Source organism: Chaetodon trifascialis, chromosome 14 (genome assembly GCF_039877785.1).
Source record: "Chaetodon trifascialis isolate fChaTrf1 chromosome 14, fChaTrf1.hap1, whole genome shotgun sequence".
NCBI lineage: Eukaryota > Metazoa > Chordata > Actinopteri > Chaetodontiformes > Chaetodontidae > Chaetodon > Chaetodon trifascialis.
The window spans coordinates 24,645,317-24,706,264 of NC_092069.1; the positions used below are offsets into that span (position 1 = coordinate 24,645,317).

At 45.0% G+C, this 60,948-nt stretch overlaps 1 protein-coding gene across 4 annotated transcripts; it reads right to left on the minus strand.

Moving 5' to 3' along the window:
• Positions 1 to 36,250: 36,250 nt before the first annotated feature.
• On the minus strand, positions 36,251 to 60,224 carry letm1 (leucine zipper-EF-hand containing transmembrane protein 1). 4 transcript variants are annotated; one of them, XM_070979012.1, is made up of 15 exons: positions 59,849 to 60,178; positions 55,587 to 55,644; positions 54,552 to 55,044; positions 51,372 to 51,515; positions 51,024 to 51,161; positions 50,575 to 50,778; positions 50,318 to 50,437; positions 50,062 to 50,193; positions 49,792 to 49,950; positions 49,504 to 49,602; positions 49,297 to 49,329; positions 48,231 to 48,365; positions 47,953 to 48,146; positions 46,440 to 46,578; positions 36,251 to 45,561 (listed from the first exon to the last, which is right to left on the minus strand). In XM_070979012.1, exons 1-15 carry the CDS (start codon positions 59,925 to 59,927, stop codon positions 45,409 to 45,411), a joined length of 2,280 nt encoding a protein of 759 aa, XP_070835113.1. In that variant the 5' UTR covers positions 59,928 to 60,178; the 3' UTR covers positions 36,251 to 45,408. The 4 variants fall into 4 exon arrangements, with proteins under 4 accessions (XP_070835113.1, XP_070835112.1, XP_070835116.1 ...); XM_070979011.1 differs by having other exon boundaries at positions 46,440 to 46,596; positions 59,849 to 60,168; XM_070979015.1 differs by lacking the exon at positions 49,297 to 49,329 and having other exon boundaries at positions 59,849 to 60,224.
• Between the last annotated feature and the right edge of the window lie 724 nt (positions 60,225 to 60,948).

The following is a 60,948-nucleotide window of genomic DNA, read 5'->3' on the forward strand; positions in this document are numbered from 1 at the left end:
TCGTGCTTGTCAGATTAGTTAGAAAGTGATGGAAGCATCCCCCAAGGTGTGCGGGGAGGTAAAGTGATATCGGATCAGTTAACGTGAAGCAGTGTGAGCCAACTCCGCCCCTCTAGCAAATGCTGGTGCCTAAAACAAGCCCCATGAATGATTAGAGGAGCACTGCTTGACCTCGGTGTGTCTGCTGCTGCAGGGTGGCTGCTGCCTTCCTCTCCCTGGTCGTCATCCTTGGGGAGATTAGGAATACCATCAGCGGCCAGGACTCCCTCTGCCATTCCCATTTATGGAACATCTGTTCCATCTCTCTGGCCTCGTCTCTAATTGTTGGATTAGAGGGTGACGGGAAGGCCCTGGTTGTTGAGAGTCGTCTCGGGGCTGTTTTGACACGTTCGCCCATGATGTGCGATCATGAGGGAAAAATGTCGGCGTAGGTCATGGCGCTGCGTCGCCGTGTTCAATAGCATTCAGGGGGATGGTCGGAGGGAGAGGAGGGCAGGGTGTGTTTACGGTTCCCTCTGGACGTTTTCATAGTGATTTACAGAGAAAGGTCATGCAAACAAATCATAGCTCCCTGGTGTGCAGCGCGTCTCACGAGCGCATGACATTTCCATCTATAGTATGGCTTCAGCATTCACTGTTTTCAGACAAAATTCCATATGCATTGAATGACACGTTTGCTACGTAGATGACAGATTTCAAATAACAGTAGAACGAGGCTGCATGCTTTGGTTAAAACCAACAGCGCTGCAGCACATCACCCACCAACAGATAAAACGAATATTCATCTGACTGTAGGACAGACGTGAACGATGGAGTGGGTGTAACGGCTCTACTGACGAGATATTTAAAATAGTTGTTTAAGATATGCAAGATAAAACACAGAGGCTGGAGGCGGCAGAAAACATACCATCTGCTGCACGGTTATATACATACAGTAATATTAATTTAAAAAACACAGTATAGGCTGTTGTAGAACTACAGATAAAATCTTGTATTATTTTCTTTTTGTTGTTCCCAGTGGTAACATGAATGCACAAACACAAACCAGTGCTAATGGAGGCATAAAATGTTTAGCTAATGCTCATTTACAATAAGAAATAGGACTCCCAGAGGTTTCCAGCCCCTGTCATAACAAAATGCGCAGGTCAGTATTACATCAACGGAGATGTAAACATGTGGAGCTTCAGTTTACCCTCGCAGCAGTTGCTCGCAGACGCCGAGGCTGGAGCTGTGCACAAATCTACAGCGAGCACACAGGAAGGAATCCGAAAGCTGTGAGTGGGAAAAGCCAAATGTCGTCTTTTCATTAAAACTCGTTCACTGGCTGCACGTTGCCATCGTACAACACGCGGTTAAAGAAAGAAACACAAGCAAAATTCAGATTGTTTCTTGCGTAAAGTTTTTATGTTGGGGCATGCGTTCTGTAAAATCTGCAAATCTAGATTTATTTCCATCGAGGACGGGGGTTTCATCAACGTGAATCGCCACCGAGAGGCTGAACAAAGGTGACGACTTTGCAGCGGGACCAGCGAAGTATCAAAGGCCTGCATGTTGAGAATAAGACGGCTAGCGGTCAAACAGAACATCCTGTCAGTCGAGCAGACGGAGCAGCCAAACCAGCATCCCCTCAGAAAACGTGTAAAATGTTCATTTCCTATGTTTTTGTATTCAGATTTGAAATCGGACGAAGGCTAAATGCTGCTGTAATGCAGTGTGCTTCATTTGTTATATTCATTCTTTAAAAGTCACCAGACTGCAGGAAACAAAGTCTCTGAAACCCCAGAACCTCACTTTGGTTTAAAATCCTCCCCATTTTTGACGTCTCAAGGTCACCGAGTGTGGCGTCAGTTGGCTTGTGGTTATTTGATTAATTGCAAATTTGCTTGGAAATGTTTACCACTAAAGTGCAAAATTAACTGAAAGTACAGGTTATAATGCAGGAGCCCTTTTTAACACCCTCAACATCAGTCCTCCTGTGGCACTGTGTCAGGACTACAGTTGTAATTACTACAAATAGGTGATTATTGAGGGCTAATTTTAGCTCCTGGGCACCTTGGTGAATTAATCAGTCCTTCATCCTGAAACACAACATACCCACTGTGGCTATATGTGTATAAATTCTAAAAGATTTGTCATTTCTTTGCAGTTGATGGTAAAAAACAATGAGTTTCAGTACCTAAATGTAACTGCTCAGCCTGCAAACACCGCACTGACCAATGACAGCGTCCCAACGCGAGGCACCGGACCCCAAACAGACCTGAAAAACAAAGCCCCAACAACACACCAGAGTGCACTCGCAGGTCGATCGGCAGATAAGAAAGGAACATTTAAGCTGCACTTTGACTGGAAAAGAATGTGATGTTGTCTCGTAGCAATGCTTCGCAAATGGAGCGAGACTCAAAGGCATCATTGTTTAGCTTATTTGCCATGAAATTAGGCGTCATTAAGGCTGAGGGAAATGGTTCCACATGGAAAAACTGTCTCCCATCTCACGTTCAATGTAAACAACAAAGACCGGCAGCTCCCGCTCTCTCTCTCTCTCGCTCTCTCACTCAGTCTCTGGCTCTCTCGCTCGTCTTATTTTTATAACCTTAAGCCAGTTGCAGGTTGCCCCGCTGAGAGTACAAATCTCCCTTTCACCAGACGCCTGACCTCGAAAGTAGCATCAATGACAAACTTAACAACACACACCTCCAACAATACATCTCTTTCTCTCAGCCTCACTTTTCACATTTTAGCTCGACCTTGCAGAGTGTTGGGATCTCTCACACACATACACACACACACACACGCACACACACACACACACACACACACTTCCTCCTTTTTTTGTCAGCCAGAAATGAACATGACTGATGACGCTGAGGTAACATAATGCTATATGTGGAATTTAAAGTGGGCCTGTGAAACTTAGCTGCTACCGTCAAGACGGGGCTCATGCAGTCCGTGTACACAGCGCCGTGGACAGAAGGTGCGAACAGGAAGTTCACGGCTGCTGCCGACGGCGATGGACGGAGGCTGACGCACGATGACGTCATCGGGTTCAAATCGCAGGACTTTGGCGTTTCGTCGTCATGTGGGACTTTTGACAGGTGAAAACTGGAAAAATAGGCGTCACGGTTTTCAGCATTTGGACTGATGCGACTGGCATGACCAGGTTCAACGTGATCATATCTTTAAGCGCTGATCTGTAAGTAAAACAACTGATGGTGAGTCAAGGTCAAAGCTACTTACACATTAATGAGTCACATTTGGACTTTCTCATAATTTTGACTTATTAGTTCATTATTTTGACTCCGGAGCAACAAATCTGACTTAACAGTGTTGATTTATTAAGTCAAAATTATGACATAGTAACTATTTTCATTGAAATGGCAACAGTTCAGAAACGATTATCTCCAAACTTTGACTTCCTATCTTAAAAGTTTTGACTTCCCGTAAGTATTTCCATTCCCACTATGCTTAACTTTCATGTTTTTTAATTTCTGCTCCTGGTGAGAGGAGCTTCATAGCGAGCCGTGTGCATCCCGACCAAATTAAACCTGATTATTCGACCGAGGGCATCTGTTGAGCCAAATCAGATTCTGTAAACAGATCAAAACCAGAACGGGATGAAAACATCACCCCCTGTGGTTACCACAATGCCGCCATCAGCCAGTATCCTGTAAGCATGATGAAACACGCTTATTTACGCTGCAGAATAACAGCACAGCTCATGCATTTTTCAACAGCGCGGCCAACTTGTCCAGCTTTTGCAAGTTTGCAAGTCAGCCCTTTGCATCTTTAGAAATGTTTCATGCTGGTGTGTCAGACATGAAGCTGAAGCCTGGAGGGATCAGGTCACTGCTTCGCCTGACACCTACATTTGAAAACATATACTGCATATCACGTCTGGTGAACCACAACACCATACTCCAGGGTAGCTTCCGTAGCTAGCTGCGGTTGTTCGGACATTTAAAACAGTTTTATTTCATTCTTCTTAACTGACACACACCAGTCGTATCTTTATCATCTTCTGTAAGGACGTCATGCTCACAGCTAGCACTAGCTAGCATTAGCATCTCACCTCCTGTAGCCTAAAAAACAAAAGGATTTTCAGTTATTAGTGTTATTACAAATGCCGGTCGGATTGTGGATGAGGTTTTCATTGTTCTGGAACAAAACCCAGGTATTCTGGTTTCAATTTGTCTCTCTATATCAAAGCTGAGTGTTTCCTTCTAGCTTGTTGCTTGTCGATTTAGTTTTTTGGTTACCAAAGTTGTGTACTTGTTTTTCACTTTCGGGCTATGAGGTTGCTCCTGGAGCTGTTCAATGTAGGCTAATATCCTCCGACAGGATGGTTTTTGCAATAAATTCATGTTGAGTAATGAAGCCATTTGAAATAGCATAGCATAAACAGTGATGTCATCTTAAGGTAGTAGGCGTGTAACGCATATCTCTAAGAATGAAAGAGAAAAACAGCCTTATTTGCTTTTTGCCTTTTGAAAGTGGCCAGAACCAAAACACATGACAAAAACCTTATCGGCGCCTGAACTACACAAAACACAACACAAATCCATGTACTATTCCCAGCAGTGGTACAACACAGTGCAGTATAAGTGCAGGCCTGTGCAGCAGAAAAACACAGTGCCACAGCAGAGCCACAGTGCTACTGGTCATACTTAAAGTATTATTCAGGTTAAGCTTCCAGACCTTTACATGAACCTTTGATGCTGTGGGATTGAGTTTCCCTCTTGTCAAAAAAAGTTAATAGAATATTCCTGTCTGCTCCGCGGCTGCTCCACAGAATTCATGAAAGGCTCCCAGCTCCTCGGTGACCGAGGCTTCTCCTAATAGCCTACAGGGAAAATAAATGAGGATTCCCACGGCAGCAGTGATTGTCAGTGCCGCCCGCTCGCCATGCTGCGTTATTGACATCCAAATCTACCTACGACCCATAATTAAATTATGAGCTTAGCAAGGTTATTCAGAGTTATGACATTTACAAGCATTGATCAAAACCAGGCCGCCCCCGTGCATGTAAATGAAGCACACCTGAGAAAGTGTTTCTCAGCATTTAGATGTTTTGTCCATTTAAAGCAGCCATCTATCTGCTTTAGGCATAAATGGTTTTCAAGTACCATGCACAGAAAAGGTCCTCTGCTTGTCCCAGAGAATGAAAATTGAGCGTTGGAGTAACGAGGTTAAGAAGTGAACGCTGTGCACGTGAGCATAGCTGCTGTCTCCTGTGCTGTCAGGGCGTGATGGATGAGCTGCGAGGGAGATTAAACGCTCCTCAGTGTGCAGTGACAGGTGAGTCCATCGGCTCTGAGCTCCACACTGCATTTCTGTCTGTCTCCAAACGGCACGAGGCCCTTTGTCAGGAGCCGGACTACAAAGCCGCTTCAGGTCTCCATTGTTCTCTGAAATCAATACGGAGTTATAGCGCCGGAAACACCGCCAGCGCCGTTAAGGGAGTTCAATTAAAATGATGTTAAAATGTAGTGTACCATGGCAGAGTGCTTTTATAGCATAAGAATGATTTAACATATAATACAATGGGTTTTTTTATTTCAGCAGGTGGAGAGATGAAAACTGCAATAAAAATAAGCTTTGAAAATATAAAATACACTCGAAAAGAACGGCAATAAAATGGTTTGTACAGGTGACGTTTTCATTACTTTTCATAAAATCCAACTGGACAGATGATAAATTATGCAGTTTATGTTATAAGATGAATTTCTAGAAATGCACATTTCTTTTATAGTTTGTTTAAACTGTTGCTGCAGTTATGAGTCATAACTACCCAAATAAACGTGACAGCAGATAAAATATGGACACTCCTGCAGGACACAGGACATATACTCTGATGACAAACAGCATGTGAGCATTTAAGCTGATGACTGTTGTTGAACTGGCTGTTGAATATCAGTGGAACTCCTGCTTTTATGTACATGTACATGTATATGTGCAGATTTATGATCATATAATATCCAAATATGTCCTTTTAAGCTTTGTCCTGTCACAGTTACAGTACCTAATACGGTGTATGAGGCAGTCTATGCTGGGGTATATTTCATCCACTACGTGGCCAAAAGTATGTGGACACTGCATATGGAAACATGAAAACATCAGTGTGACTGTTCAAAATCACACCAAACCAACGATCTGCAGCTCTCACTCGTCTGGTTTTCCATCACATTTTGGGACCTTTAGTCCCATTCAGCCACAAGAGCATCAGTGCAGTCCAACACTGAAGCTGGGCCTGATGAGGTCTTTACCAAATAACCGTGTTCCTGCATCTGGAGAATATGATTTGTAGGCCGGCTCATCTCTGTAGCACCACAGTGCGTCATTTATGATTGATATCATGACACATTTATCAAAAAACTGCAGCTTCTGCGATTTGGATTTTACACTTTGTGATCATATTAATTGTTTCGCCTTAATTGGACCAATCAGGCCAAAAGTACACAGTCATGTAGGTTGGAGTGTCCACATACTTTTGGCCATATGGTGTACTTTCTGATTCTTGGTTTGCTCTTTTTTATATGAAAGATTACACATTTATAAAATCCCATAATCTGCACTTCTCTGAGTTGCAGAGGCTGCGTTTTAGCTCCATGCTGTGTTTTTTTATTTACGGACGGTTTCACGTACTTTGCATCATTTTTTACTGCCTTCACCTCACAGGCTGCAGGTGTCTCCAGTGTTTTAGCTTTATTCATTCAAAGACCTGCAGTGTTGTGGCGATTACAGAGTTTTCAGGGAAGTTTCAAGCACTTTTTTTCCTGCGTCGTTGTTCTTTACGCAGTGAAACATCAGTCAGAGGCTGCAGGTGTCACATCCCGGCGTTACATCCTCGTGTTCTGCAGTGATCGCAGTGCATTTATTCCAGAGCGCCCTCATTCATGCTCTCTCAAAGCAAACAAAACCACAGAATTGATTTCCTTTTGTTTAGGTCTCCATTCACTGTCCGAGGCTGCAGCTGGTGTAAACACAAGGCGTAAACATACTGCTGCATGATCTCATCTGTACATTTATAGTCTGCACGTCGGGACAGTTTGACACATTTCCTGTCATTCTTGTTTTACCAAAGCACAAAAAAAACCTTTTATTTAACTTACTAACTTTATTTAATTTATTTATTTAACACTCAACAACAGTAACTGTGGTTCATTGCCTGGCCTGCATACTATGTAAATACTGTGCACTGCACTTATATATTTGTACTGCATTTCCTACAACACGAGCACCAACAGAGTCAAATAAAAGTTGACTGTGGTGTGTGTAATTATACAGCGCATACAGTACACCCCTATACATACTCATTATAAGCTCTGCATACATTCACAGCGAGGTTTTCTGCATGTAACGTAATTCAAGCACAGCAAAATAAAAGCACAGAAATCTTTCTGTTTTCTTTGTGCTTTACCAACAAAGGCTGTGACTGAGGTTTACTGCCTGACCCACATATGTCCTGTATACAGTGCAGTAATGCATGCACGCATGGAGCTGGTAGACATGCATGAGCTCAGCGCTGAACAGAGGCAGATCAGTTCCAGCAGTGTTTTATTTTGAGACTGCAGCTGATCAGAGGCTAAAAACTGGTGCCGTGTCAGGTCTGTGTGTCCTTCAGCAAGTCACAGTGGCTCTGACCCTCTGACCCCTCTAAACAGATTCATACATTCAAGGTTTAATGTAACGAGGGAGCAATATTAAATCAGCTTTAACCAACTTCACAGTGGTATTAAAGTTCTCTCCTCCCGTCACAGCTGCACAGTAATGAAGAGGAAAGGAAAGGCGCAGAAGTCTCATACTTTGCCCATTTTTTCTCAGCAGCAGCCTCCCTTGTTGAAAGAAACCACAGGCTGCGGTTTACAGTATAATTACACACTGTAGTATGTATATTGCGTAATTATAGTATCACATGCACCCACACAGTTGAAGTGTGTTTTCCTACATCGTGCCAAAAAAGAGCCAAACAAAATCGCAGAAATCTCCCTCTCTCCTCTTTGAACAAGAGGCCACAATGTGGCTCCGAGCATAGTTTCTATATGGCGTAACTGCAGTACTGCGTGCACATATACAGATAGGCTGTGTTACTGTACGGCATTTTAAAGGAGAGAAAAATAAAATCACAGAAATCTCATATTTCTTACCTTTCTCTCTCTCAGAAACTGGCTGCAGCTGATTAGTATAATTACATAGTGGATCTATGCATCCATCCATCTGTTCGTCCTATTCAGGGTCGCCGAGGGCTGAAGCCAGAAAGTACATTCAGTGTGTAATTATACTACAGTGTAGTCAGAAAGTAGTAGGACAGAGATATGCTTTGTTTTCTCTTCACACAGGATTTGAACAAAGAGATTAAAGTGCAGACTTTCAGATTTATTTTCAGCGCGTCCGCCTCTTGGCTGAATGGCACGCAGCTCTTTCTTATGCGCCACATGGTGTTTGTGCTTTTCTATAGCGCGTATAGTTGATTGTTCTGTTTTTTCTTTATGCATTCAGTCAGTCGAGGAGGCATCTCGGCTTCACTCTGCGTGTATCAACAGAAAAATCTGAGCTTTTTTCCTCACGTCATGTCAAAAAGAAGCCAAACACAGAAATCCCAGAAATCTTGTTGCTTCCACTCGTCAGCCTGTGACTGTCGGACGGTCCGTCCCAGCCAGAGGGTTTATTGTGCTGTGACACTGAGCGCAGCCAGAAAGCTAAGCAGCCCACACACACACACACACACACACACACACACACAGGCAGCCTCGTCCAGCAGAACCACCGCTGGCTCTGGACCGGCTTGTTTGGGCTGGACGAGGGCAGCCCGGCAGCTTCGGGCTGGGCCGGGTCAAAGGAGCGCGGTGGGAGGACCGCCAGCTCTGGCTGCCGCTGTCCCTCTCCAAGACAACTGGTGACGGGCCAGAGAGGCCCAACTGGGCCGGGACCGGGCGCGCTCAATAGCTGCCATTGATGAAGCACTTCCTGGAGGCAGCAGTGCGCGGAGAAATAGCTAGAGAAGAAGAAGAGGATGCGAGAAAAGGAGAGGAAGAGCAGAGGGAGGACGGAAATAAAGTGGACGGGGGCAGAGGATGTCAAAACTGACAAAGGGAGGAAGGATGGAGGAGAGGAAGACAAGGAGAAGAGGAGTTCAGATTGAAGTCAAAAAGGATGAGGAGGACAAGGAGAAGAGAGGAGGCGACAATCAAAGAGGAGACAGAAGGAGTAAATGGCTGAAAAAGAGGTGAGGTACAGAGGTAAAAGGTGAGAAAGAAAAAGATCGCAAAGAGGAGAAAATGTGGAGTGGAAGAACGGAAGATGTGAGGAAGACACGAGAGTCTGCAGCAGTAGGCTAACATGCTAATGTTTAGCATGCTACATCACGGTTCATCCTGAATGAACATTTTAAGGACATACAAAAGTTGTTGAGATATTTCACTCTGGACCAAAGTGGTGGAACCTCTTCCCTCTCAGAGAATCGCTCCAATCGGCTACGAAAGAGAAAAAGAGGAAGAAAATGATGAAGGTGACATGAGTGGAGAGAAAAGAGAGGTGGACACGTAGGAGATGAAAGCAGACAGAAAGAAAAGAGATGAGAGGAAGAAAAGGAAGCAATGAGATGAAAAGAGGAATTCATCGCTTCAGTGCAGAACACACACCTGTCTGTCAGGTGGATTGTACTGTCCTGACCCCCACTGAGGACCCAAAGGCTTCTTCTTCTTCTCCTCTCCTCTCATCACCTCTCATCACCTCCTTCACTTCTTCTTCTTCTTGCTTTCCTGCTTCTTTTCCTTACCCCTCGTTCTTCTTCCAACTGGGAGCAATTATCAGATCTGGAACATTCCTCCTGACGTCCTTCGCTCCCGTATCAACAAACATCCACCACCTGCTCACCCTTTCATCTGACCAGAGACGACCGGGGCCCCATGATGTCGGCATCTGGAGCTTTAACTCGCTCGCTTATCTGATGGGGAAAATCTCTGGGTAATAATGTGCAAAATGCCCGAATAAACAAGAGTTTGTTTTCCTGTTTTCTTTTTGTAATCGACGGCTGTTTTAACAGAGCAGAGACACCAAATGTTGAGTCGCTGTTTTTCTGCGTTGCATCACTCTAATTTGTTTCTTCTTGAAAATATGTTTCCCTTGGCGGTTTGTTTTTTTGTTTGAATTTATGTCTGGGTAGAAAATAACATATTTCAAATTTCTGGATTGTTTTTCTGTCCCTGGCTATGAAAACACTAAAACTTGTTTCAGATCATGTGGCGAGGATTACAAAACCTGGCAGCTGACAGAACGTTACCAGACTATAGACTGCACCAGTCTGTAAGTCAGGCCAGACAAAAACATTTCTGAGGACACGACGTTTGGCGCAAAACCAGCGGAGGTCACGTCCAGCAACGGAAAACGGCCATTGAGATCTGCAGCCATTAACGGCAAACACCCAGAAGATACGAGGGGCACGACGCGTGTGATGATGGCCTGAAAGCATCTGTAACAATGGCTGGAAGCTTCAAGTCCACGTCCAACAGAGCTGATCGCTGCCGCTCTAGACAACGAGGGCGATTCCACCGGGCCCATTCCATTTCGGTTTCAGAAGCGTCTCTCCATTCTGCTCCGTGGAGAATACACACAAGTCTATTGTTGATGACAACGCGTCAGTTTGCACAGAGCAGATCGAGCCAGACAGGAAGTCAAACACAGGAATAGTGTAGAGAACACAGTAAATTTTCAAAATAAAACTCCCTGTGCAAACTTGAGCGCCAAAAATGCTTCATCAGCTCCATCTGTGCTGTTTCTGTCCACCGTGCCTCCTAAAAATATGTTTATGGATAAGCAAATTACAATAGCAAATGTTGCTATCTTGTTTCACTGGCCTGCTGGTAATGAAATGCATGAGCTAACTGTTAGCAGTAACATTAGCATGCTAATATATGACCCATTTAGACTAAAAGAGACCTATTCAATCTGACTCGGGATCAAAATGCTGTTTGATAATGATGTAAACGGAGGAGACTTTAAATTACATTTTGCAAAAAACACAGTTGAAATTGAAAAACATCCTGTTAATAACAAACAGATTTCTACACAAATGCGCATATAAACCAAACAAAGCAAGACCCACGTTTACAAAGATTTGTCAGTTAAGTTTAATATATCATTTGGCCCCTTTAAAACACTTTGTTTTGTCATGCTACAGTCACTTCCTGTTTACAGAATTTAAAGCTTTTCATTGGACGGTATGTTTCCTTGCAACTGATGTACACATTACTGAAGTCTTTAGTGTGGAGGATATTCTTTAAGCTTTACTGGTTTATGTTAGACTGTCTGTAATGGACAATGATGAACAAACATTTTTCAAGTTCATCTGCTGAACAAAGTGCACAGCAGCATTATGTTAGGAGATTTTTACTATTTCATACAATGTGCAAGGTGAATGTAGGAGCCTCTGGCAGGTTTCCTGCTCCTGCACACCTGCCTCTCATCAGCTGATCACCCCTTTGACCGACTGCCTGCTCAGCTGCTCCTCATTGGCTCATCAGGCTGCGTGCATAAAGGCAGCTCTTTCCACTAAAAACGTCAGATTGCATGAACCATCTTTAGTTACTTTGACTGTTATCTGACTGCCAGCCTGTTGTTAAACCACTTCATGTCTGAGCAGCTATGCTACATCTGGCTGCTGAGCTCTTCTTTATCACAAGACATAGAGGTTAACATGTTTGAAGAAACAAGATACACTGACAGAAAGTTCACGCACGAGATCTGAGAATAATGACATTTAAGGATCGCTTGTTGTTTTAATGGACGTGTAATGTCCAAGACACGCGGCACAGGAGACAAATACAGCAAAGCTGAAAAGTAATAATGAAACACGAAGAGGCTGATGAGCTCGAGTGTAATGATCCTACAGCGTTAGCTTAGTTTTTTCTTTTTTAATGGTGTCACTTCGAGCTAAAACGTGGCTCAAAGTTTAGATTAAACACCATGAAAATATGACTTAAGTTTGGTGGAGACCTGCTATATATTCTGTTTGCTCTCTGTATATAATTATGATAGCCTGTTAATGGAGTGAATTATGTGCTGGAAAGTCACAGCCTGAGTGTTCAAGCTTGTTGCTCCAACATTTAATTGCTCACAGGGTGAAATGAAGAGGGTGCTGCGGGTGTTTTTCACTCTTTGCCTGCTTCAGTGAAAGCCCGCTCCATATCTTCCCCACTGTTCGGCCTGAATTGCTTTTTGAATAATTCCATGCCTGATTTCTTATGGCTGTTAGCGCCTTGCTGTTCATCTCTGTGAAAGGAAGCAGAGGGGAGACAGAGACGCTCTGGTCTCAAACCTAGTTAGCCCCAGCCCTAAACCTGTCCACGCCGCAGCGGCTAACACCGCTCCCCGGCTCGCCGTGGTAAAACGACACCCGTCCCCGAGGCGATAAAAAACCTCTGCCAAGAAGAACACCAGGTTAGTTTTTCAGGGTGTGCGAGGAGAAAATAAAAAAAAAGGCTTTCAGAATAAAGCCGAGTGGAGGAGAGAGGCGAGGGGAGCTGTTGCCTAGCAACCAGCGGGCCTGACAGGTGCTTCGTAGGGATGCTGAGTTCATCCAGTTGTTTGCTTTTTCCCCCTTAAACTTCCTTTGGTGCTCACCAGCTGTGAAAGCGTCTTCTGCTGTCAGTGACGTCTTCGTGTCAGTGATTATGATGATAAATAACAACTTTTCCATCGTTAAGTCTGCGTTTTTCTGACCACAAGGGGGCAGCAGAGCAAACACTGATGTCGCTTCTTTTTGTTTTAGACAGTGAGCAGCATTAGCATTCATTTTGACTTAATAAGGTTGATATTCACCCTTTTTCTTGCTTCCTGAGCTGCTTACTTTGTCTGTTGTTTGGTCCGAGAAGTTTTTAGAGCCTTTTCCCTAAAAACAGCAGCATCTGCAAAAGGTAGCCAGAAAACCTGAGATGTCAACGATTCTCTGTTGGTTTGTCACCACTTTCGTGCTACACATTGCCGTTTAAGGTTTCAAAATTCAAACAAAACCATGCAAAGGCAGAGAAAGCAAGACTAAAACACAACACATTAAGACGAACTGCTGAGACAAAATCGTCCAGATGAAGTCACGTGATGTCCCGAGTGTGAACGCACTCATACAAAAGTCATGTTCTTGCTTTGCACCAGTTCAGGCTTTCAGTAGAAATCAATGGATTTGCTAACATCAAACTTCCAGTCGTGCCGTAGTCTGCGTTATTCTGAACATCCTCGTTGTTTTTCAAAGACTAAATGAACCTAATGGCTCATTTTTTTATGTTTGAATATCTTTTATTCATATGGCGCCTTGCTGTTTCTGTACTGTGCCTTCTATTGTTGTGTAAATTGTGTTTTCATTAAGACTCTTGAAAAAGATCTCCAGACTGTCCTTGAAAACTTAATATAATATGTCCTCACAGGTGAATCGGCATCTCTCTCCTCTCTGTATGAACGGTGACACAGTGACAGATCTCACCTTTAATAGCATTCACACCTGCATGCTTACGCTGCATTTTGAGGCGTGTCCACCGGCGACAGCAAGTTATGAACGCTAATCCCCATCTCCCTCATACCGTCATCCTCTTTCCTTATCAGCCAGAGAATAAGTGCTAAAATAAGAATGGCCGTAACACTTAAACGCCCCCCCTGCGATTAACAAAACTGTGTTTTAAAACTAAAACCTGCACATTAGCCGCCGCGGGCAGATTATAAGGCTCTCCCTCTGGTCCAAAGAACATAATGGGATGTCTTAATCACCCAATTCGAACTTCTCGGTCCTCCCACAGACGTGCAGGAGAGGTTTTTGGGGGTTGTTGCAGGAGCAGAAGGGCATTAGAATGGAGAGGTGGAGGGCTTTACAGGTGAATAGGTAGGAGGGTACGGATTAAAAAACGCAGGAGAGGAGAAAAGCCTGGAGGTCAACTTGACTGCCAAGACGCTCCTTTCATGCTCGCTCGCTCTCCCTTTCATGTGCCGCTCCTGCCAGAGGAGGAAGAGGAGGGGGGTGGATGCTGAGGGAGAGGCAGGAGGAGCGACACAATGCATGCAGGGAGAGAAAGGCAGGGTGGTATTAAATCTGTGTTCATCTTTCTGCTTTTGAGATGCACCTTTTTTTTTTTTTTGATTAACATTCATCACACATTGCGTCACGCTCAAAGGGAGTCGGAAAGCGTCAAAGTGTGTTTCTACGAGACCGAGCCGGTAAACTGACCCTGGCGTCACCCTGAGAGCCCAGAAAAAGGCTCCTTTCATTACAGCTGTACAGTAGCTGCTGGCGCTGCTGTACGCTGTGATGTCAAGGCTTTGGTGGTGCTGGTGGTGGTGGTGGTGGTGGTGGTGGGCGACAAGGGGCACAGCTGGGCAGCTGTTGGGGAGAGCCAAGGGTCCCTCAGGTCCTTTTTAAATAGGCCTTTTCATACAACACCCACTCCAAGTCCTCCAAGAAACAAAGAGGAGGGAGAGGAGGCGGCCGAAGAGGAGGACGAGTGCGCCGTAAACAAACCTCTGTATCCAAGCCCATCCCGCCCGTTTATGGCGCTCGGCCGTAAACTGGCGTTCCCGCTGTTGTGGAAAAAGTGCGCCGTTGGTCTCTTCTGTTACAAGATTGTTATTTCATGCTGTCAACACTGTTGGTCGAGCGGCTTTCCGTACAATACACCAAGCCGGATGAGAAGGGAGAGTGTTACGCTCAACAGGATGTTTTAGTTAAACTCGCTTTCTTTACGGTCAGCCTGACGTTTACAGAGCAAAGACTGGATATACAGCACGAACGCTGTGACTCCTGCGTTTAATGCAGAATGTGACCATGGAGAGACTTCAGGGTCTGAAGCGCCTCCATGTTTGTTACAGCCCGGCAGAGCAAACAGTCTTCACATGTGGGGCCAAAATGACGACATCTGACATGAAGCTGGAGGTTGAAGAAACGCCAGAATATAAAGGATTTATCCTTTTCAGACAACCTGAACACTGATCATGACATCAGGGTGTTTCAATGGAATAAAAAACCTGCTTTCCAACCTTCCCAATCCACCCTGTTTGCTTATTGGAATACTTGCTGGTTATCACGACTTAATTTCCGAGGTGTGGGATCAATAAAGTCTTATCTTATCTTAAGTCTTTGATCAGTGTGGAGAAGCGTTAACTGCTCCCTGCAGCTGCTACCAGTGGATGTATTATAAGAAAAGATGGCGGCCATGCATCACTGCTCAGCGTTTAACCCAGAAACACTCTCTACCATCATGGCTTCCCCTCTGCGAGGGTCGCTTCTCCTTCCTCTGCTGTTCTACACAGTGGGAACCTTTTAGAAATATCAAACCTTCGTGGTGTAACACAAAGCGTAATACTGACCTTTGCTGCAGTGGGAGGTGTCCTGTCAGCAGTTCTGCAGACGTCTCTCTTGTCACAGGGGATTTTTTTTTTTCCAGTACCGCAAGTGGCGACTGGACCGAATGGGAGGCTGACTGACGACTGATGATGGCGGGACAGATACGTCACTCGCTACTCCTTCTTCAACGTTAGCGGTATTATATGTAACATTTCTGCACTGAAATGCATAAAATGTGTTTCAGTTGGTCGCCTGTCAGTAGCGTCACGTCCCCTTTACCTCCTCTAGTTTCTGTAAGTTCTGGGAAAACACCAGACGATATGTCAGAGTTAGCCAACGAGCTAGCTGGCTAGCCACTCTGTTGTTTACTGTTGTTTGTGTTGCTCCGCCCTGATGGAGCACGATTATTCATCTTCACCTGCAGTGACGGTTGTTTACCAGTGAAGGCAACATCTCCCACGATGCCACGCTACTTCACCACTTCGTCAAACTACGTCGTTTGTTACTGTTTTGATTGAGAGACCCCTAGTGGCAGAAGTGACATACTGTTCCTTTAAAGTCACCCAGGTGGAAAAGAAGTTTACTTTAGTGCATTAGAAGTACAGGAAAGTCATTCCAAGTACTTTTACTTGTTGGGCTTCATTTAAAATGTTTGACATACACTTCAAATAGAATAGTAGTGGTAGTAGTAGTAGTAGTACTAGTAGCAGTAGAGGTTGTGTAGATTAATAGTTCACTTAAACATATTAAAAATGCATAAACTAATTCTGCAGTACTTAAAGTGCTATTTCAAAGGACTTATAAAAAGTGTACTTTATTGTAAATGTATTATTAGTTGTACTTTTAAAAAGTGTACTAAATTACAAATACTTTTAGCAGTACTTGTGAAAGGTATATTTATGTTCAGGTCCTTTGTAATACACTGCTGGCATGCTTAATTAAAGTGTACTTTAATTTCACTGCATTTCAAGTATATTTACATGTATTTTAGATGCTAATCGATCCTGATTTTTACTGGTTTATTTAAGTACACTAAAAGTTTTGCCAATTTAACTATTTGCACACTCCAGGACAACTTGAGTAGTACTTGAGTATTAGACCCATCAGTTAAATTTAGAAGCTGATTATGAGAAATTGGGTTTTCAGGGTCTCCGTGGGGCTCAAATGAACCATCAATGGTCAGAAAAATATCCAGAAATCATCGTTCATCCCTGGAACACGTTAAGATTGTAGATGTTTACAGTTCGATGGCTCAGCTGTTGTCAGAGGTCCTGGAATAAAATAAAATAAAAACAATGTGCGTTAAGAAAAATCACAACTGCAATCAAACAGCAGCTGTGTGAGTGCAGATTCACAGTGTGAAATATGTAAAAGACGTGTGGGGGTGGGAAAAACGTGAGCATGACCGCGGGCAGAAGATGAGAAGGTGACATGGAGGGAGGAGGAAGCAAAGAGGAAGCGGAGATTATGTTTATGAAGCGTCCTCGTTATGTAACCTTATAGCACCACGTTACAATCACGGCCATTCCAGGAATTTCTCAGGGCTTCGCATGGAGGAAAATGGCGTCCGTTGTTTTTCTGGCTTGGCAGCTGTCGCCCCGCTCGGCCCTGTGGTCGCTGAGGATTGCGGCCCCGATGAGGCACGACATTGTTGAGGGAGCAGAAGTGCAGCAAAATGCAATAGCCCAAGAATGTAAACCCCCGGCCCCCACTCCCCCTGAGCTGTTCTTACAATTATCACACTCCCATGTTCATCCCATACGTTTGCGCCGGGGGGGTTTCTTCAAGACATAACTGCACAGTTACGTCAAGATGCCCCCCCCCCCCCCAACCGGAAGTGTCGAGTCCTAAAATTAAAAGTCGGATTTGTTCTCTTGTTCATCGACTGTTAAATCGTTGTGAAAATTCTTTCTTTTTTTTTTTCGTTTTCTCTGGCGGGGACCCTGAACGCAACAGCCCATTTTCTTGCCTCTTGAAACATTAACTGAACTGTGCTTGAATATAATTTTAGCCACTTTTAACCCTCTCTTGCTTTTGTGGGGGGGTTTTATACACAAAGTCCTAAAAATCGGGAATTTAAATAGTCATTTTTATGCAGTTTACAGGAGACGAGTTGCATAATTTTGCATAATCTTGCAGAAATTTCTTTCTTTAATGCTTTTTTTGGGGGGTCCAAAATGCAAGAGACCACTTTTTGCCTCTTAAAGAGATGCAGCATGATTGACACATCCAAAGTCCAGACTGTCAGCTGTCCTTAAAAGACACATGTACTGCACTTCTCCATTTCGTATGTGTTACTCAGTGCTTAAGTGTGCAGTCTTGGTCCTAAAAGCACAGTAACACAGTAAGTTTGAACAGAAAGTGGAGAACAGAGGCTGAACCATGCTGAGACCACAGACTGTGCAGACCTTCTTAAATGTGATAAAACACTTCATCAATGATGAACGTAACAACCGCTGCAGCTGCATGTGTTTACGTGTTGTTTCGGTCACATTCACAGGGTGAATTAAAAAGTGAGGGGGCCCCTGAGGCTGCACGGGGTCCAGGTTTTTATGCGAGAGTGACGTCTTCTCAGCTGTGCTTGAATATGATTTTGAAGTATTTGTGCTGTACTTTTCTGTGTAGTTTTCACAAAGTGCTAATTTATGAAGTCTTGGTGAGATTAATGAAGAGGATAACTGACGTATTTACACTTTCAAACCTGCCACACAGACAATCTGGATCTCAGATTCAGCAGTCAGGCAGCAGATTGCATATATGGCTCACTTTAACGTACACACAGTGAGGCTTTTATCCCTGTGGTCTGCAGCCAGAGATGCAACGGGGCAACTTTTCACGTTCTGATGTGAAAAGCATTCGGCAAGCCTTACTGAGGCCTGCTACGTCATTCATTTCTCCATAAACTGTATAAGCAAAGGCAAACCTATAATTTAGCCATGAGTGATCCGTGAGTCGATGCAGAGCGCGTTAATGGCTGAAGCGCTGAGACCTCTGAGAGCGAGGGCCGCCGCTGATGTTTAGCCTGCCTGTTCATTTATCACACGCCGCCTCCAACGCCTAATTCGTCCATCGTGACTTTCCTACACGACGTGTTCGCCATGTTGTTTATCCTGTCTCCAGTGAATGGAAGGCACACACACACACACACACACACACACACACACACACACACTCAGATCTTTCTGAATATCCTCCTATGAGGATTCTTAATGCAAGGGACCATTTTGTGCTTCCTGAGGAGCCATCAGCTCTGTTTAATCTGTCCAGTAAAGTACGAATATTCAAGCTCTCATGTGAACAAATTCAGCTTATTTTCAGTGTTTCTCACCAAAAATCAGTGTGTGCGTCCTCGAGCTCTAACAAACGTGTTGGAGCAAAGCTTTATCTATTAAGTATTTTAAATCCAGAATTGTTTACGTCCATGTTTGCAAGCTTGCACTCTTCTTCTGTGGGCGCATTTAAAACACATTTTGCTGATAATTCATATATTCATATTTTTTTGAGAACTTTCCCATTTATAATTATTCTGTAAGTCTGTATGTTTTAGCTCATTTAGCATCACAGCTAACCATTTTAAGAAATGTGCATTAGCCGCGGTTTCAGGCGTCCACGGGTGTTCGTTCTCTTTCATAATGATATGAAAGGTTTGCACAGTGACAGCGAAGAGAAGAGTTTTGAGGAGTACAATAACACGGGATGGACGTCGTGAGCTGTGCAGAAGCTGTTCGGATCAAAGGCTGAGAAGTGGGTTAAGCTGCAGGAGGTTTGAGATGTTTTGAAGTGTGTTCGAGGCTCCTTCTAGCCGGCAGAGCGATGATATTTGATGCTCTGACACTTGATATTCGTCCAGAAATCCTCCTCTAAGTGAATGTGATTCGCAGTGAGCTTGCAGAGCATTAATCATGGAGTCATTTTTAAGTAAAAGCTCGAAGCACCTCCACCTCCACTGTCTCTGTGGGATATCACACAGAGCCTGAAACACTGGACATGAGATCTGAACATATCCCACAACCCGAGCCCCCCCTGCAGAAAGTCACAGCTAATCCTGCCCCCGCAGCCCCGTGTCAGCTGTCTGCACCCCCTTCCAGCTGTCTCCCTAATGATATACCTAATGAGACATCTGGGGGGTCTCTCTCTCACACTGAGATAGTATGAGCTAACCGGAGGAGGAGCGCCCTGGTGGGGGGGGGGGCACGTCAACTTTCCCACGTGTCCCAGTGTGGCAGTGTGACTAACTCCTTGTTGCTCTTTCATGAAATTTCATCAACTGCTCCTTGAGGTTTTTGACCTGTAGTAGCACAAATCCACAGAGGGAGATAAAGCTGAGCGTGACGTGAAGCCGGAGTGTCGGGGTTATCCGTGAAATCAGCCAATATTTGAGATTCATAAGTGCCCACGCACTTGAAAGGATAAGCCCGAGTCAATCAATCATATCTATCCCAGTAGTTCTGCATAATGTCATGGCAAATAAGTTAAGCCTCTGGCTTTAATTCTTATTTCAGCTGAAATCTTTTGAGACTCACATGCGCCCTTGTGAGTGTTTTCAGTCAAGAGAATAAATCTGCTGTCGCTGGCTGTTCGCTGTGCTGTTTCAACGCTCACAGCGGTGGAGGAAGTCTACGCAGTATTTATTCAAGAAAAGCACTAATAACACTGTAAAAACACCTGCATTTAAGATGTTACATAAGTAAAAGTATGTTAATGCAAAAATGTATTTAAAGCATTCAGAGTTAAGCACTTAATGCAGGAAAAGTCTCCTGTGACTGTTTGTCTCCTCTTCTGTCTGATCTCATTTGATTATTGTGTCAAAGCAGGATTTTACTGTTTTAGTTGTTTGAGGTGAAGCTCAGTGTGAAGTATTTTGTGCAGGACTGCAGCTAATGATTGTTTTCATTCATTCTGCTGATTATTTTCTCCATTAAAATGTCTGAAACAATGATCCAAACAGCTGCCAATTAACGCTTTTGTCATTCCACTAATTAGTTAATTGACGTTATATTTGATGAGCTTTTCATGTTTTTGTGTGTAAATGTGTCTTAATTATGATTAAAGCTGTTAAGTAAGTGCAGTGAATTGAAAAATGCGTTTTCATCTGAACTGTAAAGTGAAACTTTAATGTCAAATTTGTATTTAAGTACAGTACTTAGTAAATGTACTTAGTTACATTCGATCACTGACTGTTTCAACAGCTGATTTTGACACATTAGCCTAATCAATGTTTGAAATATGCATCTTTATCAGAAACTTTCTTTGAGTTTGCCTTTTCTCTCCTCTGTAAAGCCGTCTGTGACTGTCAGGGAAAGTGCAATTACAAATAAAGTTACTATCATAAGTCTAATTGTCAGATCTGCTCATTAATATTCCAGGTACGTCTTCATAGAGCCAGCGTGCATTCAGACGTTTCCATGCTGTAACTGCATTGATATTCAACAAATATGAACATCTGTATTCCTTCGGTGTCACTCCTCGTGTTGCAATTTTGGGTTTCATTTACGGGGAAACCTTCAATACATTATTTATGAGGAGAGAGACTTTGGACCAGACGACATGTCGGTAGAAGAAGAAAAACGGAGATAATGAATAATTGCTATGTCAACTCAGAATGCATCCATTCTCCTTTTTATTTCATTTTCTCTTCTCTACTTTTGTCTTTTGTCTTTTATTGAACTACGTTCCTGATTTAATTTGGGTAAAAAGAAAACGGGAAAAGAAGAAGAAGAAGAAACAGCGCTTTCCAAACGACCACTTCTGCACCGTTTTGGACCCCCTCATCATTTCCTCCACTCAGCAGGTTTGCTCAATTCCGGTCAGGTTAGTTTGTTACCGCCTGCCGGTCTGAGCCCAGATGTTTTCAACCTTCACTCGTCAGGAAGAAGTTTCCAGAACAAACCGCTGCTTTGCATTCATGTCACACAGCCTGCAGGTAGTCCAGCCTGTGCTGCTCTGTAAGCACTGATCTGTCGATGTGCAGGTCGCAAAGCTCCTGGAACAAAACCGAGATGTTTACACTCAGCTGCTCTAATTACTGACATGGTGCTGAAACAATGATCGTATTTTAACCGAAACGCCTTAAAAACATCACTTTTTTGACGCCTTTTCACCTGAAGACCAGATCGATGTGTCCTGGGGGGTGATCACAGAGCGGCTTTGCTGCTGCAGCTGAGGTTTAGATGCCTTGATCAGAGTTTAAAAATTCATTGCTGCCCACAGCTGTCAGTCCTCCTCTCTTTCAGGTGCACCAGCAGAGACGTTTGGGTGTTGAATGGTTCAACACTGGATCTGGAAACACGACATAAACTCCCATTTCCAAGGTCAAGAATTAGCATTCGAGCTCCTTTGATTTAGCTGACGAGGTGGCAATTTAGAAAAACGATCATTTAAGTCTGTTTTTCTGCCTTCATATGCATTTAAAGCACTTTAGAAATCACAAATTGCTTTATAAAACATTGTGCAGTGCATCTCATTCACCTTAAACTCATAGATGCGTCTCTCCAAATGGACTTCCTGGCTTATATTTAATCTTCTCACAGCACTTTTAACAGAACAGCCACACCTTTTTTTCTGAACGTGCCGAAAGCTGCAGCACATACCATCCAACTGTCTTTCCAATTTACACAGTGACACATTCCCTCGCATGAAAGAGGAAAAACAGGCATTTGAATGTAATCCATCTCAAAGTTCTTGGACAGAACGGACACTGAAGCACCTCAGGGAGCATCGCCTCGACGTCTTGTGCTGTCGCCCTCCGAAATGAAAACAATGGTCATTTGCGGTCCATGTTTTTCACTTGTATTTAAGTGTCTGTCTGCCTCTGGATGAGAAAAGATTCATCCCCAGAGAGTATAACTCTATCACCAGCCTGTCCGCAGACAACAAAACACATTACCGTGAGGAGAATGGGCTGCCGCTAACTTCGGCCCTCGGGATGCTCCTGAGACGGTTTGATGGCGGGGAAATCACAGAGAGCTGGTTAAAATGGACTCTCGGCTGTCGATGTGTGAGGTGTGCAGAGTTGTGCCATTCGTCCTCCTGCTGAAGTCTCGCTTTGACCTGCACGCCGCTCTTTTATAGGTCACGTGCACATGAATCAACCGGTCAGCAGTCTGAGTGCACGTGGGCGCCGAAGGCCAAGAGCAGCTTAGCTTTTATCAAAAGTTTTTTTTTTGTTTCCTGCTGCACTCTTCACACAATGACGCACCCCACAAAATCCATACTGTAGTCCTCCTCCGTGTCTCCATCCGGTGAGGCTGTTTTGGCCGCGTAATGAAAACAAATGGCGATGCGGCCTCGCTGCACGCGGCCTCATCCATCCCCATCTGAATGAGATCTATTCGCCATCACAGCGAGAGGACGCAGAGCTCCCACAGCCCCGTCGCTGCAGTTACACCTCCACACTGGCATCAGGTTGCTAAACGCGTTCAGATCGATTGATCTGAGAGCGCTGCACCGAACCTCGTCCTCGTGGCAGCCGCAAACCAAACTACATGACTTATTTGCAAATGCAGGGAGGGCCAGGTCGAGGGAGCGAAGGTGTGATCTTTCTCGCACTGAGATTTTGTTTTGAGGCTGAAAAATTGGCTTCATCTGCCCGAAACAGCTTATATTTTAATGGAGCTGTGAAACCACGTCTTCCTCAGCTGTCATTAAAGGAGTCGGACATGCAAACTCACATCCCCTCTGATACCTGGAGTGTTTACTTGCCTACACTTAACCAGATCTACATCACAACATGCTAATGGAAGATATTTTTTATATAACTCAGTAGTTTAAATTATATTAATGCTTCAAATTTTTTGCATAATTATGGACATGGGCGCTTTCAGTGACAGCTAGCTGCTGGGTTTCCACAGCCAGGCTTCATTCAGCCACCTCAGCTCCACCCACGCTCCACCTTTCTGCTCATGTTTGAATCAGCTGGGACACTGGAGGAGTCAGGCACTGCCATGATGTGGATGGTCAGAGCCACCTTCAGGAAGCTGTAGGTGACGTCATGGAGGCCATGTTTTATACAACTTCATTTTTGGTGTTGTCAAACAGAAAAAAGAAAAAAAACTCATCACGTTTCAGAGGACTAACACAAAACTTTCTGATGAATTGAAAAACAATGCACAACATGCGAAGTGCATCCATCACTGGATCATTCCAGATCAGACAACACGACGCCACAGACGCTTTCTGATGAAGTTCAGTCGCTCCAACCTGGATCTGATATTATAGACGAATGAGGTTCCCCGCACATATATTGTTCATCTGACTCCATTATAGCCCGAGGAGAGGTATAAATTGGCTCATTTGTTGCTTATACTCAGGACTTTTGCCTGCAGGGGCCTTAAAATTGCCAATCAACAGACTGACGGGGGTCGCCGATGCAAAACCACACAAAACATCAAGAAAAAAACAAAGAGGACTGAAAACAGGGAGGGAAAGAAATGAGAAACTCTGGACACAGAACAACACTGCCTGACAGACGCTGACATGCATCTCAATCATACGACAAACATAAAATAACTGCAATACTTTGGCGTTTTCTACAAGTATATGGCACTATTTTTACATGATATGTGCAGATATCTACTGACGTTAGCATGCTAACCAGCTAGCTGCGGCCTGTCCTGTCTGGACAGACTTTGTACTTTGTACCTGTATCTGTCTCAGGGTTGTGTTCAGCCCTGATACGACCATTTTCATTGGGACTCTGCTGAGCCCGGTCCTGTTGCCCGCTGCGTATATACCAACAATCCCCCGGTGCTTCGTGCTCTCTAGCTAGCTAACTAGCTAACAGTAGCTAGAAGCTACAGCCAAAGACAGCAACTTCATTTACAACCAAATACCTAATCCTGATGACATTCCCATCAGCCTCAGCTGCACTTTGTGTTTTATGACAAATTGTGAATGTTAGCATGCTAACACACTAAAATGAGATGGTTAGCATTAGAGCTGCTTAACATCAACATGTTAGCGTTGTCATTGTGAGTATGTTAGCATGCTGATGTTAGCGTTAGCTCCTAACTGCCATGGCCTCAGCCTAATAGCCCTACTAGCGTGGCTACCTCTGTTAGTCTTGATAGAGATTCAGAATTTATTTGTAATATTTGAAAATACTTTAATCATATCATTTGTGTTGTTTGCTGAAGATGGTGAGGAAAAAATGATCATACATTTCTATTATTTCTTTGTTTTTATTGCTATTTGTTTGTTTGTTAGGCCTAATTTTTAGCTGTGTTAGAAAACTGCATATTGGCTGATGAGCTAATCTTTGAAATCTTAAAATGTGCACTTTACCCTAAAACTAGATTAACAAATTTAAAAAAAAATCAACTTCATATGTATTTTTGGTGTTTATAACATTTATGATTTTTTTTTGTTGAAATTGTTATAATCTTATGCTTATGTGTGTTATATTTTTGCAATTGTTTTTGCCCCATAACTTCAAGATAATAGCAATAAAACTTTATTTATACAGCAGATTTCATGCAAATAATACTATAGATGAAAAACGCACACATACACATTTTAAAAGCAGAAACATGAAAACCAAAGACATTCATACAGTAAGCCTCTTGTTTTTGTTTTCCGCCGTCACCTGTGCACAGTTTCAATTAATTTTTTTTACCGTTTTATCTAATCTTCACATCCTAATATTAAACCGAAAAGTGGATTCTTTTGTCCGCCTCAGGCCGTAAACAAAGCTGCTGTTGGTGTTGGAGGGTGGGGATGAGAGCTGGCTCAGGACTGCATCAGTCACTGTAAAGGCTCCTCTCCCTCTCATCAACAGCAGCAGCAGCAACCTGGCAGACGTCCACCGCCTCGTGTGTGTGTGTGTGTGTGCGTGTGTGTGTGTGTGTGTGTGTGTGCGTGCGTGCGTGCGTGCGTGCGTGCGTGTGTGTGTGTAGACGCCCTTCAAAGACACTGCACTTGGCCGTATAAATGCAGTTGCACAGGGAGAAGGAGGGAGCTCCACCTGTCTTCCCCCCCTGCCAGAATGTGGGTGTGTTGGTGGAGGGGTGGTGAAGGGATGGGGGGGTCTCCTTCTAAACAAGGTGATTCCCACCCCTCCACCTCCTCCAATCTCCTTCCCATATTCCCTTTTCTCCTCCCCCTCTCCCTCCTCTCCTACATCCTGCCTGAGTCTTAAATTGGAGGCTGCTGGGAGGGTGAGGAGGGGTGGGTGGAGGGTTAAGGAGAACCCCCCCCCCCCAATTCCTGACACCCTTCCTCCCTTCCTCTTTGCTGTTAAGGTGGCCAACTCAGGAGGGGTGAGGACAGTGGAGCTCCACCTCTCTCCTCCTCCCACCATCTTGTCTGCTCACCTTGCCAGACTGTGCGTGTGTGTGGGAGAGGGGGTAAGGCGAGGGGACCTCCACCTCTGTCCCACCCGCCCCCCCTTAAATTCAGCACTCAGAAGGTCTCGTCTGTTTCAGTGCCAAGGTGGCGGCGGGTCGTCCAGCCGACGCGCTGCCAGGCCCTCAGCCGTCCAAAACGCCGTGAAATTTTTAAAAAGCGTCTGTGTGTCCTTTGGTCACCTGCCTGCAGGGGGAGGCGCTGAGCAGCAACAGTTGGGGCGGGTGGAGTTTGATGCATACACGCATTCGCACACAGGCCCATCATGTATGAACGTCAGCGTGCCTCCATCACACCTCCACCCACCCTAAAGCAGTGGTGGAAGGGAACTACATGCATTTAGTACTACATTAAGTACAATTTTAAGATTTTGACTGCATACTTTTTTTATAGGACACTTCATCAGTCTCTGGGAGGAAATGCACATCTGTATATGAATGGGCCGTTCCAGCAATATGTGCTAATATTTTGACAAAAATGACATTTTGAATGCAGGACTTTTACTTCTAACAGAGTATTTGTACGCTGTGGTACTGCTGCTATGACATAAGGAAAGGATTGGAGTACTTCCTCCACCACTGACTCAAGCATGACAAGGTTTAGTTTGTTGTCACGTGACCTGAATATGACATTTTGGTCACACGGTGGTCTTTGCCGTCTCACCGGTGTCCCCTCAGCTGTCACGCACCACCATCGTCTTCCTCTCTTGTCTTTAAGGTGCTGATTGGTCTGAAAACTGCTTCCAGTTAAACCTTCAACATGAAGGATGAACCAGAACTCTGATTAAGTTTAACCAAACCTTCACCAGAAAGGTGCCAATTTAGAAAACCATCATTTACTGTGAGGTTTTTCATTTTCAGCCTCTGTCTTTGTTTGTTTTGTTTGTCTCTATAAACTCTGACTTTATTGTTATTCCTTACTTCATCTCTTGGCCATAAACAAAAACTGCATTTTGGAGACACTAATAAACAACGTTGTCCCGCCTCATCAGAAAGCCCTCATGGTTCCTGTTAGAAGGCACCGACAGGCAGCATTTGTTTTTGGGTTTGACATTTCGGAGATGAAGCATGTTTCCACTTCAGGATAATAAGATGTTTAGCCTTTAAAGCAGTGAAAGTAAAGGCTCTGCAGAGCGGGAGAATTAGCGTCATAAGGGACGCAAAAAGAATGAGCCTTTGCATCAGTTACAGGCGTCATTATGATCAGGAAGCCTTTCGGGGACGGCTTAATGTGCGTGGTTGCAGAAAATAATTTAATGCACAGCTAGAAAGAGAAAAACAAGGAGATGCTGATGAAGACAAAGCTCAAGCAAGCATGTGCTTCCTTCATTTCCTTCAGTTTTGGCACCGAGGCGCTGTTTTCCGTTTACTCTGTTGGGTTTTATTTTGAAATCAGATGCTATTTATTAGAAAATTAAGTGAGATCTAATCCTAAAAAATGACTGATGGGTCAAATTCAGCCGTTGGACTCAATGATGTGTCTTTGACAATACTGAAAGGAGCCATTGTGCAAAGATAATCCCTTTATCCCTTTGGAGAAGGGATGTGATTTATGGCAACTTCTGCCAAAAAGGTTTCATTTTTCACCCTTATTAGCGTGTTTGTCCGCCTGCCAGCAGAACGTCTCGCACACTTCACCGTGACATCGGACGGACAGAGTTTGGGTCAAAGAACAGTTTCTGCTGCTGATCAGGAATTTCCACCAAGAATGGATGATTGTCATTTTTCAGCCATAACTATGCAACTAATGAAAATAAAGGCTTAATTCCAAATCCAGAGGGAGGTTTCATGGCGGCTCTGAGTGACAGCGGGGATGCCTTTGGCTGTGACAGGAAGTTAATGATTTGTTTAGCATCAGGAGCTTCGTTCTCGGGTTTTTTCTGGAGGCTTGATTCATGGATTCAGACGCCAGCGTCTCTGTTTCGCCGGATTTCAGGCCCTGATGTCTCTGTAAGTCTGATACAAGCAGCCAAGGTCAGTTTATGTATTCAAAGTACTTCAGGTGCCTCTTCGTCAAGGTTGAGTACACTAATTAAACCTGCTTTGTCTCACTTTCACACCTTTATTTATGTCTGATGCATTTTTGATCCCGAGCTTTAGAGAAAATCTGCCTGTTTCACCATCAAAGCAACCTCACATTCTTCTGCTTCCCACTGTTGCTTCATATAACTTTTCACTCTTGCTTTCCTCTCGCCGGTCTCTAATTTCAAAGCGAGCGTTTAGAGATGGGGACGGCCTCGCTCCTCTTTCTCCTGTCGTCATGGCCAAAAGTCGAACACATCAATCGCACATTTGTTTTCCATTTAACAGAGACGCTTTTAAGAAAGATGGAAATATCCTCTTGGCAGCGCGTCGGTGCGCTCTTCCTCTTTCAAGCCATCTTATTTAGCTGCTTTTATCCCTCTCGCTCCCCCTCCCACAGCAGAGCTCCCGCCACATCTGTACTGTGGTTTAAAGGGGGGGGGCGGCGGGGGGGAGGAAGTGTGTGTGTGGTGTAAAGGAGAGTCAAACTTTGAGAAAGCAACCTGAGTCCATCACAGCTCTGCTGATTACCTAAAGAGCGTTGTCCCACATGCACGCTGGTGCGTCCTGCACGCGCTAAGCTAGCTCTGAATTAGCACCGAGGAAACACAGAGCATTCGATCTCACTGTTGGAGGGGGCCCAGCTTTGGTCTTTAGGGCAAATGTGGTGAGACGGTCCAAAGAGGAGAGAAACCAGAGCCAGAGTCTGGCCGTGCCACTTTAAAGCAACATTATGCAACTATTTCACCTTAAAATAACAGCTTCAGAGCCATTTTGATGGTACACTGACTTGTAATAGGGAGGATGGTGCCTCTTTCATTCCCGGTCTGCACCCACAACGCCTCCTCCTGCGCTCTGTAACTCGGGTTGAGCGGGTACAAGCCGCAGTTTGTATTTATGACAGTGAAACCAAATCGCAAACAATGCCAGTCCCTGCGTAACAGGCCTCTGAAGCACTAAGCTCATTTTGCACATTTTCATGACCTGCCAAGACTTTGCATTTATTTCCTCCAGCCCCAAGTTGGGACAGCGTGTAAAACGTGAATAAAACAGAAGATTGCTCACCCTTTTTTAGATATACAGTTAAAAACAGCACAGAGACAATATATTTAATGTCTGACCTGATGAAGGAGATCACTGCATGGACTCAGGGACGCTTTGATGGTCCAGACTTTTCTGAATCAGGGTTGAACCTGCAGGCTGCTTCTGGCAGAGATGGAGACTTGAGAACTGAACTTAAGGCTGATTTATGTCACAAAATGTGTTTTAGAAACTCAGCTTTGACTTGTCTGCTGCAAGATTTGATTTTCTTCACATCTGGCTGCGCTAAGACTCAAATCGATGGACTCGAGTCTCGAGGAAAAAACAAACACTGAAAAGCAAATTTGCCTTCAGTTGAAACTTCAAAACGGGGAACGCTTCAAATGCTCTCTTAACGCTGAGCCGTCCTCCTTCATTTCATCTCAGTGAGCTGTGAAAATCAACTGTCTGTGACCTCAAACCCTCCTGAGAAACGTACAGTAAACATTTAACTTCCCTCGTTTTTAAGTTACATTATCATTGCAGGCTCATGCAAATGAGCTAAAACACTGTTTTCATTTATTTCCTGTTATTTATTCATACAAGGATCTGCCAAAATGAGCAAAACCCGCTGAAATATAAGTCAAAGCTGCTTTTGGGGACATTATTCCAAACTTATGGATCATGACAAATAAACTACGGCTGCATCAAAGTGTGTTCAGTGTGTGGAAGAACGTGCTTATTAAACATCACGTTAGCTTCAGAGCAGGATACGAACTCTCTCACTTCACATGCATCGGCTGACTGAGAGGTCAGACTTTCTCTTTCCTGTTTATTCAGGACGTTTGACAGCGCAGGGACAGGAAACGGCTCGTTCTGCGCGGCGCTCTGAATCAGCCATAATGGTGATAAAATGCTGATGATGGTCCTTAAAAAGCCCTCAGTGAGAGAGCTGCCAATTAAAGGGAGTGTGGTGATTTAATGGGAACATTGAAGCTTTATCTGCTCTGTCACACACACACACACACACACACACACACACACACACACACACACACACACACACACACACACACACACTTTATTTTCTGTTCTCTTATCCTAACCTTAACCCTAAAGCCAGTATCCTCACCTTCTAGGACATAATATCCTCGCTTTTCATCCACGTGAGCGGCTCCAGAGATGCCGTCAGTCCCTCCACCTCATTGGTCCAGACTGAAATATCTCAACAGCTATTGGATGAAATTCTGCACAGCTGCCCAAGAGCTGCAGCGATAAAATACACACAGTAATTAACATCAGTATGACACAAATGATGTAAAGATTTAGTGAAAGGGCTCATCTGAGTGAAGGCCGATATAACAGCATCAAAGCACATGAAGGATGTCAACATCTAGATGGCTTTAAACTTACTGTAGACATCCATGTTTCCCGCAGGAATAACTGTAATGACTTGAAAAATGAAAGCATCATCGATCATCAGATTAATTTATCCAATCAGCCTCAGCTGCTCTTAGTGTTGAGTGCTAATAATTAGCAAATGTTAGCATGATAACACGCTAAACTAAGATGCTGAACATGGTAATTATTGTACCTGCTAAACATCAGCAGCTTAGCATTGTAATTATGAGCTATTAGCGTGCTGACGTTAGCATTTAGCTCAAAGCAGCCCTGTGCTGAAGACTCACTTTTTCCTCATTCACACCCACAGTAACACAATAGATCCGACGAATGAGAGCACACAGAAGAAGCACACACACCTTTCACTCCCTCAGTCACACACAGAGCGGCTCTCGAGCCTGTGGAGCAGTCGGGGGTTTGCTTTGTTTCTCCGGAGTTTGTCAGTTGAACTCAGCATTGCCACCAGACACCAGGACCCGCTGGAGTCTTAATGAGCCTCTGAGGAACAGCCAGCTGTGCAGCAGCCAGGAAACCCTGTTTAAAAACTATCATTTCGTCCACGCTGCTCGCCCACTTCCCTTCCAGACATGCCAGTTCTGCAGCCCGCATCAGGCCGGACCACCTGCCACACAGCGCCGCAGCCCTCCCACCTCCATCTCCCAGCAGCAAACTGTGAACCTGAACAGCCGGCCAGGCGCTTGGCCTCCAGTCACCTGAAAACATCATCTGCATTTAAATTGAAAACTGGCTTTGGTGACTCATTATTACTCCATAGGTTCAGGGTGTTTCATTAAGGGGATTTGCATGCAGGAGAGTGGAGGCAGACTCGCCGTAAACATATTGCTGTGACTCGTGATGGACAGGAAGCCTCGTTTTTGTGGGTTTTGATGAGCTGGATTAAAGCAGAACGAGGCAGCAGTGATATGAGCATGCAGAGAACAGAGAGCTGCACATAGTTATCTGACATCTATCTTAGATTTGACCCTGCATTTCACTGCACATCCTGTCAAATAAAACATTTTCAATCTTGAAAGCATGTTTATTATCGAGACACTGATTTCTATTAAGCTGCGTATCTAATTATTCTTCATGTGAGCAGTGATGAAGGTTAGGAACCCCTCATAGCTCATCTGGACCTTTTAACAAAGGAAATTTGATTGAAATTAAAACAGTACATACAGAATGCATCTAATAACATGCTTATATATTAAGAGGGTACTACATTTATGAATATTTAGTCATTGAAGTTGCTGTGAAAACGATGTGAAAGCGGTCGTTTGTGGTGATGAACAGTGAATCATCACCTGAATCTGCAGCTCCTATAGTGAGTTTCAGCTCATTGTTTCTCTCTCTGGTCACAGCTTTACTGATTTGGTTCACTCTCAGGCTCCCAGAGCCTCGTTTTTAGCTTTCAGCAGCAGCTGTTTTCAGGGAAAAAGCCAAGAGAAAACCCTCTTACAGCCCCTGTATGCAGCTGAAGAGGCAGAGATTTCCCTCAGAGCTAAAAGATGATAATGTCGCTCCATAGCTGCTGGACGTGTAAATAAGTTAAATCAAATTAAGTCTTCAGTCAGAGTTCAGGATCCAGATGGAGATGGTGAATCATGTAGTTCCTTTGGTGGTGTTATCTCCACACAGAGGAGAGCTTTCACATTTTAAACTAAGTAGAAAATGTGACCAAACCTTGAAGAACAACCCATCAGTGTTTCTGCTGTGGAATCCAGCCAAGGAACCAGAAACCTTCAAGTTTCTCAAACCTGGATGTGGTATTTTCAATCGCTATCTTCAGCACAATTCATTCAATTTCATCAGGTTCAAAAGGGCGCAACCATTTGGTTTCTGTGCCGGTTTGTAATTATCGTTTTTCTGCCACAATGGCTCAAACTGCTGTGAGATGGAATCAGCTAGAAACATAAAACTCAGCCTAATAACTGGAAATGATTTGCAAGTGTTTCTAAAGACATATGAGCCCAACTGGGCAGATGGTGGCGCTGTATTTAAGACCCAAAAATTCAGTTTCTTGGACCATAAAAGTCCACCATGATGGACTTTCTGCCATTTTGAATGTTTTGAAAAACAGTAATATGAACAGAACTTGTTGGATTTTGACATATCAGCACTGATATTGTAAAGGAGTGCGATCAGTTAAAAAAAACATGGCCACCATCAGCAGGAAAATGCCCATAAGTCATTAAAGATTTGTCCAATCATGAAAAATCTGGGTAAATATGTTCAGGCCGCCCTGTGGGGGGCACCAAAATACCTTAAAGAAGATGTAAGCCCTGAGGACAGATTTTCAGTTTCGCTGTGCATGCTCGGGGTGCAAGCGTTAACCTAAATCTGAGGTGCCGTATTGATTAATGCAGGCAGGCGTGGTCAATCACATATTCACTCATATTTCAAGAACAATCATGGTCAAACTCCCTGCAGACATCTGACGCTGCCTCCTGACCATACACACAGAGCTCCAGTCAAATCCCATGAAGGAGTGATTTTCAGGGAGCAGTTATTGAAATACTGCAGGCTTTGTGATGCTCAGCGGTCTCTTCGGTGGCCCCTGCAGCTTCAGTGGTTCGAGCAGTTCCCACTCAATATCTCCCCTGTCCGTGCAGTTCAGGCCCAGAAAGAAACGGCACCACTGTGAGGAGCTGGAGAAGTTTTATTACCTCTATAAAAACCTCTGTATGTACTCTTGGTGACTGCGAGGCGCGCTGGTGAAGCTCTCCAAGACGTTCATCATCATCTCCCACTAATACTGATTCCTGTGAGTGACCACAGAGGCTGGGTGGCCTCCGGTGACGAGCCAGCCTGTTTACGGACGCCAGAGTGAAGGTTAGCTCGACGCCAGATAGCAGAGGTCACCGTCAGCCCGGGAGACGGAGATGGATGTGTGTTTGGTCTGGAAGAGAGACAGGCCTGGAGTCGCTCTCGCTCCTACAGAGAGGCCTCAGTGCAGCTCGCCCACTAACTCACACAGAAAAACTTAGCGAGCAGTACACAAACAGCAGGGCTGTAAAGTCAGCACGTACCTTTACTCAAGTACTGCACTGTGGGATAACGTTGCAGTACTGGTACTTTACTTGACTGGTTTGTCCTTTCCATCAAGGCTGAGCAGTCGTTTGTTCTTTTAATGATACACTACGTGGCCAAAAGTATGTGGACACCCGACATGTCACCTAAAATCCATGAGCATTAATCCACAGCTACCACAGCCTCCACTCTGCTGGTTTCAGGCTTTCCACCAGCGACAAGAGCATCAGTGAGGTCCAACACGGATGTTAGGAGATAAGGTCTAGCTCGAAGTCGGCGTTCAGGTTCATCCCAAAGGTGTTGGATGGGGAAACCAGTCGAGTTCCTCCACACCACACTGGGAAAACCATTTCCTCATGATGCTGCTTTGTGGGCAGTGCTGGAAGAACACTAGTACCTAAAATACTGTCATTGTTTGCTGTAATAATACCTCTAACTGGAGCAAACCTTGAAAAACAGCCCAAGGACAGGGGTGCCCTGTCCACATACTTTTGGCCACAATGTAATAAGATTAATCAGCATCTGGGTCCAACTCTACATCTGCAAATCCTACAAAAAACAAACTGTAACGGACAGGGATGCATGTGTGTCTGTGGGATTTTTGTCATTCGTGTGCAGTTAATTCATAAAAAACAGAACCAACGTCTTCGTCTTCACAGCTTCGGGTTTTAGATTTGGTAGTATCGGCTCCAAATGTTAATGTCTCAGGAAATCCATCAAAAAACAACCATCTGATGGACTTTAGAGGGAAGTAAATCCCTCAGGTGATCTAAAGGCATGCTGGGCTACAAATCTTTTATGGCCATTTTTTCATTACAGTGTCCATTTTTTGGGATTTTCATCAATGAAGCATCATCTCTGCACAGGTAGTCACTTTTATTCCTCACACCTGGGACAGTTTTCTCAGTGAAACTTTGGAAAGGCCGCCACTCCGCCTGGTACCACACCTTCCTCAGTGTATCCTGAATCATTGTGACAGCTTGAAACCAGCAAAACAATGTGCGTTTTGCCAGTTTACCCATAGAGTTAACTGCTCATTAAGGAGATCCAGTTGAATTCTGTTCAGTTTCACGAAGCCTTTGAAAACCCTTTTTACGGTTTGTTTTCCCTGCTCGGATGCCAGGTGGGTGGAGTTTCTCTACAAGGAAACATAATGAGGACAGAAAGATTACACAATCACAGGCGAGTGCTTGGAAGCCAATTAGTGGACCGGCTTACCTGCCGCACAAAACCTCCCACCTGAGCTGCAGCTCCACAGCGGTGAGGACAAACGCCTTCCTGAAGCGCTCTCTCTCTGTCTGTCAGTAGCTGTGAGACTGACCCTGGTCTGCTCATTCATCACTCACCAGAACAAGAAGTCACAGTTTGAGAGCATCTGTTCATCCAAACCCGCTGTCACACACTGCCATCTAGTGGCCAGACTGCAAACACCACCAACCTGAGTGAGGTGAAGTCTGCGACTGCAACAGTCCTGTGGAGCTGCCCAGGTGATGAGTTAGTTTGTGTTTTTTAAGGCTGAAATCTGATATTCTGACCCTGAAGTGGCTTTAATTTCATCATATATATTAATGGCTGTGGGATGAAGCTGCAGGAAACACACGCAGATGTGGAGAAAACATGCAAACTCCACATGGAAAAAGAAAAAGCAGTAAGAAAGAAGAAAAGTAAAAGTTTTAAACTACTAATTGCCTCCATAGTGCCTTTCTTTCTATCTTTATTTCCATTGTTTTTATGGTGGGAAAACCTCTCTCTCCAGTGAAATCCAGAACAAGTCAATTCTTTCAAAGTAAAAGTAACCCGCTGCATGTTTTCAACAGATGGAGAATTTCTTGATTAATGCTGTTTTCAATAAGGATTTCATACATAACAGCATTATTAAAGGACCTGATGAATGCATTAAACATGGAGGATATAATTAGCAGGGATTACAGGGAGGAGGATATTTGATGAAGAGGAGCTGGAGCCTCAGCAGAGCTCAATAACACATCAACAGACAGAAGCACATGGGGAAGCTGCGTTGAGAGATTTATTGCAGTTTCTTTCAAGCGATATGAATAACAGCGTGATCACAGCAGATTCTGAACCATCCAGATGTCTCAGATGTGTTCGGTTCTCCTCCGTTTAGGAGCAGAGCAGGTCTACATGGAGTAAACAGAGCAGACAGACAGCGGTGTGGTTTCACTATCGCTCGGCCGGTCCTCGTTTCACAAACCTCGACGTCTTTGTGGAGATTTAAACGTGCTTTTCTGCTTCCGCCACGACCACAGCGTCTTTCAGGTCGTGTGTCATTTCCACATTTACGCTTCTGAAGTGGTGCATGAGGCCTGTGATGTGACAAACATTCAGCTGTCGTGACTGATGGAAGAGCAGCAGTGACCGTAAATCGCGGCTTTGAACTGTGAAGCCTGAAGCAGCAGGACAATGTGGAAACTTCCAAATGTGACAAAAACCTTCAACAGAAACGGTTCAGATGCTGCAGCATCGTCGTTAGAGGAACTTATTACCCCACAAATGAAGGTCTGAAAATAATAACGATGAGATGCACATTCTTCACACCTTTATGAGCTTTTACATTATTAATCTATGTCATTATTGCATTCCTGCAAAGCCCTTCAGATGTAATTAAGGGAGATTTGTTAAGTTAACAAATTCTGTTCTACTTGCCAGCATCACAGAGGGGACACTTAAAAAACAGGCGGTGTTACGTTGTCAATTAGCACCAGTGTGGCTCAGCCAGGTTTGTGTTTGTGGGGGGTAATTTAAAGTAATTGTGGGCAGATTCTTGCAGCGTGCAGCCTCTTTAGAGTCGGTTCATCTGGAGGTAAAGTCTCCCTCAGCTCTGCAGAGATTTTTACTCTATTTTGGATCATTGTTTCTGTTTGATGGTGCGCAAAAACCTGCTCTCGTTAACATCAGTTCAAGCACCGGCAGGAAGCCGTTTTCAGTCAGTAAGCCCTAATAAACCCAGGAAAAGTAAAACACAGCGGCGCATCGAGCTGCTAAAGAGACAGCAGCTGGTGGAGACCAAAAACGGAGCTAAAAGGAAAATCTGTTCATCGAGAGGCCGGAAACACGAGTCCAAACGGAGGCTGATGTTCCTCTGTGTGTGCTCAATGTGTGGTCATAAAACAGCTTTAAAATATGACTGTATGTCAGTGTTGTGTTCACGGCTTGTTCCGCTGCCCCCATGTGGCCATAAACAATTCATGCAGCGTTAAAGGAAGAATATAAAATCTGCTTAGAATGAGCAGAAACGGTGAAAGCGAATTTTCCTCGAACGCAGAGCAGAAGAGGCACTGAAGGCAGCAGAGTGACGCTGCTTCCGGTTTTAAGGCGGTTTGTTCAGCCGTGCACGCTGCAAGACTTCAGGCCAAAGGTCACCCACAGGAGAGCAACAGTCAGTCAGTCAGTGGCTCTAACTGAGGGTCAAAGGTCAGAGGGATGGTGAGAAAACATACCACTTGAATTAAGAGCTTTATGGAGAAACGTCCTTCCTGCTTCTTTCCTATTGGCTGATGTGATGTTTCCTGTTTTTTTTTTAAATGTCATCTTATTCCATTGAAATTAATTAGTTTTCCATTTGATTGTGTTGTTTTAATGATAATTGTTTGTTCAGAAGCTTTTTTCCAAGAAAGTTTTGTGTCCTACTTATTTCAAGAAATCATAATTTTGCGTTTTAACCGCCTTTTTTTTTTTTTAAACTGGCTCAGTCTTAAGTTTCTCTTCAGGCCTGACAAACATAATGTTCATCAATCACTTCTTGGTTTTAAATGCCCGTTTTTGTTGCTGCTGTTGTTGTTGTTGTTGTTGTGAAATCCTGACGTCTAAAAAGAAATTTCGCCCTCAGAACACACAACAAAAACATCATGGCAGCTCTGGAGGAAATGAGAAATTAACATAAAAGCTCTCCGAAACCACCAACTCCTTTTGGGACCCAAACAAGATGTTAACAATTAATGTGTTTACGACAATAAAAGATCCAAACAACAAGTTGTTTTAAGCACAGTAACCAGAACAGGCCACCGAAACGGGGACGAAGGGGAGCCAGATGTAGAACGACGTGACGGAGAGGAAACGCTGGACCTCCAAAGTCACAGCACAGAAGCACCTGTGATGAGACGACGCCTCAGCTGAGAGGACATCAGCCGTGTCCAAACAAGTCCTCCTCTTCTTCTGGAGTTTTAACAGTACGTGAAGAAGCAGGTTCGTCCAGTCGGTCCACAAAGTTCACAGCTCAGCAGAGGAGCTGAAACACTGAAATATGGCAACAGAGCAGGAAAAAGCCCAGAAGGTGACATTTCCAAAACACTACAGGCTGAGTCATTACAGTGACACTGACAGAACATCTGGACGTGTAAGCTGCCATGCAACCTGATAAATGATCATTTCTCTTCGGCATGCAGTCACTGCTTTTACTTTCTGCTGCACAAGGAGATTAAATGAAAGCGTACTTTAAAGAAGGCTTACATACACTTTACACAGCTGATAGGACGCCTCTGCCGTCTGCAGCTGTCACAGAAAAACTCTTCAACCCCTCAGCTGGACTGAAAATCACGTTTGGTCATCGTCTCGAAGGCTGGAGCCACCGCTGAGCGCGTTCACACGCACAATGGACCGTCTTAACCTGGCCTGTATTTATCAAACGCCAAAGGATTCAACTTAAAAATGCTCCAAAAAGCCAACTTTAGGCTCAAAAAGCTTAATATACTTTGGATTTTTTAAGGAGTTCATTTACTGTGTGTGAAATCTTTGAAGCCTCTGTGAGCTTTCAGGTTCTCTGCTAGATTAAAGAGACTCCAAAACTGAAGGATTTTAACTTTTATCTTTGATTTAAGTCTGAAATTTCACCATTAGCGTTTGATAAATTCAGGATAAGAGCCAAACCAGAACAGAGTGCATGTAAACGCTCACACTGAGGTCACGCGTTCTGATTTACCTTCTATCATTTTAAAGTCATTTAAAGGATTATTTTAAACCAGCTCCGTCCATACAAGCTGCGTTTACAACCCGAGCCATCTGGAAGAGGAAACCGTGAGCCGCTCAGATGCAGAACGTTGACTCTCAACATGCAGAAGTTCACTGACGGCGTTTCATTTGTTTTCCCGACAACATGTGCACATAGCAACTAAAGCATTATTCAGCCTATTGTGGTCGCGTCCAGGCGCTCGCGGAGCTCGGTTAGGGTTGAGGAAAGATTGCGGTCTTGATTTAATATTGAAAAAGTAGTCGCGTAAGGAAATTCTGGGACAGACTCATGACCTCAGTGTCTTGCTGCAGCCCTGATTTTCAACTTTCAGGCACATTTTCCAAACCAGATATAATCTAAACCCCGTCGGTCACATTTAGAAAGAGGAAATTTCTGTCTGTGAAAAGAACACATTTCTCAATAGCTTCACATTTGGGATCTTATGTACAATAATATGTGTATGCTTCCTATTTACAGACCATATCTTGTGCAAACATCGGGCTTTTCTGGTGCCACCAGCCTCCTGCAGTCATGTGCTGCTCTGTAATAGGTGGTTTTTCTGCGTAGTTCATATTTGTCATCACAGATCGAGCTTCAAAAACCTTTCGCTGCAGATCAGCTGAGTTTCAGGGTGATCATGAAAGCTGTGAGAGATGAAATGTGGCCGTCATTCAGACCCGCTGAAGGCGTCTGACCTCGAGCGGCACGCACTGATGCTGAGCGTCAAAAACAAAAGGGATGCAGGACTCGGTCTAAACCGTCAGCTCTGCGTTTCTGGAGCTGCTCAAATCCTCCAAGACTTTTTTACCCCTCACTGCAATCAACACCTCCTCATCAGAACATAGTAAACACAAACTCCCTGAAGCAGACAGCTCACACTTCCTGAGATCAGCGTGCGTCTCCGCTCAGAGGCTGCAGGCCGCCGCCGCCGCCGCGAGCCGGTAACAGACAGCTTCAGCGCCCTGACAGGCAGCCTGCAGACAGACGCCTGACACCCGACTGCTGAGCTGACGGAGGTGCAAATATCTTTGATTCTCTGCAGAGACGTGACGACGGATGGAAACAGGGAGCAGCAACAAAGTGGGAAAACATTTAACTGTCTGTTACAGGGCGTCTGCGGCGCTCGGCAAGTTCAGGTCGACCTGGTTTTTTCATATTTGCTGGAAATGTCACAGCGAGAGAAACCATTTCCAAGGTTGTTTTGACTTTTTTCAAGGCTGCACTAAGAAAGGTGGAGACACCTGTGCCCTCAGAATGAGACTGGGGTAAATTTTGGCATCTTTTTGAGACAAAAGTTTGGATTTTACTCTAAAATGTCACTTTATGTGAGTGAACTGATCATTTCTGACATCGTACAAACATGCAGAACCCACAGGAGCTCAGATATTTCCCATCATGACTCCAGTGTTTCCACAGGTGTGCTCTTCTCACTCTTGTCTGCAGGAGGTGTAACGGATCACCTCCACCTCCTCCGCCTCCTCCTGCATTAGCACGTCCAGCAGTTTCTTTCTCATCGCTGGTTAAACGTTGTGTCTCAGGCTCTGTCAGGAGGCTCTATGAGCTCGGTGGCAGCCGCACCACCAAACTAAAACTCACATTGTTGCAATAAACAGCGAAATCCTTGACGTGACTGAACTTTAGATGGAGATTATCTTGTGGAAAAGATCTGCGACGGATGATGGTGATTTTCGATAAAAACCTGCAAGACGTTAGCGCGTCCGCCGCCTCCTCGCTGCCCTGCCAGCGGCTCGCTCTGGATGCTGATGAGCTACAGTTTGAGAAACGTCTGGGTCGGCTCAAGACCAGATCGGGACTCGTCTCGGACTGAACGGCCCCTCGTGTCGACTCTCCAGCTCGAGGGGTTTTCGCTTCACATTTCAAAAAAGCATCCAAGACGGGAAAGTCATGGCAGCCGTCGGCCAGCCTGCGCTGGGCTTTAGATGGTTGTGTTACTGGAAAACAGTCTGCGGTAACAATTGGGTTTAAACCAAAGCCAATCATGTGTCTTTCCTGCTCGACTGCAAACATCCTGGAGATCAAGATGCAAACTACTGTTTAGGAAAGTCTGTTTCCAGACTTTCAGAAGCTCTGACGTTCATCATGAAGTCATGAATGCCCTCATTAGCACTGCAGACACAACACCTGAAGGCATCATAAGACATGCTAAGGATGCTGAGGTCAGAGGTCAAACAGAGATATCAGAGGTCGGGGGAGTCTGCCTTCTACTCGGCCAATGAGAGATGTGTAAATCAAGTCTTAGTGCAGCCTTAAAGGTTGTATTTCTGATGATACTGATCCACATTAATGAGCTGAAGCATCTGGAAACCTTTCAGCTCTGACAGCAGAGTGTTAAATCAGCCGCAGTGAGATTAGATCAGAGCAGGCAGATGTTAAAGGGTTAAAAAGCAGACCTTTCACGCCTTTTATGCCTCTGTGTGTCCTGCTCCAGTCTGTTAAAACAACCGCTTACACACAGAGGTTAAAAGTGTCGCAGGGAAAATAAGCCGGGGTGCATTCCAGCGGCGGAGGCGGGAGGCTCTGTGGGGAGTGGCGGCGAGTGCGGCGAGGACGCTCACAGCTCAGGAATGACGCTTTGGGATGAGAAATAATAAAAAATGGCTGCGTGGATGGATTTGGAGATGACAAACGCGAGCTAAAACGGCCGCGTGGGAGCGGGATGAGTGACGCGTGGTGAGTGATGGGAAACAGGAAGAAAAAGGAAAAAGAATCCAGGATCGTCCATCATTTATTCAACACTTCAGTTTGGAAATGACGTTTCTTTACATGAACACTTGATCTGGTGCTTTTCACACACGAGAAGTTCAACTAAAATCAAATGCAGTTCCAGTCATTAATAAAAAAAAACAAACTTTGGAAAATTTGATTGAATAAATAAATAAATAAACATGTGATTACCTCAAAAGAAAACCTCCAGTGGTCTATATTTCAGACTGACTCGATGACTAATATTCTTTTCATTCCAGATATAATTGCAAAACCAACAGAGATTAAACTGCAGTGCGTCGCCTCCTCTTCCAAACTCCTCTCTGCCTCTTTTTTCCCTCTAAAACCTCAAAAGATCAACACTGGATTCACTTTTCTTTTCTCTCTCGGGCCCATTCGAAAGCTTTGTTTGGGGTTTAACGTCATGTGAGCTGAGTGACTGCACGCCACGGTGCTTTTAATCATTTCCAAGAGGAAAATGACTCTCTGCTGTGCGTTCAGACAGAACAGCGTTCGGTTGGGAGGATCTTTGCGTTTCCGGCTGAGTGAAACTTTCTCTGAATCTGAGAGACTGAAGGGAAATAAGAGGCGAAAGCTTTCTGTCCGAACACGCCCTCAGTTTCCTCTGTAAAAAGATGGTGGCTGCACTATTTAAAATTTGGTTAAATTTAGTTTTCTGCACTTATTTTAAGTTCAGAAAGATTTAAAGACGTCTCCTTCTTCCCACCTCAACAGAAACCTCATATATTCTTCGACACTCTACAAAAAATAGCGTTCCTCTAGTGATAAAAGGGCTGGTGCAAAATAGTTAAAGGAAAAAGAGTCTGTACAATAATCAACTACACGTGCATCAACTCCCAAATCAGCAGGATATCACCCGACACCAAGCACTGCTTTGATTACAGCGTCGTCTCTTCTAAATCACATATATTACAATATCATTTTATCACATTAATCTCACTTGTTCCACCTCAAAAATGGAGATCAAACAAAGCTCAGGAAGCTACACGGTGCATAAATGACTTATTGCTTTGAATATTTGTTCTTCTAGTACATCAAACCCGCGGCTCGCCTCCTCAAACTCAACGGGAATCTCTTGGGACGGTTTGTATGGTGGGTCACGGCACGTCAGGCGGCATCAGGCTGAACGCTCGCGGCCTGAGTCCACACGCGGACACACGCCTGCTGCGTGGACAGCGAACAGTGCGTTTACACAGCGAGCAGCCGGAGAGTCCGGACAGCGAGCTGAGACCAGCCGCTCTTCCTCTAACTGGCCTGAAATATCAAAGAGGCTGAAAAACGTCTGATCTAAGCTCGCTGCATCTATCCTCTCCCCCTCCCTCAGGTGGACTCTTCTTAAAGACAGCACAGTGCAACACGCTGCCGGCAGCGGCGGCGAGCTCCAAAGACGAGGACGCGCACTCAGAAACTTCCACTCACGCCTGCGCGGCTTCGGTCGTATCAGGGTTTCTGCACGCTCTCCGCTCCCAGAATCAAATTATTTTTTCCAGGATTTCCTGAATGCATCTGAAGGTTTGACAGGTTTTCATAAATCATAGTCGCGTCCCGGCAGCATGAGGGAAGCATGACTGTCGTGTCATATCGCCGCCTGCACGGCTGAAAGATGTTCCTCGCTGTGATTCAGCGGTGAAACGACAGGAGAGGCCTAAAGCAGCAGCACGAGCTGAGCCGCGAGCGCTAATTTAGAAAGACAAAATGACAAACGCTCGCCGGCTGCAGCTCCTCAGATTCAATATCTTTAGATTTTGGACTTTTTTGGGCAAAACAAACACTTTGAGACGTCAGAAGCATCAGAATTTAAACAGTCTGTCGGTTAACTGATCAACTGTTGCAGCCTTTCAACAAGCAACAGCTTTTCTCTGTTTCCCATCAATGGAAGCTCATTTTCTTCAGGTTTTGGAGCCAAAAACAAACTTTAACTACGTCGGCTCGGGCGCCCAGAGGTTCATTTCTCACAGTTTTCCTGCATTTTCTTAATCAAACTATAAAATGATAATCAAAATGGAAAAGAATGCCAATCGATGCAGACGTAATCGGGGCTTAAACAATAAGATTTTCCCGTGTTCACCTGCCTTCCAGGCGCTCAGATCAGAGCGAGTTTCCTTTAAATCTCTGAATCTTCTGATTATTTTCTTCTTTTTGAAGGTGAAGGCAAAACATTTTGCTTGAAAACACTTGAAGTGACAGTAAATGATCACTTTATCACACAGCTGCCAGTGAACGTCTTCCATCCAACTGATTGGCTCCACCGGACGGAGCTCAGTGTGTTTGGGTGTTTCATTCAGCTTCAAAGTGGTTTATAAGCTGAGGAAGATTTTACTCCTCACGGCTCAGCGGCTAAATGAATCCAGCAGAAACGAGTGAGGGCACAGGTTTGATCGGCCATCTGCTCCTGGAGGCTCGAGCATTGATCGCTCGTTCCTTCCTGGAATCTGTCACCGTCATATGCCCCCCCCGGGCCCCTCCATGCCTGGAAACAGTGGCAGCGCCGCTAATGCACACCGCTCTCTCCTGCCAAGTGTAACCGAGAGGCTGTCACAACGGTCCTCGGACGTGTTTACACCGCCGGCTGATTTACGCAGCAGAGCGCATGCCACGTCCCGCCGGATCGTCTCTAACCTAAACAAAACCCTCCAGAGGAGCTGGCTGTGGCCCATGTATGGGCCGAGTGTTTACCCTGCACCCGTCAGTCTGCTGCCGAGGCAGAGCCCCCGCCCCCTCAGCCGGGTGACGGGAGACGGACGACCTCTTGATCATCCGCACGTCTGACAGCGGATTCCAGGAGGGGATGAACGCGGCGCCGTCACCTGTACGTTCACACATCTCTGCTGGTTACCGTGGGATCGCTACGCCCACGAACGATTCATCCATCAGCAGTCAACTAACCAGCGTGTCTGCTTTCTCTGACTGTTTAATCTGGCAAACAAAGCAAAATGAAAGTCTCCCCCTGAGCCTCTGATTGCCAGACTGCAGAGGTTCACGTCTGAAAACCCAAAGCCTGGAGTGTGAATCCAGAGCTGGGGTCAGTTCAGCTGGAAAATCTGTCATTCATGAAGCCAAAGTGCTGAACAGTAGCTGGTTCAGCTTCTACAATGTGAGATTTTACTGATTTCCTCTCATGGTGAATTAAAGCTGGAGATAATGGGTGCTGCTCATACAGAAGAAATGATCTGAAACGCCACCTTGGGCTCTTTTCTCGGCCTTCTTGACGCTTCAGATATTAAACAACTAAACAAAACAAATGAGATATAGTGGGAAACGATCACTGGGTGCAGCCATGATTGAAATACTGCTGCCTGCAGTGTGAACACAGCTGAAAGATGAACATAACGGTCAGCCGCTGACTTGAACATCACGTGAAATCGTCACTTCGTCCACATTCACTCATCGCCGCAGTGCAAATAAAACAAAGCTGAGGACTCAAACGAGCGAGTCCTCAGTGAGGAGAACCTCAGAGCTCCGCCGCCGCCTTTAAACATTCAACACTAAACACACCTCAGTGCGCGATCCGTAACGCCTGCGTGAAGAGAAGGCCACTTAGCGTTTAAACCACGGAGCGCGACATCGCGACCGCTCACGTGCACCAATCAAACCTCTTCACATCCACGCCGAGCGGATCTGAACTGCTTCGTCTGCTGATTTGCGTGTTATCAAACGTGCCACAGTGCAACTTTGGCATTTCACAGAGATCCACTGAACACGACGGGAACAGATACGAAGAGCTGAGCGACGACGGACGGAGGATTACGACGTGATGAGCACAAAGTAAAAGAAATACAGTACAATACCAGTTAATGTTGCTGCTAACTTCAGTCCTTTTTGGACAAACGTCCAACACGTGTCCAGCGTGAGTCCAACATTTACTTCTGTTTCAGTGGGAATGATTAACATAAAGCTATTAGAATTAAAACAGACTCAACTCTTTCACACTGCACATAATCTGACTTTTTTCATTTTTTGGTTATATACTTGGTTGCAGCCACCATTTAAACCTCCCATAGCCCGCGATAAGCTTCCCCGCCATGAACGATTCAGGGAAAATGACGTGACGATGTGGGAGGATGATGATGGTGATGAAGAGGATCTAATGGGGAAAGAAACGATGGCGATGATTTTTACGGTGCACGTCCAGAAATGATCTCATTTCTCTGAGATGACGACCTGAATGAAATGAAAGGCCTCGAACTGAAACAAGAAATACTTCCCAAACTTGATTTTCGCTCAGTTTTCTCCTCTTCCAGCTCTGTGCGGCTCTGCGTCACCGTGTTCCCTCTGCCAATAAGTTATTGAGTAAAATTACACAAAACCAAACGTCCACATATAAAACACGATCAGTCCGGGAGAGTTAACGTGATGGCAATTTAAGTTTCTTTGTGATTTTGTGCATTTTAAAGGCAATGTGCCTTTTTTTTTCCCCATTTTTAACCTATTTTTAGGAGCTAAATTTCTGCTGAGGTGACATTGTGAGGTGGCGGCTGCGACCTGGCGCCTCCACCTGTGAGCCCCGCCGGACACAAACCCCTCAGCGGTCAGTTTTTACATGTGCGCTGTGCCTCTGTGGAAATGAGTTAGCTGTTGAGTGTGGCTGCCTTCTCCTTCTCCGCCTTGTCTTTGGCCTTCTCCTTCTCCATCAGCTTCTCCTCCTTCTGCAGCATCACCATGATGTCGGCCACCTGAGAGGTGGAGATGTCCACGTCCTCCTTGTCGATCAGCTCCACCACCTGAAGTAAGACGAAAGGAGTTCATTAAAGCCCCGAAAAAAAAGCTTGATTTCAGATCTGGATGACGTTAAAAACTCAAGGCTAGATCGGCAACAATCAAAGTAAAGTTTGGAAAAAAGGCTCCGGCAGGTAAAATTTCTGAACTGTTTAACAGTGAAAAGCTCAAATAATCTGCTTCATCAGGACTGTGTGGGTGACGTTCATCAGGTTTGACTCCACCGCCGTCAGAAAGTTTGGAGGACACTGATTTCTACCAAATAGGGTTTTCTTTTCAAAATGTAAAAAGGGAGATTCTGGAAACTTATGAAAATCTAAATATCTTTGCCTCTAATGGCATCAAATGGTTCACCCCGACTGCTGATCCTGTAGGTTAAGAACACATTAACATACGTTAAAATGTCACCGCTCACGTGTTGGATTAGTAAGAAGAACACATATTTCTGTTTGGTAACTCAATTAAAGGCCCGACAATCATTATCAGCAACATGCATCAATGGAAAAGTTTCTGGTTTCTCTTCTAAAAATCAGAATTTCCGCCTGAAACTATGAGCCTGTTTTACTGATTTAAAAGCATTATGATTTCGTGATTTCGTAGTTATTAATCAATAAAATGCCTGTTAATCAATTAAAGAGTGACAGCAGGATCCAAAGTGAGATGATTCTACTCTTTCATATTTGGATCAATGATCGTACGAAAGAAGTTTAGTTAATTAATTAATTTAACTAATTATGTGAATCGATTAAATGATGAATAATCATTAGCTAAAATCCCCACATTAAACCCTGATCTTAATTACTTCAAAGAATCAAATTTAAATCAGAGCTCAGAAAGAGTTTCATTTCGTCTGGTGGTTTAAAAAAACGCTCTCTCAGCGCACCTTGATGACGTCGTCGATGTCGATCTTGCCGTCCTTGTTGTCGTCGAGGGCCTCGGCGATTCTCTGCAGCTTGTCCTCTGGAATGTTCTGGATCTGCCGCATGACGCCGATGAGCTCGTCGATGCTGATGAGGTTCTCCCTGAAGGTGTAGAACAGACTGCATACAGGAAACGGTATGTAACGAGACGTCATGGAAATGTGGTGAAGTCTGAAGTCAACATGCTGCATTCAGGGTCCCCAGATCACACCAATCAGCCCGATTCTGCACGTCCACTCCCACTCAGGGAAGGTTAGAGTTTAGTAAAACAGTTCATTTATGCTACGCTTCTTAGAATTAACAGACGGTTTAAAATGATTTGTTTTCAAGCTGCAGCTTTAAACATTGGCACCTCAGAAAAAGCAGCAAACAGAATCAATTTAGACATTTGAGCACAACCTAATATCAGGAAAGATTACGTCCCTGACCAAAGCTCCACACGCCCCCTTCAGACCGCCTTCAGTCCTCCACATCAAGCAGTCTGAGCGAGACCTTCATATTCACTCTGACTGCACTCATTCAGGAACATGAACTGTTCGTGAAAACGAGTCCACGGCACCCGATGGGAGCAGCGATGGAAGCCGGCCGTCCTTCACAGCACAATTTCAGCCACCACGATGCGATGTTAGCGTTCAGCAAGCAAGCAGAGGCGGTTTACCACAGTCCAGCTTACCTCGTGGCATCGCTATGCTTAGTAAAGAATAATCTGTAAAATTTGGAATAAATTAGGATGTGGTCTGACAGCTGTGAAGTCAAACCCTGACTCCAAAGAGCCGGGACGCTGCTCTCCTTTATCCAATCAGCAATCAGTCATTTTGTGCATGTTTTACACAGAGTCTCAGCCTTTTGGGACCAGGGTTGGTTTTTTCTGGGAAACCTTTTGTTCCTCGTTTTATATCAGTTTAGCAATGAAGGTGATGATGATGATGATGATGATGATGACAGTCACAAAACAAATCCAGCATAAAAACTGATCGGTGCTCAAAACAAACTGAAATAAGCGATCGATACGCTGTTTTATGTCATGAGAGTCGCTTCAGTGACGCAGAGGCGACTTTTTGAGATGATGCGAAGCCATGAGAGACAGCCGAGCTTTAGAGGAGCAGCTCAACGTTTTGGTGCTGCGTCGCTCCATCACAAAAACAGCAGCACAGCATCTTTAAAGTGATTTTTGAATTTTCCAGTATTAAAAGGATAACGGTGGCATTCTATATTTTTCAACAAATCTCGTGAAAAGACCAAAACTAACGGTGAAACGTTCCAGCACGTTTTAATTCCTCTGTGCCGCAGAGCGCCTTCGCCGCTGGCCTGATTTCCAAGCTGGAGACAGACTTACATGCTGTTCGTAAGGAGGAAATACTGAATATTTCAGCCCTACACTTTATTGTGTAATAAATAAAGTGTAGGGTTTCATTTACTATCCTCATCCACCGCAGACAGCTATGCACTGGTCACAGTAACATGTCGGGCTCTTACCCGACAGGTGGGCTGGATCCGCCGTCGATCTGTCCGTCCAGGATGACCTTGTCCTTCTCCAGCTCCAGGATGATCTTGTCGATGCGGCCGATCATGCGGTTCACCCTCTTGGACAGATGCTGGCTCGCCTTCGATTCCTCCAGAGCCTTTTCTTGGCCGGTCTTAGAGAGCTCCTTCTTTATCTCCTCCAGGTCCTGAAAAACACACGTGAATTAACACGTGCGCACACACACGCACTAACTCACACACAAAGCCATCATCCGGCTCAGGACGGGCACCTCGTTGTACTCCTGGACGTCGTCCTTCAGCTCCTCGAGCTCCTCCTTCTCCAGAGTCAGCAGCCTCTTCTGCTCCTTCAGCTTCGAGCATGCATCGCTCAACAGGTCGATCTCCTCTTTGGTGATCTCCTCGCCCTGGAACACAAACATAACAACGTCGACTTGGATCAGAACGCTTCTCGCCATCTCATCTGCGGCGTGTCGTTTGATGCCGGCTGCTTTAAACGCTGCTTTTCAGATGCTGAGTGATAAACACAGCTGCCTCAGGTCACATTCTCCCTCCAAAAAGGATGTATGTCACCAAACCCTTCAGTTACTGAGAGACTCAGGCCAAAAAGTGCATTCACTTACACCACATGTGCATTTAATATAAACCCACATAAGAGGCCGACCCAAGCACACGAAACGGGTGGAGGAGGGACGCTCTGGAGGACACTGGGAGACTCCCCGTACACCAAACATACATTCCCACATGAAGAAGAGATCTGAGGGAGGGAAAGTGACTCTGCCTGGAGGGGCCGACAAGGAAAAGAGGAGGAGAAGTCCACGGAGATGTGGGCCAAACAGAATTTGCACGTCATGTTTAGCATTTCTTTAAGAGCATGACATAAGCAGGATTTTCTATAATGAGGGACGCCATGGCTGCCATGGTTTGCCCACACTGCAATCTGTTTTATTCTAAAAGATAGATGCTCACATTTTAGGCTGAAAGGCTTGAAAATACCTAATTCTAGTCCAGAAATCTATATGATTTCATCCCAATCTGTGTAACTTGTCTGCGATTTGTCTCCACTCTTTGCTATAATTCAGCTCGTCTGCTTTACGCTCCTCACTTCATTTTCTCCTGCAGGCTGATACCGTTCACCTCATCACACCCACTGAACTTTGCATTCAGGGGTTATTTCCCGTCATCTGGATTGTGCTCTTAAAACGAATGCCAGAACTACACGCAAGTGCTGTTTGAGCCACATGTGGGTCTGCTCAGGGAAAGACCAGGTACTGTGCAAACAGGGTAAACTGGAGCGGACGCGAGAGTCGTTTGGGAGGAGACGTCATTAAACCTGACCTGGAAGCGCAGGAATGTCTGCCACTGTCCAAACTGTGTGGTGCAGAAGATGCAGAAGTGATCCAATGAAAAGGCAGCAACAAGTCAACAACAGGTAAATTACAGTCTGGATAACAATCAGTCAATAATAAGTAATATCATAAAATCCTCTGTGGCGTAAACTTTGTGTGTCGTAAATGTCACACTGTGTACGTTCACAGACATTACCTTGATTCCCTCTATGACGGGCGCCGTGTCCCTCAGCGTCTCCGAATGAGCGGCCACGTCAGCTGTAGCCGGCTCTGCTTTGAGCTCCAGCTCCTCCTCCTGCAGAGGACAGTGACGGTGCAAAGCCAACGGAGAACAATGGGGCTAAGTTAGCTCAGATAACACAGACCTGCTCCTCACTCCACGGACAAACACCACATGAGCCCAGCAGGTGTGCTGTGCTGGATATCAGTGAAAACAGCTATTAAACAACTCAAATATTTTCTAGAAAAACGTCAGAGTTGTTACCCTGGCAGCCTTCTCTGCAGCATCCGCCAACCTCTCCATCTCCCTGTCCTTGTTGTCCTGGCGTATGGCCTCCTCCTCCTGCAGCATGGTCTCCAGTTTGGTCTTATTGTCCACTTTGGACAGCTCCATCTCTGCCACCATCAGCTGGGCCTCCTTCGTCTGGAGAGAGGAGAGCAGGACAGAGCAGAGTACCACAATATTTACTCATTTCACCACGGCAGACAGGACAGCAGTGAAGTCACACGTCCCAGCTCCCGCCTTTTGACGTACCACCATCTCGGGCAGCGTCTGCAGGGTCGTCTTCAGCTGGTCTGCGGGGGAGAGGGTGTCGGGGAGGTACATGGCTCGAGACAGCAGCAGCAGGGACGTGGGGATCTGCTGGTTCAGGTGCAGCTCCAGCCACTACAAGAGCCCAACACAAGACGACAGAGGTGATGACAAATGTGTGCTTTGACATGGACAACAGTAAGACCGTTTGAAACGTCCTCAGATCACCTCCATCTGTGTCGCTGGTTGCTGTTGTTACCTGGCTGAGCTGCTCTCTCAGTCGTTCTTCTGTGACTCCGAGAGACCTCATCCCTCTGACGCGACAGGCTGCCTGCACCTCGTTCACGTTCAGACTCTCCACCCCTTCCTCTGCTATCAGCTGGACGAACAGAGTTCACAGTGACGATCAGCTAACAGTTAAATTACAACAAGCATTTGACTACAAGAGCGCTGAGAGTGGAGCTGCACGTTCAATTTTGATAATGATGATGAACATCGACCAGTCGAGGTTCACACCTTGTCGTCTGCACGGATGGCCCTCAGCTTCATGATGAGCTGGAAACGGAGGAAGTTGTTGGTCCCGATGGACTGCAGCTCCAGGAGACGGCAGAGGGCCACCAGCTGAGGTCGGGTCAGGTTGTCCAGAGTCAGCTCATCCTCGAACAGCTTGGAGAACTTCAAGATCTGCTCATTGCTGGGACGCTCCCCGGAGTCCCGGATCTGCCAAGATGAGAAAGTTATGACTTGTAAATCATTGTGGGTGATTTGCATTCAGAAATAAATCCAATAATATATTTAACTGAAAGCCCTATTTTACATCTCTGACCTAATCTTTCAACTGTTTCCACTTTCACCTAAAGCACAATACAGCAGGTAGAGACACATCACCATTTCCACCACCAGTAGGCAGTGCTGAGTCTGGTGTCCCTCATTTCCTGACTGTCTCAGAGAACACTGACACCAACCTTCTGGAAGAAGGTGGAGAACTCCTCCGTCACGTTGCCCTGGGCGGCCTTGTTCCGCAGAGCGATCTCCTCGATGGTGTCCTGCAAGAACTTGGCCATCTCCAGTTTGACCCTCAGCTCCGTTTTCAACCTCTCCTCCTAAAAACAACAGGTTACGAAGTCAATGTGGTGTGAAAGTCCCCATTATTCATAAAGGATGAGGATTCTGTTTTCCAGAATGTCATCAATCCACATTGGAGAAACACTGCAGACCTACAAATGGACGACAACTTTTAACTACAGCCACGAACAAATCAATTCACAAAAGTGATTTCATGCATCTCGTCCTCATCAGGCAGCTCTGATCACCTTCTTTGTCTGTGTCTCGAAGGTGGACGGCAGCATGTTGGGGAAGAGCTTCAGAGCTACAGGAAGCAGGAACTCCATGAAGGGGACGATGATGAACACCAGGAAGGGAAGAAGTCTGAAGACGTCGGCACATGTTCGGAGGAACTTGGGGAATAAAAAGGAAAAAGTGGAATTAGAATTGACTCCCCCAAAAATGAGGAACATTTGGGATTTTTGGGGGAATCAGTGTGTCTTGAGGAGCTGCAGAGGTTATGTTTAATGCCTGTGGTATTGATAAACTGATGCATCTGTTAACCAAGTGTCTGCATGTGTTTGAAGCAGCAGTCTGAGGCTGAAGTTCATGCATTCCTCCAGCAGAGAGCAGCAGCGAGGCGAAAAGCCACCAGGGAACCATGTGAAAGTGTTTACATCATCTTCCTTTGTCCCTTGGTACAATCAGCCTGCTCAACCCTCTTATAACAGTTTCCACAGTCAGCACTTCTGTCCCTGTGCCCATACACCCCGAGCGCAGCAGAAACCTCCTAATTCACCACCGCGTCATTTGCATGGAGCTGTGGACCAAAGTGAACATTCTGCCTCACAAGGCTCACAAACTGCCCACTTGAGCCAACAGGAAGCACATTTGTTCAGCAGCAACCTGAACAATCCTCAGAGCATAGAAGAACCAGGCCAACACTGGTCTGCTTCATTGTACAGCTGTCCAACTGTGGCTTACTGACCGTCCCGGGACACAATCCCAACCAGCCATCTACAGAACCGGCCGAGGGGTGAAGGCCAAAACACGAGTCCTCCTTTCTACGTCCTTTCCACCTGCACGCCAGTGGAAAAGTAGGGTGAAGGAATTAGGCCAGCCTGAGTGAAAGGGCCTTTGTCCTCAGCCCCATTGACATGTATATCATCTCCCAGAGCCCCACATCAAAGGAGGGAGGCGGGGGTGACAGATTAAAATAGAAGAAGCCTTAAAATGCAGGCCTGAGCATTGTAGGCGAATACGAAAGGAGGAGATTAAGGAGGCAAAAGCCGTCCAGGTTAGATGAATGGGCCGTCGACGGGCTCGGGACATGCGCTCCGAGGGAGTCAGCTGCATGTGAAAAGGTGCAGATGGGGTGGTGGTGGTGGTGGTGTGGGTTAACGGGGAGGGCACTGTGGCCATCATCAGCGCTGACCAGCAGCTATCAGTACCATGGGAAGGCTTTATTTCCACTGTTACTTCAGCACAATCACACCGAGCCTGGTCAGCGTTGGATGTACGTACCGTCAGGCTTGGCAGTAACTAAACTATATTATTTATGTTTGTAGTTTTGTCTGATGTGATTCATTACGGTCGCACTGTTGTAAATAAATGTTTCATATTTTATGTCGTTTTGCAAACACAGCAATACACTAAGATATTGACTTCAACTACAATGACCACAAGTAGCTTTATGCTCTGATGCACTATTGCATCTGAGGCTGTATTAAGATAAAGTTTATTTCATTATTGCATTGTTCAGATTAGGGGATTGGAATAGTTAAACCGACTAAACATAATAAACATGAATGCTGTGAGTCAATCTCCCATGAACTTTCCTACAGCAATTTAAATTACTAACAGAAACTAAAGTGGATTTTGATCATGATCTTCTCAGAGGTCACAGGAGACGGTGAGTGGGACATCACTGAAAAGGTCCTGACTGTACTGTTGCACCATCCTGTCGGGTGCAACGAGGTCCCACTGTCATCACGTCAGCCTGACTTGTGAAACTACATTGCAAACGTGCCTCTGCACGGACGTCATGGGATACGGACACCTGTACATTCCTCTGAAGACCCTGCACTGAACTTAGACGACATCAGCTTACATCTGAGCAGGTGTGTCAGAAGACGTAAAGATGGACGAACAACTCTTTGCCACTTCAAGATTTAGTCTCTTCATCTCAAAAACATCCTGTTGCTCTAGTTTAATTCAATCAAATAAACACACATGGAGCTACCTCAGCCAAAGTGTCCTTGCCAGTGGCAGACACTGTATGGTAGCATTGAAGATATGTGGTTAGCTGCTTCTGTCAGCCTCTCTGCCAAAAAAACAAGCATCATTTAAAGGGTGATGTCTCTGTTTTACCTCACTTTATTTAGTCCAGTAACAAAAGCAGTTAGTGAGTTTTGAATCTGTAGCTTGTATCTCAGCCAAAGCACATGGAAAGCTTCCCAGACGAGGGCAGCAGCCAGTCAACCACAGCGGCAGCTCACACCTAAAGAGGAGCATTCACGACTCGCCAGCCATCGCCACTAAGTCTGTACTATCCTGTGCTATTGAGAGACGTGGTAACAGGAAGTAAGTGTGACCCGACAGCCTCTCCGAGCATCAGACAGCAGGCGGATTCGGAACGAGATCCAGATCAAGTCAAAGAATACGAGACCAATCTGGACTTTAAGCATTTTTAGCACTTCACTGCCTGTGGAAGAGGTCAGATGTTCTGGACTATAAATCAAAAAACTAAACTTAACACATCCACATATGAGTAAACATTGACCAATTGAAAAGCCAGCTACGATATACACACACCCAGGTTATGAGCCTTGTAGTGTAATAAACACATAACCCAGGAAAACACTCCTTTAAGAGGTATTTCACGTTAGACAACTGACATTTTAACAAGATATGTCATCACAGAGCAGTTACATCATCATCAGCTGCTGCAAACCCGAGAAAAAGTAAATAAAGTTATGATTGTTTTGCATTTTTCATCTGCAAGGGAAACCACAACTGCTGAAACACTGATGAGAAGCCCGCTGTAGAAACCGGGAGAAGCTAAAGCTAAATGAGGATTTTTTTAAAATCAGAGGCAACGCATAAAGCTTCATCCGAAAGAGCTTTAATCAAGCAGCACAATCTGCTGAGCGCTGGTGAGTAAACACTCAGCGTGCAGCCAGTTTCTTTAATTGATCCCATTAGGTTTGAGAAGACGTGGATTAAACATTACAGAACAAGATGTCTGCGCTGTAAACCGAGCTCAGTCATCTCCAATTTCTAAAGTCGTGGCGGTGGCCTGCACCGCGAACTCTGAGCTTTCTCCTCTGGAAACTCTGAACAGATCTTTGTCCCATTTTTATTTAATTTTAATGAAGTGTTATCTTATCACCCCCCCCCCCAAGTTCAATGCAGAATACTGTTGCTGTAAGGGGTGTGTGTGTGCTCACCTGTCTCCTCTCGCGGCGGGACAGGGCGTGTCCGTTCAGCACCCTCCACAGCATCCGGCCGGCGATGGTGGTGTCGATCCACAGCAGCCTGAAGCCGTGGTAGTAGTGCTTGATTTCATCTACAACCCGCTGTCGGATCGTCCGTCTCACAGGTTCTGCATCCAGCGTGGGGCTGTACACCGGCCCCCCTTCCTCCAGCTTCTTCTTCTTGTCCTTTAACGAACGCAGCGACTTCTCCACCTTGGAGTCGTCCCACCTCCTCCTCGAGGTGTGTATCCACCTGACGCCGCGGACGTCCTGCGGTCGCGCTATCGTCCACTGGGCCCCCACCGTGACCGCAGGGTACAGTGAGGAGGAGGCCCCTAGCACAAAAGCGCAGTAAGGCCGCTGTGAGTCCAGGCTCTGGCAGGGGCCCGTGTAGCCATCTGACAAGGGGACGAAAGGACCGGATGGCGAGACCTGGGACAAGCTGCCGAGTTGGAGCCCATCAAGCCTGAGGAGACAACAGGGCAAAGAGCTTCAGGATGCAAAATTTAGAGTGATAGCGAATGCAGTGCATGCAAAATGGATAAACACACTGTGTCACTGAGTGAAATCTTTTAAGACTTTTACTGGGATGGGAAACAAAACCAGTGCAGGCCTTTCTGAAAACGTGGGTGTGTGAACTGGGGTTGCATCCAATAAAACACAGAGCTTTAGAGACATAACCTTAAAGCTCAGATACATAAAGGTGTACCAGGTGTTTTGTTAGCATGCAGCAAGGGCTAAGCTTAAGTCAGATCCCAGTTTAAACTGGCAAAAGACCAAGAATGAGACATCCTTATCCCTAAAAATGACCTTGAAGTTACATTAAAGACAGGATGCAGAGCTTCAGGCTTGAACATCCAAAACACCACAATGCTTTAAAGACAAATGTTCTCTAACACTGCACGCTGCTGTAGAAATAAAGGTTTCATGTTCCACTCGGTGAGTTATTTTCAGGTGTTTTCAGGAGCTGCAGACACTGTGTAGGCCCAGCACATTTAATTGGCTTACTTCTGACTGGAGAGTCTGAGCGCTGCGCAGCTGAAACAAGCACCATCTTGTAGTTTCCCTGAAAGGAAGACAAAAAAAAAACATGAGCAGGTGTGATCAGACCGTAGACATTCAGCAGAGACGGACAAACACACACGGAGCGTGCTCAGGGATTTCATGAATCGCTGATCAAACATCTGCAGCTATCTCACAGCCGTACATTATATCTGAATTCAGTGACCCAGCTGTGATACCAGCAGAAACACACGGCGCCTTAAACGGGTTATGCAATCACATGATATAGCATAGCATGGTGTCCTTCACAATGCTCCATCTAAGGACGTATAGCAGTCCCCTGCAGTCATGGACGGGCCTTTTCCTTCTCATTAATGCTGTACTTTTATCACAAGGTAGCATGCAAATGTCAGGCGCAAGGCTTGATCAAGATCAGTTACCTGAGAGGTAATTTATTTTGGATTATTTCCTCTAGTCTATAAACTCTTTTCACAGACTTTGATGCTGATTTTGCAGTGTATAATATCTGTAAGGATCCCTGCCAAGCTCATGAAGTGTACCACCCTGTTAATATCTTCACATTCATCAGCCTTGGAGGCCAGGACATTCACACCCTCAGTGGGGCCCACAGAGGGGCTTCCAAACCCTGGAGGCCACCGTCAGAGTGACGTACATGCAGAGCGGGGCGGAGTGGTGAGACACTTCCAACCAATCATCTCGGAGCACATGGCCAAACCCCGCCCCTGGCCCGGCTCTCACATGGCCGGCTGGAGCGAGTCCAGCAGGGCCTGGTTGAACATGACAGGCTGTGGCCGGCAGCCAGGAGGACGCAGAGTTTACTGGAACAGTGTCACCTTTGTGGCCGAACAGCCGGCAGCTGGAGCACAGAAGGAAAAGCCTGGAAATACAGCAGATTACCTGAACCTCCACCATTCACCTGGGCTGAACAAGCCACAGAGTGGTGTCATCAACGGGGGACTTTCAACAGTTTTGGTTTCACATTCACACACACAGCCCACACCAGCAATGCATTTAGTGACTTTCACTGTTGGTGTCTACTTTATCATAAATCACAATGGAGAAACTTTGGAAATGCAAATGTTTTCTCTTCATCATATCAGCAAAAACTACACAGTTCAGCTCTGATCCTCGTATAAAGTTTCTATCATGTGCTGCTTTTCCTCGTAGACTCCCATTAAAATGACATAATGTCGTGTACTATGCCGCGGTGGCATTAATACTAAACCTTGAGAGGATTTTCAAGTCAAGTCAGATTTATTTATTTGGACCAAAATCACGAGTTTGACTCTAAGGGCTTTACAATCTGTTCAGCATATGACACCCTCTATTCTTAGACGCTTCAGATAAGGAAAAACTTCCCAAAAAAACAAAAACAAAAAAAAAAACACAAAAAACACAAAGTTTATGTCGACTAAACACATTGATATAAAACCAGGCATGTTTACTAAAGCTTAGAATAATCTATGGTTAAAGGAGCCCGAGGAGATAAATCAAATGCAGCGTTCCCACCATGTTTTTCTCATCCAGATCAATGCTGATTGATTAAAAAAGGAGTTTGGTGACTGGAAATGTTGTCATTACAGCTCTCTGTGGAGCTGAGAGGCTTCTTCTTGCACACAAGAACACCTTGTTAATGATTAGCATTAGTTAAAGCACAAAATAACATCTTGGATTTTGTGAAACACGTCTGCTGAACCTGCTGAACTTGAGCAGAAATCAGGTGAAACTACGACGCAGCACTTCTGCTGAAACGTCTGAATCTACGGCGACGTCTGAAGCATGAGTGTTGCATTTGTAATCTTTAGTATTAATTACCAATTTTGGCTTTGGGTATTTTAGTATGGCTATGGCCATGATTTGGACTTGATCCCCTCTGGATCTGGTCTTGGAGGGTCATGGCTCGGTCACGGCCTGCCCCGCCTGCAGCTGTCTGACTGCTAAGTGCTAAAACCGCCGTCTCATCTCACTTCCTCATTCCCCGTGTGAGCAGCATATAGAAAACAGGCCTGGAGCCAGTTATTTAAAATAATGAGGTTGAATAAAGGCACAGAAGTTTTATCAGCTATTTCAATTCAGGTACGGCTGTCTTACACAACAAAAGTGACGTGGACTCAGAACAAGCATGCTGATTGGACAGAAGTTTGGGAAGCTTCAGTCCAGACTGTGACTTGATGTGAAATGCCTGGCTTTCAAAGCACGTGGCTTTAGTGGCTCTCAAATGTCAGTCATCTCAGATGACAGGACTCATAAAATAGGATGTTAATGCCCCTGGGTCACATCCATTGGACAACGCTCTCGGGCCATAATGAGACTGAATATCACATTTTCAGGGATCTCAGAGTGTGAACTGAGTTTAACTGACTAGTCTCAGCAGGATGAAAAATGAGGAAACGCTCTAAATAAATAAATCCACTGCTCCACATGTTGTTGCAGGTACCCTCTCACAAAGCAGCGATAGTGCATTTAAACAAATGCATATGCACGAACCCGTTAACACAACAGGAACTTTATTCTTTCTCCTGTGGGTTATCGACACTGCTTCAGATAACGATGTTCTTACTACTTCTGACCTTAGAACCTCTATTTGACGACAGCTACAGATCCGTTTAGCAAAGACAGCAAACTGGTCAATGTTCAGCAGCCACAGCAGGACCTGAAGCCCACAGGGCAGCTCGAGAGTTTCTTTATCATCCTTGTCTAGCCATAGCTGCTTGGTCGATTGCTTCTGAATGATTGTGGGATATCCACAATCAGATGTGGTCTCAATCAGAATATGAGGTGGTGTCCACCAGCTACGCCACAGGCATGTGATAGCACTCAGGTCAGCAGAGACATGAAAACAAACTGGGAAATTAAGCTCAGCTTGTCTCAGGTGGAGTCAAAAGAGGCACTGACCTTTCCACATGGAAGCAGAGCAATTCGTCTGATAATCTGGGCCTAGAGCCAAGAACACAGTCTCAGTCCAACCGGTGCAGACAGACAAATTCCCCTCATGATCCCTTCATCTATTTATAAGCATGGCTTTAATGCACCAACTAAAGTACAGACCTAAATATTTGCTTCTGTACAAGTCCTCTAAGGTCTTCAGCATCACTCACTGACAGTCTGTGATATACAACAGCAAACATGCAATGCTTATCCAAAATGAATGACATGAAATTACTGAGCTGGTCTGGAGCCACACACTCAGTTTGAGCTACGCCCAATTCGGGTCAGTGGAGAGAGAAGTTTGCATAGAAAAGATCAGCGTTGCTCTGAAAAGTTGGGGATTTAATAAAATCATTGAAGGGTAGTTGAGAGTTTAAGGCAGTTAAATTGATTGCTTAATATTCTTTGGAGTATATAGAGCTATAATAATGTGGTTATACATATAAAATCCTCTATAACATTATTTGATACCACTAAAAACTGACCTTTGACATTTTCTAGCATTAATGATCTATTGGTTAATTAAAAAGGTGAGACAGTAACAAAAAGTGAAAGTCAAATGTTAGTAGCAGAACCTTGTTTGGAAAAGCACAAAATTCCCACAGTGCATTGCAGCATCACACATCCTGTGGATCAACATTTCTCCACCTTGTCCAAACATCAACAATAAACAGACGACCGTGACGACTGTGCTGCATGGTGGCAACACAAGGAATGAGTTAACTGGACCAAATCAGCCCCGCGCACAAGCAAAATGTAGCTTCAATAGTTCAATCTCTCTGTTTTTCTTCCTCACATCTCGCTTAAATGAGGATGTCACCTGCTGAATAAACGGAAAGGACCCTTTCTGACATAACAACGAGCATCCTCTCACGCTGCAGGGGAGGGAGGCACTTAACAGCCAGAAGAGACACCAGGTTGTCCTCAGATAACCTGATTCCTTAATCGTGTTTTGCTCCTCATTGAATTCTCATCAGACAGGTGCGGTGCCTCGAGCTGTCAAGTCTCGCGAGGTCGTAACCCTATACCTCAACGTGACATGCAATACAGCCTTGATGCAAAGTAATAACTGATCTGTAGCTGGAAATAGTGAATGATAGACGTCTTTAACTGTGATGCTGACTTATCTGCTGGTACCATGTCAGCCTGAGTCATCCACCATCCTCCTGAAAACCCAAGCAGGGCCAACCGAGAACCACCTGCCTCTGGCTTTGCACTGCTACATGCTAACTGTTAGCTTCATCTTACCTTTATTTACACTGTCATAATAAACACAGACAATTGAGTGAGACAGTATCAGACTAACATGGAAACCTTACCTTTCCTGAATTCGTTCTTTAAAGACCTGGACGTTTTCATTAAAGGTGCCCGAGACCTCGTAAACAGGATTAACGCCATGCGGAGGCTTTCTGTTTGAACTCTACAGTTACAGTAAGTTACAAGCTAGCTAGCCGGTTAGCTAGCGGCTGTTTGTTCAGGACGTCGAAAAGAAAGGACAGCTGTCGCTATCTGGTACATAGAAACACTAAAACACTTGTGTGCTTCTAACAAGCTACGACGCATATATAACTGTATATCGGAAAATTCAGCTCCATGTCATGCCCTTCCCTTTTGCGCGGATGACAGCTAGCCGGGCCAGGCTCCCAAGTGACGTCAATCCGGTGTTGCGTGTTTGTTAACCAGCTTGTGATGTGTGAGCGGGAAAGACTTCCGGTATATTTATAAAATAAAACCCCGTGTTTCCGACTTGGCGTTTATTTGGGTATTTGATGTGTCCAGGCCACTTTAAAAAGTAAGATTAATTTAAAATTTAGAAATTGATAATTGTGGAAGAGAAGTACAGTATGGATTTATGTTGACACCTAAAAGCAAATGTTCCAAACAGGTGTTTCTTCTGTTGCAGTCTTCTGTTGCTCCTGTCCCAACTTGTTTGAAACATTTTGCCGAATCAAATTCAGAATAAGCAGGTAGTTACAGAAACCAATAGCTGATGAGGTCAAACATGAAATATTTTGTCTGTGTACTGTTTTCATTTGAGAATGTGTCAAAAAGGATTAGCAAATTTTAGTCACGTTCTGTTTTATCTATGTTTTAAACAGTGTCTCAACTTGGAATCAGGGTTGTATTTATTCATTTAAAGTTTATTTTTTTCAGGGACAAGCATATGGCACAATGCCATATACCACAGTATTTATAGCCGAAGCTAGTTTGAATGCTCTTTCTTCTTTGGGCCTTAAAATACATTAAACTCACTAAGAAAATACACACAAAACCGCACAAAACCGCACAAAACTCAAACTACTATACTACAAGTATGGAGACAACTTCCTTGTGCTTACTCTACTTTTGTTTTGTAATTTATATCTTTATATCTTGTCAAGCACCTCTCAGTTGATCAAACATGTTATCCTATGATTAG

Bases quoted from the DNA above. Each gene is read 5' to 3' on its own strand.
- letm1 (XM_070979011.1), bottom strand. From the start codon at position 59,927: ATGGCGTTAATCCTGTTTACGAGGTCTCGGGCACCTTTAATGAAAACG. The intron at 51,516-54,551 runs GTGAGCACACAC...TTATTCCCCAAG, and splicing joins CCCGCCGCGAGAGGAGACAG to TTCCTCCGAACATGTGCCGA. The intron at 50,194-50,317 runs GTAACAACAGCA...GGGCTCTTGTAG, and splicing joins TGAGAGAGCAGCTCAGCCAG to TGGCTGGAGCTGCACCTGAA.